The following is a 69,950-nucleotide window of genomic DNA, read 5'->3' as shown; positions in this document are numbered from 1 at the left end:
AATCGGATACCTGAGTGCTGTCCATTGGCCAAACAGAAATTTGTTGTGTTTGCATTTCGCGCGCGCCTGCCTCATGGTCTGCCTCTTGCCTCTTGGGCTTTGCCTCCGTCTGCGTCTGGGAAAGCGGCTCCAAGCGCTACCCAGAGATAAACAGGGAAGTGAAGGGTCGAGGAAGCGTAGAGAAGACAGGAATGGATCGTTTGGGCAACGCCTCAAATGCTTTATTGTTTTTAGCTGGATCTGAACGTGCAACGGCGCCGACATTTGGCGGCAGACGTAGACAGGGAGAGACACAAGGCCAGTTCCAGGACAGAGTTCCAAGTTTCATAAATCAAAATCTATAACGTTTAAATATTCATGAGTAACGTGTGAACAACAGGCAAGAAAGAAAAACTGCGTAATGTATTAATTTCATTTATTGCCATATTTATTCACATGACAAGGCCAGAGGAGAGGAGAGTGCAGAGTGGATAGGAGAGGGGAGAGGGAAGAGGGTGCAGGGGTGCAGGGTAGCGCGCGCAATTTAACAGCATTGATGGAAACGGGAGCAGACATTGCGACATATAAATGACAAGGACACTCCCATATTTAGCACGTTTTAACACAAGGCACAATGGCAACTGTGGCCAGGATGCTTGGTGGTGCCTGCCTGCCTGCAATCTCATCATGTTGGTGGTGGTGGTTCATCCTATGGCACCCTAAAAATCACAATCATTGCCCGGGTTAAATGAAATGGAGAATGCCAATCCTAATTATGTGTTACTGTCCACAGTGCTGTCCTGCTCACACACTCTCCCTCTCTCTCTCTCACTCTCTCTGTGGCATGCATTAAATTGAGCACCCTTTTTAGTTTTTCCTTTTTTGATATGGCATTTAGCTTGGGCTGTCGTCGCAGCCATTGTTGCCAGCAGCCGCAGCCGCAGGATGAAAGATTTCGCTTAACGCATTTCTGTTTCAGTTTCTGCCTCGTTTGCTGTCGTTCGCGCATCCTGCCACAGCCGTCGTGTCGCGTCGCGTCGCGCTGCGTCGCTTCTGTTGCTGCCCCAGGACGTTTTGTCGACCAGCCGCTTTTATTTATTTGTGTTTATAATACAACAAAATCAGCTACGCTTGCACCCGGTCCCTGTTTGGACATGGCCGCTCTGCCTCAACACAAAACTGGTTGCCAGCCGCTTTTGCTGCCTCTCTTCCCTTCCCCTTCCCCCTTACCTCTTCCCCCTTACCTCTTCCCCCTTCCCCTTGGCAACACCCAACTTGCAACTTCGTCTCGCCAGTTCGCCTTGTTGTTGGTTATGACTGCAATGTCGACGTGATGTTTACATTTATGGATTATTGTTTCCGTATGTCCTGAGTCCTTGTTTTACGTGGCATCGTTCTCCTGCTCATAAGTTCCGCACAATCATGCTCATCAGCATTTTTTTCGTTATTTTGCGTGCCATGCTTCAATAGAGACTCAACACGCACAGTGGGCCTTAAGTGGCCAAATAATGTAGCACACAATCTCCGACTGACACTCAAGTGTGACCATTTTAGGTGTTGCTTTAAAGCACTTCAAAGTTTATAACAACTTTTAACTTTTTGTTGTGCAAAATCTCTTTTGGTTTGAAATTTTTTTCTTGGACTCTTGAAAAAATCAAATTGAAGTGTATAATGAAAGATTTATTTTAAAGAACTTCCTTTTTTAAGCTGAAAGCTAAGAAATATTTTATTTTGCTTAAGAAAGGAATGTCAAATTTATTAAATATATTATATTACTATTTATTGTGTACAACTTTATTTCCCTTTCTAGGCGTTTCAACAAATTTGATCAATACAATTTCTGAAAAAAGTTTTACGCTTTAATAATACCATATTTATATTTATTTAGGACATGTATTTATATTTTTGTAATCTTTTTCTTTTCATAATATTTTAGCTTTAAGAACTTTTTTATGTACATGTAAAAAAGATTTATGCCCATTTAAAGTAAAGTTTTATATTCTTTTACTATTCGATTATTTATTCCATATAACTGAAACTTCAGCTGTTTTCTTTTAGTTAAATAGTAGTGGAAAGCAAATCGCTTTTGCACCACTGTGTCAATTGCCAACTCCATGAACTGCTCTACCTTTTGGCTTTGCGTTTTCCACTTGAATTACATTTGATTTGCTTGCGACGCGTCGCGACGGCTGCTTATAAAGTTTCCTATGATTTAACACACACTCTCACACACACACACACACACACATTCATACTTGAATATTTATTTCAGTTGTTGTGTTACCGTTGACTGGATCCGCATTGAGATTCAAATAAATAAAATAATATTTGGAATTTCGCACCCTAAATACTGAGGCAAGTTGAAGTTGCCTCGTTGCCATTGCTTCCTTCTCCTCTCTCCTCGCTCCTCTCTCCTCGCTTTTCCACCGCTTTCCGCTTCCCTCTTTTGGCATTAGTTCGGCTTTATAACTGTTAAAGAGACGTTGACGTTGAGGTAGTTGTTAATACATATTTCTTTATATTAATTTTTTTATGATTGTTGTTGCTGTTGTGATTCGCTACGACATTACACACATTACACACACACACATACCATACATGAATTTGTATGTGTGTGTGTGTTTTTTAGGCCCGCTGTGCTGAGGTCTTAATCTAACCAAAAGTGTAAACCAGCGAAGCAACCCCGAGGGGGTTTCAGCTTTCGAGGCAATGCAACTCCCGGAACAGCGCATATGCTGCATTATGTTGCCCTCTCTCTCACTCACTCACTCTTCCCCTCTCTCTCTTTCTTGTTCTCTAGCTTATTACACGGATTTATATTACGCTCTATTGACTTTTGCTGTTGCCGTTTCTGCTGCCAAGTGGCCTTTGGTAACGAGTGGGCTTAGTTGGGAATTGGGATTGGGATTGGGTTCGGGATCGTCATCGGCATCGGGATTGGCATTACCACGCTTATAGAGGGTATTTTGTCTGTACATATGTGAGTGTGTATTTAGTTTGGGGTGTTTGCCATAAACGCAGATTAAGACATTAATTTAATTGCCTGACATTGTGAGGTGCGAATCATCATGAAAGCAGAAGTTGAAAACTCGGAAAAAGAAATCTTGCTTGTTATTTGCGCATTTGATTAGAGGCTCCTATCATTGTCACTCTCAGGATTTGGCCTGTTTGTCACTGCGAAAATTCTGTTGATTTATGTTCTATTAGTAAATGTTGAATTTTCCCATGGCAGATGCTGAAATTGTTGCTTTTTTGAGTGTATGTGATATTAAACAGCATCAGGTTTTACTGTCATGTTGGGAGCACTTTCTGCGCAGAAATATTGTATGCAGAGTATAGAAGAAAACAGAGAAATGTAGCTACAGTAAAATTTCACTTCAAAAAGAATTTGCAGATAGTGAATATTTTATTTCATAGCTTAAGAAACATTTTTTATATTAAATTCGTTTAAAGAATGTTGATAAAATCAATATAAATCGACCAACTGATTATAAATAGTAAGAAACATCGGAAATTTCATTTATATAATTTAAAAAAATGATTAATTATATACTTATTTATTTATTTATTTTTTGTATTTAATTTATTATTTGGAGATGACTTGAAACTGGTAAAAATTTAACTTATTTATTTATAACGTTTGAGGGCAACGAAAAAATTACCAAGAATTATGATATTAAACTATTACAATGTAATTTAATAAGTAATTAGTATTAGTAAGGTCAGGGATTTTACGAAAGGTATCGGAAAAGTAAGGATTTATAAAATTGTATCTCTCATTTACTACTGCTTACCAATCTATTAAATATTTGATTTCTATAAATATACCAAGCATCTTAATCTAATCTAAAGACAGCTTATGAATCTCATCAGCTACTGCAGCCACCAGTTATTTTTCCACATGGTCAAAAGGAAAACTACCTGGTGTTTGATATTGCTTGATAATGGTATGTTGGACGGCACTCGAGATCAGTTAAGTGCCTGGCAACAAAAATATTATCAATAATAATTTTCACATTTTCAAACTGCAAATTTCACACAGACGAAGGCGGCCAATGGCCTGAGACTTGACTTGATTTCAATATGGCTAAGCAGCTAACTTGGTCAACAACAACTGCAACTGCTTCTCGTAAATCGCCGCGGCGAGGCAACAATATGCTCGAGTCCGTGTCCAAGTCCGAGTCCGTGTCCGAGTCTGAATCTGAGTCTGAATCCAAGTCCGCGTCCAATGCTCTTTTTTTTGTGTGGCTGGGCAAAAAAATGTTAATTAACTTTTCAATCCTTAAATAATGAATGATCAACGCATCCGCGGCGACACGCTGAGTTCCTTTTTATCACTGAGTCTCTCGACCAGGCTAACAACAACAACAACTGAGAGAGTGTGTGTGTGTGTTGTTGTTGTTGTTGCTGCTCTGCTGATCTGCTGATATTGCCTTATATATAATTTATATGCAATACGATAAATTTATGCGCTGTGTGCGCGCATGCGCCCCCTGCAACTGTGAGGCAGCCACAGCGACTACCGTCGGCGTCGGCGTCGGCGTCGACGTTGCTAGTTGCCGTGGCAAGTAAGGGAACGTCTCTACTAAGCGCAATGTCAGCGGGTGAGCCGAGTGTTTACACGCAAATTTACACTCTCATTTGTTGCAAGCGAAATTGTCTTGTTGCAAGTCCGCAAATCGGTGGCTGCTGTTGCAAGCTGTCTCGGCCACCGCTTGCCATAAATAAAGTTTTGTATTATGCGCACTCGCATTTGGCAGCGCATCCCACAACAGCATCATCAGCACCACCATCTTTCAGTATGTGTTGCAACTTGCAACCTTGCAACGCAACGTAGTTTTGTGAAGCTGCACCAGCAGCAGCAATTATCGCTCACTGTGCTGAGAAATTGGTTTTTGCCACTTCGCACTTTCATGATTTTCAATCACGTTCAATTTTAATTGAAAATATTTTCAAATGCTTTTGCCACAAATATTGCAACATTGTAAGTCGTTGAAGTACCTGTTTAACTAGGTATTGACTGTGGCAACTTTCAAGGGTTTCACAATGGACAGAGTAACATATCCACTACTTACATTTGCTGCACTTTAGTCCCTTATGAGTAGAGAATCTTTTATAATATAAAATTTATATGAACGATAATTAAATATGATTCACAGAAAATAAACAAAGCTTGAAATTATCGAGAGATGTTAGCTTAAGTATCTACAATTTTTCAATTATAATTATTATATACAATTAAAACTGAAGTTTCCGGGACATTTTTAAGATTTCGAGTAGGTTTACGAAACGAATAAGAATTTATTATCATTTTTTCTTCAACAATAATATTTAAATGAGTAAACAAATTTTTTAAATAATATTTATTTATAGCCATTTGTCATTTTTTTTTTCAAACTGAAATACACTTGCTTCACAGAGATTACTTTACAAGTTTATAGTTCTTGAAATTCGCTTTATTTATTTAATATTTTCATAATAATTTTAAAGATATTCAGACAGATAAATATCTTATTTTGTTGACTTTCTATTAAGTTATTCTGTTATGACAGTTTGTTTATGTTTGTTTTGACGTGTTATTATTTAAAATTCTAGCAATATGTATAAAGAATTTTATAAATATTTTAAATGACTTATTTACCATTTAAATATATATAATTTATATTAATTTATCTGTTAAAAGAAAGATTGATATTTAATTTATCATGATTTAAATATATTCTAAGCACATTATATACAGTATTTAATTCGCTTTCAACTTTCCTAGCACTCAGAGATGCTGTCTCCCTCAGTCTCTCTCTCTCACTCTCTCTGTATTCATTTAACTAATTTGCATAGTTTTGCCTACAACAATTAAATAGCTGACCACATTTGCCAGCACGATATCATGGCCGTTATATATGTACATATGAATATATTGTGAAATACATGATGTATGTGCCCTCTCTTTCTCCCGCTGTTTTCCCCCTCTCCCTCTCTCTCTCTCTCGTGTGCTTATTCGCAAACAATCGAATAGGCGATTATAAAACATAATACTCGTCGAATTCCTTGGGTACTTAGTCTGGCACCTTTTGACGTGAGTTGCTCACTCGAGGCGACCCTCTCGGATGGTTGATGATGGTCGCTTGGTTTGCTATGGGATGGGTTCTGAGGATTGGGTTGGTTGGTTGGTTGGGTCGCTTGGCTTCTTGGCCCGGTTAGTTGCATAACGTGTATGTAAAAATGTATCGAGTTACGATCGGAGATAAGCTGCTGTGCAAATACATATATAATATTTATACGCAAACTTGTTCAAACAACAAGCGACGACGACGACGACGACTGACAGAGCAGACAAATGTGCTGCGTGCTACATGCCTCATGCCCCATGCGGCATGCTGCAAAACAATAAAACAAACACAAAATACCGAATGGGAATGCGAATTTGTAACGATTTTCTAATATACAACAAACAACCCTCCAGGTAACTGATGTCGTTGTTGTTGTAGTAGTTGTTAGTTTTGTTGTTGTTGTTGTTAGTGTTGTGCATATCTGTTGAAATCGCTACAACAAACACAGCAGCAAACACGGCAACAATGAAACGAGAGAATCTCGACAAATGTAACAAAATGCGGATTACTCTGATGATTGCGAGTACCCGAAATGCGAATACGAATACGAATACGAATACTGTATTGAGTTCTCGTGTAATTCGTCCTCTGTCCTTTACAGTGCTGTGTACACATTAATGAGAATATTGTTAAATTAGTAGGCTTTGAAATGTGATACGCCCAACCACAGGAGGGTCCTGCATCGACTGCTTGACTTTACCAAAGCGAGCAGCTGTGTGGCAAGGACGCAAGGCGGTAACCAGAGGAAAGGAGGGGAAAGGGGAAGGGGAGTGGAAGCTTAATGCTCGTAACACATTTCATTTGCACTCCTGATTGTAGTTGTCATAAAAATGGGTTATTTCTATAGCTTCACATTCTTTCTCTTCCACCCTCTCTTCACTGAGAAAAAAGACCAACTTCTAAAATCAAGAACATTCATCTTAAATATTTTGTTCTTAAAATAAGAACATTTTAAGACCATATAACTAATTATAAGAATATTAATCTAAAAAATCGTATTTCTTAAGAAAAGAGTAAAAATCTCAAATTGTTAGGAAAGTATAAATATGTCATTTTTTATTATTAGACAATACTGGTCTCTTGGCGCTTTGGTTAGAGTCGCCGATTCAGATAAAATTAAATAAAGTTAAAATTTTTAAAATTACCAAGTCAGAATAAAATGTACATAAATCAAAATTAAAAAAAAAAAATTTATAAATTTAAAAATCATTTTTACTTTTGTTATTTTTTTAATTTAATTTGAAAAATATTTATTCTTAAAATAAGAACTTGGTCTTCTTTTAAATGTTCTTACTTTAAGAATTTTAAGTTCGCATTTTTTAGAAAAAAATTCTTAGTTTTAAGACCAAAATCTTGATTTTAAAACATTTTTTTTTATCAGTGTACCAATACTTTTTCTCTCCCTCTCACCGTATTTATATCTTATTCGCAAGGACCTTTGGGCCAAAAGCTCCCTTAATAGGCTTATGATAAACATGACACTTGACTTTTGTGTGTGTCCAAATTGCCAGTTGACACTCAATTTGACACATGAGGCCCGCAAAATGCCGCCAAGCCAAGCCGCGTCCTCCTCAGAGTCATCATCCACGTCGCCATCGTCGTCGTCGTCATCGTCATATGCCGCATGAGGCAACCTCAAGTGTGCTCCATGGTTACTTGCCACGGCTAATGATGTGCACCGTTGGGTTGCCTTGGGTCTTGCTTACGGCTACGATTTCAGCACAGACATATGAATAGCTAAGCATTCATCATTATGGCACAGTCTCGGTCTCGGTCTCGGTCTTTGTCTCCATCTGCGTCTCAATCCCGTCTCCAGTCTCCATTCTCCGTCTCAATACCCTCAACAACAGTTACAATTGCAATTACAATTACAACAACTGGGATATAACTTTGGCCTTTGTTGGGTTTTGCTCCAAGTTTTGTGGCTATTATTGTGGGCTAAGAATACTTTATAAACTACATGAAGTGTGTATGAAATCTAACTAATTATTATTGTTATTTGAAACTGTTAAAGTTAGTTTTTACTGCGGAGAAATAGGTAAGTTGCAATAGAAATTAAAAAGTGAAATGAAGAGAAATATCCAACGAAATACACGTATTTCCAAAAGATGAGTTAACTGTAGAAGATGATTAAAACTAGAAGTTAGCGAAAAAATTTAAAAAATTTAATAAGAATAAAAAAAGTATTTCTTTAGAATAGGGAATATATTTCATAAAATATTTGAAATTGAATTAAAAAAGAAAGATGATCAGAATTATTATTTTAAAAGTCATATTGTTATCTAATTCTACTTTGCTTGAGGTCTCTGTCAACTAGCTAAAAGGTTTTTTGTATTATAGAAAACAGAGAGCCGAAAGGACACAACAGAATTTTTTAACACAATAGTTTCTTCGGAACCGAAACCTGAACCGATCTTTGTTTTGATTAAATTCCCTGATAGAAGCTAGCGCCAATTTAAGAAATTTTTGAGTTAAAATTTAACTGTACCATCAACAAGTCATATTTTGAATATAAACAAAATATTGATGATTACGATTAATGATACCATCAAATCAAATCTTTAGTAAATTCAAGTTTATCGCATTTCTATTATTTCCATCATCTTAAGCGCTTGCCATCTATTATAAAAGTTAAATCGTAGCATGTGCTCTATTATGCTCCAAATCGTATGTTTTATTGGAAGCGATTTAAGCCTAAAGGGGCTGTCGACACCGTCAACCAAATCGATTCACATTGGGCATCGAAACTGAACTAAACGGCACCTCATCAACACATCAGCATTATCATCAGCATAGTTAGCCCCAATCCCATATTCGAGTATATAATTTAGTCAAATGCACATGGGGCACCAGCATAATGATAGCAATAATAATAATAAAATAAAAAACGAATTTCAAACCTTTGGCTTTTGTGGCATTAAAACTCGCCCCATGCATTGAGGTACAAAAATATTTATGATTATGAGAGAAATACACGGCAGGCTTATTATAAAATATACAACAACTTTTCCGAAATCAAAAGAAAAATCTGGCAAAGCCGACGTAGACGACAACGAAGCATTCGGGCGAACAACAACGAACCGAGTTTATTTAAATATGTCTCCCGGGTCTCTTAAGTAGCCTCCAAACCTGAACGAACGATCAGCTTGTCTGCTTTGGGTCATATCGACAGGTAGCCCAAATATTTATAGTGTTCAATAATTGAGATACACATTAATGAGTCTGAAGCTGGAATTGGAATTGGTGTTGGGATTGAGTTTGGGTTTGAGTTCAAGTCAGAATAATAGTAGCGCCCATTATTTCATACTGAATAGAGCGAGAGATACTCTTTCTTAGATAGCATAGGGTAGTTGAACTTTGTTAGGTACTTGCTGATCAAATATCCAAATGCAATGATTAATCAATAGAAATTAATTTTTTTAAGAAAAATTTTACATTTTTCAATTCAATGGATATACAGTACTAGCCTTTAATCTTTAAAAGACTTGAATCAACTACAAAAGTTTAAATATAATTGAAATATAATTTAATATATATATGTGTGTATATATATATGTGTATATTTAGATATAAAAATAGATATGGAATATACATTTACTTATAGATACATCTCTTGTCTATGGAGTCACAGTTTTCAATATAGAGCATCCAGACTTCGTTGTATTTTGCATCTTGTTTTCGGTTTGATTTTGGTTGTCTGTTGTTTTCATTGTTGTTGTTGTTTCGTTGTTGTCATTGTTAATTTAAATAATAATTTCTTGTATTTTACATGCAGCTCTTTTGGCCGCTTTTCTCACTTGGCCAGAAACGTGGGCTTTACTCAGCGTATGTATGCATACAAATACATTTTGTATCTTTTGGTTTTGTATCTCTCGCGGTGTCTTTTGTCGGCTTGCAACCGCTTTGATTGCGATGCAACTTATTAGTTGTTGTTATTTGTTTGACTAGACACAGTCATATATATCTGACTGGGGGCATTATTATAATGTTGTTGTTATATCGGATCGAAGCTGGAAGGGAAGTTGCTGCAGTTGCAAGTTGCAAGTTGCTTGGGGCCAGTTGGAAGCCGCTGCTGTCTGTGGTGATAATGGGACAAATGTGGAGAGAAATAACCTGGCTTAATCTTCAGGTGTCTCTGTATGTGTGTGTGTGTGTGTGTGTGTGTGTAATCATTTGTGCCCTTTTCTTTACGTTGTCAACATAGCTGGCTTATGTGAGTCAGAATTATGTGACGATCGTTCGCTCAGTCGGCCTTTTTGAGGTCCAGCTTCAACTCCAGCAACTTGCAACGCGGCCTGAAACTCTGGCATTGGCCACATGTTGTTGCAGCTTTAATAAAGACATCAGCCGCATATAATTATGGATTTGTAGTAGCAGTCACAGTCCCCAAGAACCAGACTCGAGACTCCAGACTCCACAATTCCAGACTCCAATCTCCGGCTCTGCTCTCACAAATGCAATTCGTTCAGCTTCGTTTTTCAGCCCCTTGCCTTTTTCCATAAGTCGTAGATTGGCATTATTGTCATGACTTTTGGCTTTTGAGACGATCCCCCCCTCTGTTACCACAGCTTCCAAGTTATCGCTTAATTCTATTGCCATATGGCTTGACATTCCATTTCCAGTTGTCCGTCGCTTTTGAGATGCTTCTTCTTCAGATGCAGAGCAACCCGATGCAAATGAGCTCTATTAAATTTATATCAAATATGTTCACATTTAGCTACTGCGTGACTTTTTGAATCAGTAAAAGATGGGAGTTAAGTGCAGTTAGTTTCTTGGCTTTTAAAAAATAATAAAAGTTTCGTTTTCGGTTACTGTTATGACCAGATACATTTCAGATTGGAAGACACTAGTTTCTATGAAGTCTGAATGTCGGAAATGTTTTCCGTAGTTCGATGGATTTAGTACCATAAACATAACATTTTTTTAAATATTAGTTTACTGAAATAATAATCATCGATATAAATTTAATACAATATTAAAATTAAAATATACTTTATCGAGTTAATGTAAAAGCTTATTAAAAGATCTTAAAACTGAACACTTTTGGGAGTCATTTAAATGTAATTCTGAAAATTAAATATAACATTGGACTGAAAAAATTAAAAATAAACATAAATAGTTATTATAATAAAAGCAATTTAATTATTCTATAATAACTTCAATAAATTAAATTAAATTAAATTTAAGGTTTAATGCGAAAAACTTTTATCTTTTAAGTTTAAGTAGAAATTTGTGTATGGAACATAAAATTTCTTCATAAAATATGATATCGAGTTTAATAAATAATATATTTTATCAGGAAAGTCTAACATACTCAATTATATCATCATTTATATTCAGAAAACCAGAAGCTCTTTCGCTGAATTGTGACAACGTAATTTGGAAAGCATTCCCAGAAGCTTAATAACTTTATCTAGGCAGCTTTAGAGAATCATTTTCCATTTGCGGCTTGAAATTCTCATGAGTTTATGAGATTGCCTCGTTGGCAAGCTTGAAACTCTTCCCATGAATTGCCATCCAGCTGTTTTCAAACTCGTTCTCCATCTAATAATCTCACAGGCATTGACAATCTGCGTTGACATGGCTGTCACAAATAGATTGGAGATGGGGCCATATACGAGAATAATCTGAGATCTAATAAGCAGCAAACACCTCTTATCTTGAGCTTGTCGTTTGAACACCCCCGTAGTTGGAGAGGTTCTTCTACTTCGTTTCTTCATTCATTCTCCTTTGGACAACGAACACAGTTTGTGCAACGATGTTGAAACATATTAAAATTAACAAATGTGTTTTAATCTCCGACAACAAATTTGAATTGTTTTTCTGTTTGTTGGAATGTGTTTGTGTTTTTGAGCGAAATTCGTTCGCTCGATCACCCGCTGCTCGTCAGGTAACTTTGAGCCTGGATTGGGATCGGAATCGGAATCGGGATTGGGAGTGTGAAGGGACCTGAAACTTGGAATTGTGTATCTCAATTGGGTATTTTGCCTCCTGCGTTTGCTACCCGGTTAAATGCTGACCCGCTATGCTGGCTGGCATTGTTGAACAGGTCGATCGATCTATGACAGATGAGATCATGTTGACTTGCCACAAAAAGAGGCAACAGGCAACAGGCACAACAACAGCACAGCAGCAACAGCACAACAGCCAAGGCACAAACTGAGTTTTACTGGCGTTTCAACTTCGAGTCCTGTTGCTTTCGATGATGTATCGTTTTGGAGTCGAAACCTCGCCCATACTCAGACCCAGTCCCAGTACCAGTCCCAGTACCAGTCCCAGTACCAGATCCATACCCATTGCCCATTTGGCTTCACGCTATGCTGCGTTCGTCATCTCTCTCGCAAATTCTCATTCGAAGTGACATTTATGCCATGCTCTACACATTCCAGGCGATATGATTTGACTGCCTGACAAACCTTTTTGCCTTCCTCTTTATTTCATATTCAAACCTTGGGCCTATATATACGTACATATTTACTTTTTCTCGAATATGACTGCGTTCCTCTGGGACAATCGCTGTTGATTCTTGTTGATTTGTGTTTTATTTGTTGACAGTTTATTTAGCTTATCAATTGCATTGAGCCGTTTTGTCAGGGCTGTGCATCCATTTTGGCACTAATCCTACTGTTTTCTTCTAGAAATTAGCATTGCCAAGTACACAGTGAGAAAGCGCTTAGTCCTTTGTTATTCAACACGATAAATTTTCAAATTGAATATTCATATCAGCTTATACAAATTACTTATGATAAGAGTAACTTCCTTAAAATTATCCAAATTTAATGTCCGCTTTAGATCAGTAATGTTCAATATAGGCTAAAAAATACTTTTTCCTTTCACATGTGCTATGAACAAGTATTTTATAGCGTACTTTAATCTACTTTTGGACATGACTGCATTAGATATTATTTTAATTTAAATTAACTATTAATATTATAAATATGCATCCTTTTTTTTGTTTCCAAAATATTTATAGCAATATTCAATGTTGCATAATTTAGTTATATTCAAAAATATGCTCAAATTATATAAATTAGCTTGTTTAAATTAAGTATTTACATCTTTCAAAATTATGTAAGCTAAGTAATTCTCATACCTATTTTTTGGTAAACATTACAAAAATATTTTAATACGAATCTTTTAATAGTAGGAGAACTACAAATTTAAGATTTCAAAAAATTAATCTCAAGTTCGTTTATTATATAAATATTTATCGGAGAAAATTTCTCTCAGTGCAGTCACAATTTGCATGTGCTTAGAACCTCTTTGCCAGATTACCGGTTGTCAACTCACACACATATTCACACCTACACACACACACACACACACATACATACACGCACTCAGAGGGGCATTCATACAATCCAAATCGAGTTCAAAGTGTGGACATTTTTCGTGCTGTGTTTAGTGGACATTGCCTCTTATTGTTGCTTCCGTAGCAGCAGCAACAACAGCAGTAGCAACAACAACAACAACAACTGAAACTGGACCTGAACCTGGTTCATGTGCATGTCCAGCTGACATTTTATATGTTTTTGCTCTTTCAAATCAACAGCTCCGCCCGTTTTGTGCGAGTTTCTTTTGCCTGTTGTTCTTGTCTCTTGGCCTTTACTTTTTGCAACTGTTCGGGATCAGAGATAGGGGAATTGGGAATGAGAACGAGAATGAGAATGGCTGCAATTGTGGGCCAGTTTGACGTATGTGTTCTGTTTGTTTTCCAAATCGTGTTGACAGCCAGCTACGAGTAGGAGAAGCAAAAGACTTGGAAAACAGCAGCAGCCTCCTCAGGGCTGCAATCAATCAACCTGGACTCGGACTCGGACTCGGACTCGAAGTCGCAGTCGGAGTCGGAACTGTGTTTCCCTGTAACTGGGATGACTTTGTATGGGCCCCATGGGGAATTGCAACTCTGATCAGCGTCACAGTCATCTGGAGTAACCGCATTCGGCATAATCAATTGTGTTGTGTTGCTACCATAATTCCATAGAGGCACGTGTGGCAACAATAGATTCTAACGGTTCAACAGCTGCCTATAAATGTTGCTGCTGTTGTTGTTGTTGCTGTTTTGGCCTGGTCAAGCGCAAGCATTGCCCCAACATTCGAGGTCTCCACAGCGCCATGAGTAATTACAATTTAATACAAAAACAATTTTACTGAAAAATAAAAAGAACAACTCATACTCACATTCATACTCATAGTCATACTCATACTGTGGACTTGCACTCATACGTGTATCATTTGGCGCGCCAAGCCGCTTTGATCACAACAACAATGCTTGCCACAACAAAACAACTTCGTTGGCTTTGTCTGTTGTCTGTTGTCTGTGTTGCCTGTTGTCTGTGTTGCCTGCCCCTGCGGCCCCAGAAGAAAGAGGAAGAAATGTGTGTGGAAAATAAGAAAAGAAATCCATCTTCGCGACCGTTTCACACTGATCACCAATACAAGCTCAGCCCGAGTATCTATGTGTGTGTGTATGTGTTGAATGTGCAGCTACAGCTCCATTTAGTCATACAATGGCCGCCGTGGCCAGCAGTTGCTATACCCTGTAAGTAAAGCTAAAGGGAGTATAAAATGCTAAGCGTTGTGCAAAATATTGAAGGTGTTAATTGTGTTAGGGTTAATTGCTTAAAATTAAATTTTATTTAGGTAAGATCTTTGATTTACAGAATTAATACAAAATTTAATTATGTTTAAATATTGCCTAATGTTGAAAAACACTTAACGTATTATAATTTAAAACTCTTACAAAATATGTATTATATTTTCATTATTTTATATTTATATATAAAAATATATATTTAAAAACTTTACATGTGGTACAACCATAAGTTGTTTTTAAAATACCTTAACCGGTGTATAATGATATGAATAAAATCAGATTATTTTCTATGCTTTCTATGCTAGTGTAGTATTGGATTCTTCACAAAATCTCTGATTAATTATAAGGTCTCTTTCTCTCTCTCTCTCTCTAACAATTCTCTAATTATTTTAGGGTATCTTCTTGTTCATCACACCTAAAGAAGTACAGATCTATTACTTGATTTTTTCCTTTTGGGGGAGTAGCTCGCGCCGTGTAGAAAAACATTTCGTACTACTTGAATCATGGATTTGTAAACAAATACGGCCAAACAGCAGTACCCCCTCATTCCCTCCACTCCTTCTCTTTTTCGTCATTCCTCAACTATTACAACAGTCAAACTAAGCGGCATTCAGTGTACAACTACAACAAGAGTGGCCAAGTTGTTATTGTTGTTGTATTCGCATAGTACCGCAAGTGTGCGGCATCGTAATGATAATGGATGATCCATACCAAGCATATTTCTACATGGCACAGTGGGTTGAAAGCGGCAGTTATTTCTGTGAAATTAAATAATGAGCAAAAATAGTTCCGAAAATGTTTTAAATTAATTGTTATTCAAATATGCTTAAGAATCTCTTAGTTTTGATTTTGGAGCTATTTTTAAAAACATATATTTACATAAAAAAAATGTTTTTTCAAACAAAAAATATTGAAGAAGTTTTATTAAATTAAATGCTATATTTATTGAGAAAATCATACCATTTAAAACTGGTTGGTACTTATTCAATTTGAAATGTCCCACTGTGTGGCCCAAGCATGGTTTCCAAGTGCTTTGGCCCAAACAATTCAATAATACAATAACAACAATCATAATAATAACACAAAACACCAGCAACAGCGGCTACAATGAGTGTATTACAACAAAACAACAACTCAAAAGTTAAAAAGCGCAAGCACATACCAATTGTATGTATGTATAAACACACACACACATACATGGAAGCAAATAAACATACATCATAACGCACCGACACCGACGACTGACGAACGACCTTATTCCACTCACAATCAGTCAAAATTGAAAATTTATTGAATAACGAACTTTAAATACCTCTGGTATCCAAATGTATATAAATACGTGTGTATTTTGTGTGTGTGTGTGTGTGCGTGTGTTGGTGTATGTTTGTTAAGATCAACAAAGGATTTCTTACCAAAATAGCTCGTGTCAAAAGACTTTGATCCATTAATCAATATGCCGCAGCCGGCGTGTGCGAAGGTTTTGCCAGGTTGCCAGGCTCCCCTCGTCTTAGCCCTGTTTGTTGTAAGTTTGTTTGATGATGAGTCTCAACCCCAATGCCCCAATCTCAGTACCCAGTTTTCAGATACAAGAAAAAACCCAGCTCTATAGGAATATTTACTTATTTTTCTCATTTCTTTTATTGTTTCTTTTTTTTTGTGCTCGGTCAAGATCATGATGAGGCTGTTATTTGTTGTATTTTGGTTACTTGAGACACGGTAGGTATTCACGTTGATAATAATGACGTTGAGCATGATTGTGGGACCCCATTGTGGGGCATCGCCTGACGCCCATTGTTCCAGTAATGCTCGAAAGCCATGTGACATGTGTAAGTGATAGCGTTAATGCTGCTCTTAAGTAGTAATTACTACTTCAATTGGGCCTTTACCTCGATTGTTGTAGAAACCTAGAGAGAGAGAGAGAGAGTGGGAAAAGAATTCATAATGGTGTGTTGCATAAAAATTTAGGAAATTCATTATAACTACAAAAAAAGAGAGTTTTCTCTTATAAGTGGGCAGCATGCAAATTTAAAATATATTTTTAGAGACTTATTTAAAAAAATTATTTGAGTTTTATGAGTATTTGCTAAGTTTATTATTATCATTCAATTCAAATTAGTTGAGATATTATGAAATTATATTGGTTTTAAAAGAAATGCATCTTACAAGCGGAAAATGTAGTAGGATCCTATTGATTTTCGTTTAATATGATAATCCTTAGTTTACTTACCTATTATTACCTACCTATCACATAACTAGAACTACAGTTTGAAAAATATCTGGGTTCGAACCCTGCCATTTTAAAATATCGATAACTTATCTGTTCTGTTAACTCTTGAAATTTTACTAAAAATGATTTAAGTATCATATAGCGTGCTCATAATATTAATAAAACGTATATAAAAAAAAATATATATAAAAAAAAGTTAAGATTGAATTTCGAACTCATTTTAAAAGTTTCAAGATGATTTGATTGTGGTTCTATTTATAATTATTCTAATTATTCTGCGGCTTCTTCGTCCTTTTAATTTAAGGATTCAGTATAATAAATAGATCTTCAAATTGAGTTCTGGGTAACGACATTCTATACTGGCGCTTAATAGAAGCAACTTGAGGCCAAATTCAATATTGTTGTTGTTGTTTTTGTGTTTGCTCAGTCAAAACCGAAAAACCAAAACAAAACGCAAGCACGTCCGTGTGAAGCAATAATTGCCCCCTAATATCTCTCTCTTTCAGAAAATCCCAACGACTTATTCTCTGACGAATCCCAAAGGAGCTTTTGTCGTTCTTGAGTTTATAAACATGGTAAGGGTATTTACAATTTGTCACGAAATGTGTAACAAATTTGATGCAAATAATTAACTTTATAAATAATTATAGACAGATCTTTCATTACTATATTTATAAAATTAATATAAATAAAAATATTACTAACAAAAACAGTTAAATACTAAAAAAAAGGAAAAAAGAATGTATGAAAATAAAGTTTGGCATAATATAATAATAAAAAAAAATAATTATAAAAATACTTTAAAAAAAGGAAAGAAAGGAAAAAAGAAAGTATGAAAATAAAGTTCGACATTATATAATTAGTTGTAAGTAGTGTAGTGTAGTGTAGTGTAGTTTAATTATAAGTATTTATATACGAGCTCTTTAAGCTTTACGAATTAAATGTAAATTATTTGTAACAATATGTTAATTAGCTTATCAGTTCTGTAGTGATATTTATGATACTTGAATCATACGGATATTGTTGAAAGGGCATCAAATCTTCGTCGTGCGAATATAAAGGTTCTTTCATGTTGTATTTGGTCTTTACATGGCGACGGCTGTGCAGCTTTTTGCTTTTATTGTTGTCATAATTATTGTTTAGTGGCGCATCCTGCGCCGTTGCCAGCCAACTTGTGTCCTGGCCGGATGGATGCCTCCTCCCAGCCCCTTTCCTGTTCCCTTTGCTGCGATTTGACTGCCTGTTGCCTGCTAAAATACAAATGTAGTACATAAATCGCGCACACAAACGAATGGCTGGCGATTGGGATGCGGGATTAAAGAGCAAAGATATCGAATTACACACCTGACGACGGGGCCCCAAAAGAAACCAAAACCAAAACTAAAATCAGCCAATGGAGGGGAGCAGAGGGGAAGCAGACAAAAGCTAAGCCATCGTATTTTATTGTGAACTTTCATTTGGGGATTTGGCAGGCAAGCAGGCTGCTGATTCTGCTGCTTCTGCCGCTGTTGCTGTTGCTCTAACCAAGTTCCAGGTCCACAGGTTCCAACATTTGCCAAGTGTCAAAGTCAGCTGGGCTGCTTGGTTAGTTGGTTGGCCAGGAGCCAGGCTAATAACCAGGCAGTAAGCACTGCGATGCAGTGCATCCTCTCCTCTGTTGGCTGGCAGCATCAGCATACTTTATGGGCATTAAAAATTCAAGTGGCAGCAATTTTTCGTTGGCAACTTCAAATGGCCAAGCCGCTAAAAAGAGCCTCCGTCCCCGGGATGGGAGCTCCTGGGCCCAATTTAATGTGTCGGCGTGTTTATCGGCTAATGAAGTTGACAACACGCGGATTAGCGCATTTAGTTGCCAACTGCTGCGACGACAACGACAACGACTCCAATTCCCTGATTCCCTGATTCCCATTCCCCAACTTGTAGACTCTCGCTTGATTCTCCATTCTCCATTCTCTGTTCACAGCTCTCGACTTTCAACTCTTGGCCAACTCTTGGCATTGGCGCAAACAACATAAGTTAATAACGATAACGATGAATATTATTTTTATGCACAAATTGCGGTACCTGGCAAATGGCCCACTGCTAGAAGACTGCAATCTTCTGGCATCCCCTCTCTCTCTGCCCCCTCTGCTCCTTTCCTCCTTCCGCCTAGTGGTATTTAAATAAATGGAGCTTAAGTTAAGCTACAAGTTACATGTGGTTCGGTCTCTGGATCTGGATCTGTTTTTATTTTATATTCATAGCAAATGTAAATTGTTGTCTTTCATGTTTATACCCTGTATAAGAATAAGTCTACAAAGAAGTAGCACAATCTCCTAGCATGTCTCAGGTCAGGCAGCCTCGTCAAAAAATTCCATCAACATAAAAAAGAAAACGCAATGTTCCCTATCTTAACGGCAATTAGGATGTACAAGTCGAAATATGATATCGTTTACTATCGTCACATCAAATATACCAAAATTTAAGACTTATAATAATTCATAGATGTTGAGTATCGATATAAAATTACCTTAATATATACGATATAATCAATGATAATTTTGGAAGTTTACATATTTAATTTAGTAATGTACTAGCGGAGTATCTGGTAGTCGAACATTTACAACCAAATTGACTTTATTATTTGTAGTAGCTCGCTCTATTTCTATTCCATCTGGTTTCCAGTTGGCTGTGGTGACACCGCAAGTTATACGATGTGATAAGACAATAAATATTTTTACCATTTACAGTTCAATTATGAATTCGTTTGCAATATAAGCCACATAAATTAGTCAAAGCAACGGCTGTTGAACTAAACGTAATGGAAGAGAGAAGAAGAAAGGGGGGCGGAGAGGGGCGGAGAGGGGCCTCCAAATGAAGCCGGTGCCGCAGTCCGAGTCAAAGTCGTTTTCTGAACTTGTTGGCTAATCGTTTTCGGTTGCCATCTCGTTTTTCATTTTAAGCTTCAATACAATGGATATCATTCGATTTTATTGGATATCATCCGATATCATAGGAATGTATAGGTTTAATGAGTGCTACGCTTTAGAATCTTATAAACAGGGTCTCATTTTGTTATTTTGAACTCAATAGAAGATCAACTCTTTGTAAGAATTTATCGAATACAACAAAAATATAAACCATTAAAAAATTATACGTCTTGTTAAATATGAAATAAATATTATATATTAAATATTGGTAATGTAAAAAATTATTCAAATAAAAATTTATAAATAATTTATGTTTAAAAGTTACAAATACTTTACAATCACGAAGTGAAAATTTGCATTTAAAACTTATTAGCTTTTTATGAGATTTATAAGTGCAGGAAATAGATGTTGGCAATTAAATTAATGTACACACATTTAAATATTTCAGAAGTCAACATTAAAAAATTCAATATAATTCAAGTATAATTTTAAAGTAAAATTATTAAATAATGTTTATTCCGTTACAAAAAGATTCAGATATAAAGCCAGGCGACAAGATTCTACCTAAATAAATGAGATACTTATTTTTAAGTTAATTTCATGTTATTAACATATTTTAATTAAATTATTAAAGAGACATTCGTAAAGTACTTTGATAAGTTAACTTGCTTGAATACTTAATAACGATTAAAATTAATATATTATATATTATTCCAATTGTTTGCTGTGTCAGATTTCGAGCAGCTGCTTCTTCCATTTATTAAATAAACGTTTCTATGTATAAAGTCGCATTCCGGCCGTCAGCTGCAAAAGAGAAACGATTTTCCGACGGTTCAATAGCAAATATTTATAATAATTATATACAACAACAGTATGATGCATCGGACAATACAAATAAAATCATTCATTTGAGGGCTCCGAGGGAGCAAGGACATAACCCGAGTACCGACAGTGCAAATACTCGCAATTTGTGTACAAACATGCGACAACGAAAACTAACTTTCTGTAAAACAAATCGTGCCGTCCGAGCCACAAATGCTGAAGCCCTATAATTATTACCACCCTCTACCCCCACCACAGCAAGAGGATGAGCGTCATGCGTTAAAGACGCTACCGAAAGGGTCCCCAAATGTTATAATGGAGTGTAGAGTACTCTACGGAGTATTTTATAATTCATGGTTTCGAAACCTGAAATTATGTTAAATTGCTCGGGAACCGCACAAGCGGACAGCCCCCTCACCCCCTCCAATTACTTCCTGGGTGGGAAACGACGGGGGTGTTGAACGCCATGTAATTTAAACCGAGTTCTAAATTGTTAAGTTTCTAAGCTAACTGTGCGTGTGAATGTGTGTGTAATAGAGCGTCACCAGCGCGTCACCAGTGCGTCACCAGGTGCTACTTTCGCATCCGTCCCCCAGGTGCAGGTCCCATCGCCCATTGTGTAATTTGTTGACGAACCCAAACTGTACTCAATTCAAATTTAAATCACAGCCCTCGCTATTAAGTGTCAGTTGTTGCCTTGACATCGATTGGTCATCTCTCTTCCTCCCTCTCTCTCTCTCTATCACTCTCTCTCTATCTCTCTTTTTATCTCATTCTGTGTCTCATCTGCTGGCAAATTAATTCCAAGTTCTATAACTCAGCACACAATGCTGTCAAAATATTGCATTTTTTATATTTGCTAAATTATCAACGTCAAACAAGCTACCAGATGAGAAGCTCACCAAGAAGAAGGTGAAAAGATACTTCTTCGAGAGGATGCTCGACCTCGAGATACCCAACCTTTAGTTATACTGGCAAATTTATATTAATAAAATCTTAAATAATTTAATGACTGCAAGTTTAAGTTTTCCTTAGAAGTGTAACTATTGTTTTGTATAAGACTTTTTCAGTAAATTTTCATAATATGGAATATGCTACGGTACTATTTTTGAGTTCAAAAATGAAGGAACCACTTCTCTGAACAACAATCTCTGAGAACCAGATACTCATATAGACGACAATGAACTTATTTAATGATATTGATCCTGAATACATGTATGCTCCAAAAGGTCAATGCATACAGGGTATATAAAGTAAGAACTTCGCGACGTTGTTGTCATCATCGGTATCATCATCATCATCATCATCCTCGTTATGATTATAATTTTTTAAGTATACAATTTCGCAGAAGCTACAGGTATTCCAAATTGACAGCCCCTTTTGGACCCAAATCCAAATCCAGCGCGAGAGAGTGAGAGTGAGTGCACGAGTATGAGTGAAAGAGACAGTGAGAGATGTAGAGAGTGTGATAGAGAGAGCAACCCCGTTTCGTGGGCAACCGATAATGACTATAAATTTCCAATTTTATTTTACCGCCGTCACAGAGAACGAAATAATATAACCCAGAGAGGGTACAGCTTATGATGGGCTTTTATTATGGGTCGCATGAAAACAAAATAAGCAGTAAAATTAATCGTCGACTTAGCTGCCGATTAAGTTTTATACGACTTGAATTGAAGACAGCATCCATTTTGTCTTGTTGTTTTGGCATTGTGATTCTCGAAATGGAAACGTAAAACTAGCTTTATGCATATGACGATAGACCGTCTTTATATGGTCAACTCTTTGGCATTCAAATATTTTTCAGATTTTTATAGCGAATATGTTTTTTTAAATTCCTTAACAATTTCTTTGTAGCAATTGCTTGTCTTTATCATATAAAGTAGTTAATTTAACTAGTTTGGATTAAATTGAACAGAAAACTTTTAAAATGTGTATTTACTTAAATAATTAAAAAAAATAATATAGCTATAATTTTTTTTTTTTATCAAAATTACTTGGTTGTTTGCTGCTTCTAGTCCATGTTAAGTATCTTAAGAACAAAGAAATCGAGAAGTTTGCACTGTTTCTGAGTAAGGATTGGGTTTATTAAACATATGAATTTCCAACAATGGTTTTTGTTATTTCTTTTCGGCTAATTCCATTGTTAACTTTACACCTTTTACTACTTATTATATTTGGTTTCGATTTTGCTATGAATGTATGAAAATCTCTGGCAAAATCCATTATTTTGAAAAAGAGCTGCCACGATATGATCTCAGGTGAGCCCAAGGCTCTATGGCGAAAGCCATCTCCATTACGCAACAGATGCGATTAGATCGAAACCATATGTGTATGCCACATAAGTAAGACTACCTACAATCGATCGAGAAGAGAACTGAGAAGAACACGAAAGGGGGAAACCCATTTGTAATTGAATAATGGCAAAGTGAGGCAGCTCAGTTTCTTCTGGGACACATCTTGACGGGGTGTAAATTGAGCTATAATCAATGTGCGACGATCAAAAAGAATCCTGCGAATCCTTTCTCTATTTTTGCTTTTCAGCCAGCTCATGTTTACCAAAAGGTGCCGAAAATAGGCAAAAGGCTTGAGAGGAACCCTTCGATCCAAAGCACACACATGCAATTGGATTTATTGGGGATTATAAAGAATAGAGCCAAATTAGTTATATATATATTTCGAGCTCGAGTTCATTGTGCAGGCGGCAAATTAATTGCATTTTCTGGGCAGAAATTTGATATTTTATAAATGCCGCCTACAATCGAGTAGCGAAAAATGTTGAAATTCTAAACTTGAGCAACCTTTGTGCCCTTTCCCTTTTTGATATGAATTTTTTTTTTGTAAATTAATTATGTGCATTATGTGCTAATTAATAATATTTAATAAACAAGCAACGCACTTCAAAGTGAAAGTGCCTAACTAGTAAGATTGATCACAGATAGAGAGGGAGAGAGAGAGAGAGAATGAGAGAGAGAGAAAGGCCACACAGAAGCATCGGCTTCTGGATTAGGCACATGACATAGTCACGTATCTACATCTACACATCTGCCATTGTCCAGCCACTGCACCGCAAAATGTCTCGAGAGCCAGTGACAGAAATAAACACACACATACGTTAAACAATTCCAAAGATGAAGATAAGTTCATCATCAAACCAGTCCAGTCACAGTCCCAGTCCCAGATACTCGTCCTGTGTCTCTCTTCTCTCGTCTCTGGTCAGAGTGTTGACGTTTTGTAGGCGGTGCCTTGAGTGCCGTTTAAACGCTCATAATGCCGCCGTCCCAGCCACAACTTATCGACAGATTCATATCGTCTCAGTCTGTGTGTGTGTGTGCCACAGTCAGGAGGCAGTTCTTATGGCCGTCTTTACCGCAGCGCTTAAGTTGCCGCTTTTCTGGTTTCTCTTTCGAGTTTTGAGTTTTGCCGCAGGATCTGCGATAAATCACTTTGTACATCAGAATCAATAAAAACCGAATGCAGCAAGGGAAGGTGTATAAATTGAAATGTTGATGTCTTCATCAACAACATGAGCGGCATTTGATCTGAGCATTCGTTACACTCATGTAGGTCCAACATTTGATGTGCAGGTAGATCTCAAACTTTGGGTTGAGTCATTTGCTTGATTTATGTGCTAAGTAAATGAAATGTATTGCTCGTTAATTTTACATGTACAAGTTTGCTTAATTGCATGCTGTTGATGAATTATTACTATTATATACGGTTTTAATAGTGTCGAACGTTTTATATGCTTGCTTGCAATTTGAACTTGCCGCTAAATTAATGCATTGCGCTTGGTAGCTGGGCCACACTGTCTGCTTGGCTGCACTTTGTGACTTTTTTCGGTATATTTTGTAGTTTTAGATTTTGGTACTTCCTATTCTCAACTGGTCACACCAGTAGCAGCGCGAAATTTAAACTTTGTTTGATTTAGCAATAATTTGGCAAAAAATAAACAATTTTATGAACATTATGAAAGACGAACTTAATTATAAATGCTGGGAGTTCGTTGTGCCTCAGAGGGGAAGTTGTCTAACAAAGTTTAATTTAGTGGAATTTAAGAAATTAATATATTAAATAAATTCTATCTTAAAAATTATGAAATATTAAAGTAAAGTTTGTTTTTAAACTTTGTTTATAATCTACTATTTTTGACAATTCAACTAAAATAGTACGGCTTGCCAGATCGGAAATGTTTTTCTGAGACTAACCTTTTGGACAAGGTGGCAGCTCCAAAGTACCACTGTAGCAAGCGTCAGCTGTCCGCCTTTTTGTTTGAAATGAAGTAACATTTTTTTGATCTAAGTAGCCAATTATTAAAAGGCAACACATTTTCGGTTTGTTTGCCTGCTACACTCCCAAAATTAATTGTGTGCGTGTAAATGTAAAAGGTAAGTTAGTTTTTTTCAAAGCAACTCCAAAGCAACGCCACGCGGGCTGCACAAGGGCAACAACATCAGCCAAAGCAACAACTACAACAACAGACATTTACGCGGGCTCTAATATATTTGAAAGGCGGGCATCGTCAAGTATTTTGGCCAACGCCCAGCGATCTTGTATCCATTGATAGGATTTTAAATTAAATGGTCGATTAACGAGACCAATAGACAATTGAAGCGAGCGTTTCATTGTCTTTGTGTATGTGTGTGATCTTGGTGCTGTGCCATGTCGAAAATAGCAGCCATTGACAACGCACACTATCTATGTATCTATTGCTGGCTAAAACCGTGACAGAAGTAATGGCGTTACACAGCTGGCCGCCACTACATCATCATCAAGATTATCAACATTGTCACATAATCAAAACAAATTCAACAAATCAAAACATTAATCAATTGCCCATTTTGCAGCAATCAAAATTCTCTGTGGAAACGTTATGGCACAGATTACAACTGAAAAAAGGACAACGGCAGCGATGCGTTCACATGCGACACCCGTTGCAGCCTCTGCCGCTGCCTCTGCCTCAGCTTCTGCTTCAGCTGCTGCCTCTGCCGCCAAGGAGAATGCGCGACAACGTGCAACTCCATCGAATGGTAAAGGCATCGAAATCTTGGACTTTCATGAATCCTGGCTAGAAGAAGTTGAGCTCTATAAGGATAAACTGGTCACGTGCAAGCAACTCTCTCATCATAATCATCAATCCAATCATCAATCGACACATAACTACAATTATAATAGCCCTCGAAGGCTCTCCAGTCAAATGCGTAGCTCGGCCGGACACGCTCCAATGACATCTCCACCAAAATCACCGAAAGGTCAACAACAACAACAACAAAAATCACCGCCATCGCCAAGGCGTTCTAAGGTAACGGATGCTTCGGCTGCTGCCCTTGCCACTGCAGCACCCGCCAAGTCGCCGCCACCGCGTATCACACCCAAGTTGAACCCTGTGCCAGCGCCAGTTGTTGGCGTGCTACAGTCTGAGCCATATAAAAAAGTTCAGGTGCGTATTATCATCAAGTACATGTTGGAATCTAACTAACAGCTCTGTCTTTCTGATAGTTTATAGTTCATCAGTTAATCTAAATATTCTTCGCATTTAATCAAGTCTACTAAATTTTCGTTTATCACTGTTATACTTTGCATGATTGTTAGTTGCATTTTCCATAAAATATTTTTTTCTTGGAGTAAATTTGCTTCTTAGTCGATGTTCTTAAATTAGAACTTCCACAAAAATTATATATTTCATTTAACACTTAATACTTTGTCTCCAAGAAAGAAAAAAGAATCCGATAATATACAGTAAATGCATGATTTAATTGGTCGATTTATTTAGAATAAGTAACCTAAAATTATTAAATTCAAATCCTGAGAATTCTATTTCATTTTAAATTTATTTTAAGATTTTTGATACTTTACCTCATAATATTAAAAGGGAAATAAAATTAAAAAAAAAATAACTATCTTTAACGCGTATGAAAATGAAATTAATGTAAACTTTTATTTTAAAAAATATTTATAATGCAATTTAAAGTGGAAATACTTGTCATTTTTGCAATGTTCAGTTAAACATAAAAAATACATTTTTTTGTCAACATGTCTTAACTAGAAATAGATATTAAACATTCTTAATTTTTTTTTATCACTTTTTATATGAATAAAAAAGAACAGAAATTTGAAATGTTCCCAAATTGTAAGATTGATTATACTTTAAATAGCATATCTGAAAATGATTGGAAAAGTAAAGCTGAGCTTAAAATATTTCTGCATGAATATTCAACTCTCGGCTTGCCGAAATATGCATTATTGTTCTTGTTAATTGTTAATCGTTAAATGTTTCATGTTTTTGTTATTGTTTTTGTGGCTGTTCCCCCTTCCAATTGCTTTGGCTGCAATGCTAACACACAGATGCTTTTAAAGCGTGCACGTGAAGATGCTCTTGCCAAAAATGCAACGAATAGCAACGGCAACGGCAACAGCAGCAGCTGTAAGCGTTCTAATACCGGCACGAGCTGCCATAGTCCTCCAAGGAGTGGATTGGCCAAAAGCTCCAGTGCGACGACTATTAAGGCATCCAGCAAGATAGTTGTTAATACGTTCCATGGCAGCAGCATGCTGAATGGACAGCAACACGATGAAAAAAGCAAAATATTAACCCAAAATGGTCTGACCAAATCAGCAGCATCGGCCCTGGAGACAAGCCTCTATGCATCTCTGTATGCGCAACCATCGCAGTTACCACTTCAATACGTTGGATCACGTATCGCCTCTGGTGAACACAATAATTACATGGGCGTCACACTAAATAAGTGTGTCAGCATTAACCATGAGGGTCGTCAAAACGATGATGATCCCTGTGCTGGTAATTTACAATGTTACTCGTAATAAACGAACAATTTGAATACGCAATTAATGTTTTAATCCTTGTGGCAGCCATTGACGAAATAACCAGCTATGATGACTCCGATTCGGAGGAAGACTATGTGGGCACTCCATTCTATGTAGACGACGACAACGACGAGACAAGCCAGAGCCGACACATTCGTCTAAAACTGGACAAAGTGCCATCAAAGGCCTCAGTGGCAACCACAACCACTGCAGATTCTGAAGCATCTGTATACTATAGGCCAGAGGCAATATTGTCACCCAGCTTGTTCCCAAATGTGCCACCATATCTGAACTTCACTTCGCATGCAGACAAGGGTCCTCCCATGCCTGCCGCTCTGCACCGTGTCCTTAAATGGAAGCTTAGTCCAGTCATGCCCAAGATCGTAAAGCGTGTCGTTCTTAATTCGGGATTTCGTATTATCAAAAGTAAGTTATTGATCTATTTTAAGATTAATCTACTATTTAATAAATTATTTATTTCATTAATGGATTTATCTACAGGAACAATTATTCCTTAGCTTTCATTTCAATCTAATTTATATATAGTTTATAATTTACATTTATTTATTTTTTTATCTATAGATACAACCGATTGGATGGCCGTTTGGGAAAAGCACATGAAGAGTCCTGGTTTCCGTACCATACGCTCTCACCAGAAGTACAATCATATGCCAGGATCGTTTCGTATTGGACGAAAGGACACAATGTGGCGTAGCATTGCCTGCAATATGAAGAAATTCGGCAAAAAGGAATTTGGCATTATGCAAAAGTTAGTAGCTAAGTCAGAATATGAAACAGAAAGTTTATTTTAATTCTCAAATTTGATTAGATCGTACATAATGCCGGATGATTTGGAGAATCTGCGCCAGGTGTGGCCAAAGAATGCCTCCAAGCTTACCAAATGGATTGTTAAACCGCCAGCAAGTGCTCGAGGCACTGGCATCCGCATCGTTAACAAATGGAGTCAGTTTCCCAAGGATCGTCCACTGGTTGTCCAAAAGTAGGTGGAACATTAAATGCCATCCGTACATTTTAAATGAATCCAATCTAATTTACAGGTATATTGAACGTCCACTACTGATCAATGACAACAAGTTCGACATGCGACTTTATGTGGTGCTAACGTCCATAAATCCTCTGCGTATCTACATGTTCAAGGATGGATTAGCTCGCTTTGCATCGGTCAAGTACAGTTCGGAGCTCGGGAATCTGGATGAGCGCTGCATGCATCTGACCAATTACAGCATCAATAAATTCTCACAGAATTATGCGAAGAATGAGGATTTCAATGCTTGCCAGGGCCACAAGTGGACCTTGCAATCGTTGTGGTCCTGCCTGGAGAATCGTGGCGTTAACACAAAACGCCTTTGGGCCACGCTGAGGAATTTGATCATCAGAGGTATTATAAGCGGTGAATCGGGCCTTAATCGAATGTATCGACAGAATGTTAACTTCCGGTACAATTGTTACGAACTATTTGGATTTGATGTTCTGCTTGACGAGAATCTCGTGCCGTGGTTGTTGGAAATTAACATTTCGCCATCGCTGCATTCAGAGCTGCCGCTCGACTTGCATGTGAAAGGACCAATGATACAAGCAGTTCTCAATACCGCGTTATACCAGGTGCCGCCCAAGCTGAACGAACGACAGCAGCAGGAGATACTTGAGGAACTGCAGCTGGAGGGACCACTGGTGCATGACAAGCGCATCTTCACTACTTGCCTAACTGCCGAAGAGGTGCGCAAACATAATCATTTCACCAGTCGTGCAATTGAGTTCCGTGAGGAGTATGTGGACACCATACTGGACAATCTACTGCCAGACGATGTGCGTTGTCTCATCGTTGCTGAGGATGAGCTGGCTCGATGTAAGCCTCTGGAGCGCATCTTTCCCACTCCAGGCACACACACGTTCCTCCCGTACTTTGAGAACGCTCGTTATTACAACCGCCTGCTAGATGCTTGGGAAACCAAGTATGGCAGGAACCGTGAAGTGGGAATTGCGTTATTATCACGCCTGTGCAAGGAAAAATACCACTTACAAGTCTCCGAGGCAGCCATGGAAAAGGTAAAAAAGTTAATTTATTTATCTGACATTCAGCTGGATTAACATTCTTTCTCTAAACAGGAACCTAATGTGGCCCTTACCGAAATTGACATGCTGCATGTGAAAAAGGACGAAATTTTGGACAACCCGACAAATCTTCCAATAATCAAGACTGCTGAAAACAGTGAAGTGTCGATTACTGGCCAAAATACCAGAAGTCAAGAACCGGTCATTGATCAGTAAAACCTCAAGACTGAATGTAAATAGAACTGGCGTTTATATACGAAAAAATAGCCCCTCTCTGTTTGTTTAATCGTGTATTACGACAGACACACAAAACTGCAGTCTTTTAACAAATTTACGTTCAATATCTAAATAAAGTTCAAACATTTCTGGTTATTTCTACAAAAAAAAAAACAAATTTAAACAAATTTTGGAGGGAAAATTGAACAAATATCGATAAAGCAAAGTTATTGTAATGAATTAAAAAATATATATCATAAAATCGAGAAAATTCAAACAAAAACTCCGCAACAATTTAAAAAAATTCTAGCTTCAAAATTAAGAAAAATTCCAATTTAGTTGAATTTTCAAAGTTGCAACTAAATTTTTTTTTATTAAATTAGAACAAGTTGCCAGATTGGGATATTTCTGTAGGGTGGCAGCCCCAATTAGAACAAGTTGCCAGATCGGGAAATTTCTTATAAAAGTGCATTCGCACGACGACGACGACGTCTCGTTCTAGAACGAAAACGCGAAATTGTTATTAAAAAGTGAGCAGGCGTAGAATTACGAGCAAGAACCCGGTCACCACTACAAATGCAAGTGCAAGTGAACGCCAAGTAACAGCAACAAATTGCGCGTGAGATTTAGATAGCTTCCTGAGTAGCGTCACGTAGACGGCAAGCAACTTGCAAATCGATATTCACACTCACACACACAAGTACACACAGTGCAAACAGTATGGAAAACACATTAGAAGGCGGCGGCGCTGATGGCGAAAATAACATTTTGCCGCTACCCGCCATGTGTCCGGACACTGACAGCAGCACTACACCAGCCACCGCCCCCGCCCCTGCAATCACCGAATCAGCGGTAAGAATACTTGAGCGTTATATCTCATAATCTACCGCTCAATTTTTGCGCCCCATACTTTTCTTATCCATTTCTTCTACTCACACAGACAATGATAAGCAGCAGTAGCGACGCAGAAGTTGCTGCGGCGTCATCGGTGACGACAAACAACCACACAAATTTGCACATGGAGAATGAAGAAGAAGATGAAGGGAGCAGCATATTGGGCACAGAGCACCACCACAACAACAACAACAATAATAATAATAATGAGAATAGCACGAAAACAATACAACAAACACAACAGCTGTTAGGGGGTGGAGATGGCAATGCAAATACCACAACATCTAAAACAACAGCAACAACAACTAAAACAACAGCAACTACAACAAATAATGTCAAAGTGACGGAAACAGCGCCGACTGCGACGGTAATGAAGGCAGCGGCAGCGGCGTCTGCCGATTCAGACAGCAACAAAACGGGTAAGCAAAGTTGCCAAGTGCATTTATTTGGTTCCCTTTCTGTTTGTTTTTGTTTTGATGCATGATCCAATTTGTTTTCGTCTCTGGCAGAGCGCAATCACAAGAAGAAGAAAAAAGATAAGGAACGTGAACGAGATGAAGATAAGCGACACAACAATAACAGCAGCAGCAGTAGCAGCGATCCACGCAAGGATCGTGAGAGCAATATGAGCAAGAGCACCAGCGGCAGCGGCAGCAAGTCCAATACAAATCGACACAGCAGCGACTACAAGCCGAGTTCCAGTTCCTCATCTTCAAGCAGTTCCCGCAACAAAGATAAAAAGCAACACCGAAGCGATCGAGACCGGGAACGTGAACGGGAACGAGATCGAGAGAAGGTACGTGTAATGAAAAGAGAATAAAATTACAGCTGCGTTTGCAGTCAATTATTATTACTCAACCAATAATAAAAATAATGATTAAAAACAGATACCATCGTCATCATCGAGTTGCTCATCGAATTCGCATTCACATCGACGACGGAGCTCCGACAGCAGCCGCGGCAGCAGCAACAACAGTTCCAGCAAGCTGTCGCTCATCAAAGAGGAGAAGGACAAGGATAAGGAAAAGGGGAAAGAGAAAGAGAAGCAATCGATTGAAGTGGCAACAGTTGAGCAGCACATCAAAATGGAGGAAAAGGTGGAAAAAGAGCCTGCAATATTAACAGTACTTACTAACAATAAAAACATCAAGACGGAAAGTGAGATCAAAAAGGAACCAATAACTGAAACGAAGCCTTTGCTCAATGGAGATGCTTTCAAAGCAGTGATAAAAACTCGCGAAGAAGTCACGCGACAATTGAGCTTTAATTCATCAGATGCTGTGAAGACCAAGGAGAATAACACAACCAACATTTCGTCATCCGTTTTAATGCCTTCACCGGCGCCAAAGACATCGACGTCGTCGTCTTCGTTCAATCATTCCTCCTCCAGTTGCAGTGCACGCAAATCGTCGTCCTCCTCCTCATCCACCTCATCGAGCAGTCATCACAAGACATCATCCTCGTCCTCCTCTTCATCGTCGTCACGGCACTCGTCATCCTTCTCCTCGCGTGACTGTTCCAAATGCTATAAACGCTCGAAGATCCGACGCAGCAGCGTTGGCGTTCAATGCGTTCAACATGCGCCCATTTCAGGCGCCTGGCAGACTGTCCAAAGTTTACCGCCGCCATCGGCTGCAAATCGAAAGGCTCCCGTTGGTCTCGAAAATCTAAAATACGGACAATACTTTCAAGTGGAACAGTATCCGAATGGAGGTGCATCGGTTGTGCATCTGTATCAGCATGAAATTGATGCACTCTCCCCGGACGAAATGGAGCAGCTGGTGGATGAGTTTTTCAGCGTATGCTTTGCTGAGGATGAGCAGGGTTATGCGCACCATGTGATGGGCATTGTGCACGATGCCGCGCGCTATATACCCGATCTCCTGGAGCACATGGCCGAGAACTATTCAACGCTCACCGTCAAGGCGGGCGTTCTTGGTCGCAACTCCGACATTGAGACCTGCACCATGGCCCAGTATAATGAACAGGTGAGTCAGAGTTTTGCAAATTATTAGAATCATACTTATGATCTTCATTCCTTGCAGGTGGTGCGCAACTATTGCCAGGGCACATTTCGTTATGGACCATTGCACCAGATCAGTCTGGTGGGCAAAGTGCACGAGGAGGTAGGCGGCTATTTTCCGGATCTGCTTGGTCGCATCGAGCAGAATCCATTTCTATGCAAGGCAAGTATTTAGAAATATCTTCAAGTTGATTTTTTACCAACTGTTGTTCCTCCAAACAGACAATGCCTTGGGGTGTCAATTCCATACTGCAAACGGATCCACGCCAGTCAAACGATGGCCCAATCCTGTGGATTCGCGCTGGCGAGCAACTGGTGCCCACGGCGGAGTTGAACAGCAAGACGCCACTCAAGCGACAGCGGTAAGTGTGGAATTTTAACATTAACTAAATGCAAACTAATTAACAACTAATTCAACCAGTCTGCACTTTGAAATTAATTTGTTATTGTAAGAAATAATAATATTTCCATTAATAAAAATAGCTGCTCTTAGTTATAATACTTCTTTGTCTATTAATTTATTATATTAACAAAACAATTGAAATAGTATTTATATTGTTAACTAATATGCACGTTTTAAGATCTGTCAATTACCACATAAATTATTGCATTAATTGCATAATATAAAACTAGAGTTTTTGTTAAATTACGCCAAATTAAAGCAATGATTTAGTTGTGTTGTATTGTATTAGCGCATTAAAGCGAATTATATAAATCTATTTGTAATTTTCTCTCAATTTTAATTGTAATCAATAATAATATTAATCGTATTTTGCAGCACTCGCATTAATGAGCTGCGCAACCTGCAGTATCTGCCACGTCTGTCGGAGGCTCGTGAAACAATGATTGAGGATCGTACCAAGGCGCATGCGGATCATGTGGGGCATGGACATGAGCGCATTACCACCGCTGCAGTTGGTAATGAGATATTGCCAATACAATAATTCACAACATTTGTTTACCATTTATAATTGTCTCTATTGCTATTTAATTTACTTATGACAAGTACATATTTAATTTCTCGAAACTTTTCTGATTCTATTGCTTCACAGGTATTCTTAAGGCTGTGCATTGTGGACAATCCTATAACCAAAATCGTATCACTAAAGATGTGGTCGCCTTCGCCGCTCAGGACTTTAATACGTTGGTGGAAATGCTGCAATTGGATCTCCATGAGCCGCCAATATCGCAGTGTGTGCAGTGGATTGAGGACGCCAAATTAAATCAGTTACGCCGTGATGGCATTCGTTATGCTCGCATCCAGCTGTGCGACAATGATATCTACTTTCTGCCGCGCAACATCATTCACCAGTTTCGCACCGTGACGGCTGTAACGAGCATTGGTAGATTTATCCCATTAACAACTTGTTATCTTATTAATTGTCTGTTCTTATATAGCTTGGCACTTGCGTCTGCGTCAGTATTATCCCGGCCAGGAGGTGATTAACGAGAAGAACAATCCCGTGTTGGCCGAGACACCGCATTACAAAGAGAAGCAAACAATTTTGCCCAATCCTATTGGTCACGATGAACCTGGTAAAAAGACGCCTTCAAAGCGCACACACGATGGCAAAGCGAAGCGTAAACCTATTGATCTGGAGGGCAAGGAGCGACGTTCCAGCGAAAGCAGCCAGGAGGATCATTCAACAGCAAGCTCATCGCCCACACAGCAAACCAAAAGTAACAACAGCAACAACAACAACAACGCCAGCAGCACCAGCAGCTGCAGCAACAACACACCTAAAAAGAAATCGAACAAAGACGACTCCAAGATAGACATGCGCAAAATGGTTTTGGATCACACATATAAACTAAAAGCGGCGGCATCAGCGGTCACATCGCTGGATAAGGATAGTAAGCTGTCGAACAAGGACAAGTCCAGTCGTGATAAAGATAAGGAAAAAGACAAAGATAATAATAAAGATAAGAATAAGGAAAAGGAGCGCAGTAAAAGGGAAAATAAATTGGAAGTGACAACGCCAACAGTTTCTCCTTCTCCTGCGAAGATGCCACGCCTCGCTAGTGAAGATAACACGGCAACAGCTGCTAATGCTCCTCCTCCTGCTCCAACTGACTCAAGTGCAGTTGCCAATGTTGCAACGCCACTGCCAGCCATGCTGCCGGCATTGCCGCTGCTGCCTCTAGTGCCTCAAACACCCTTCATGCATCGCGAAGCGTACGTCAACAGTTTGAATCAAAAGGAGCCCGAAATCAAAATACAACTTAAAATGGTATCCGATGAGCCGACGGTCACTGAAGTCAATCGCAAAATTGAAGTCCCCCCAGCACCACCAACACCACCAGCACCGATGACACCATCCTCGCCGCCAACGATAATTCCACCCGATCCAGTTGAAGATGTAGGCAATGAGTTAATTGTGGAGAGCACACCACAATTGGATGTGGATCACGAGGAGGAGGTGATCGAGCTTTGCGAAGAGGTTATACCTTTGGATATACCGCCACCAGCTCCAACTCCAGCTCCAAAACCAACGCCAATTCCAATGCCAATGCCAACAACAACAATGCCTGTGATGCGCCTTACACAGCCACCATTACCAACAACTGCACCACAAGTTGTCAAGGTTGTGCTGCCAGCTTCATCGTTGACGCCCTTGGTGGGTCGCCTGTCAGCTGTGGTCTTGACGCCTCCATTGCCGCCAATGCCATTGCCACCACCACCGCCGCCGCCACCACCACCATCAGGAACGGCAGCAGCAGCGGCAGCAACAGTTGTTGCCACAACAGCTGTCAACAGAAGCGCCAGCATGCAGAAAAGAACAACAACAAACACCAGCACCGGCACCACCTACAAAACGTTCAATTTGCCCTCGCACAAGATCATTTTAGCCGGCAGTAGAGCTGCAGCCAAAACGACGTCCGTAAAACCAGTCGATCTACTTGGTTCGATAATGGCCAGCATGGACAATAAGCCCAGTATAATAACAAGCTCAAGCAGCTCCTTCCTCCTCCTCCTCCTCCTCCTCTTCCTCGGCAAATGCAACTGCAACTGCGTCAGCGTCCGCCTCAGTCAACAACAACAGCAGCAACAGCTCGACAACAAACACTTCGCTGTCATCCTATGCCAACTCCAATAACAGCTATTGAGTGTGTAGCAGCTGCAGCAAAGAGGCTCCACAATTAACATTATTAATTAATGCAGCTACAAATTGTTGCTAATTGTTTTCTGTACATTTGTTCGTTTCGGCAACTTGAGAAAAACTTGGAAAAGCGTCTAACGCAATTGAGAACTTAACGAGTTAGCCCACAAATCGTTTATTGTATATATAGCAAAAGGGAAATAAGTACATAAAACAGATAAACACACACCACACCACTTACACACCCACACACTCTATATCTATTATATTTGATAACTGTAGAAAATTAAGCTCAAAAAATGCTAAACCCTTTTTAGACATGTAGATTTTTAATTTATTATCGCAGGCACTTTAAGATACACACATTGGCAACAGATAGACAAACTTTGAGATACTTTAATAATATATACATATGGATATGTATCTGTAAATTGTTCATATACTGTGCGCGCACATTGACAGAGTATTTTTTCTACAAGTCAAAAAGAGTGCAAAAGCGCCCAGTAATTAATGGTTCTGAATTATTTTAATTTTTTTTTTGTCATTTGACATTTTTGAAGTGTTTTGAGACACCACCCATATATATATCGATAATTATATATATACATATATATATACAACACATATATAATTGTAGTTTTTAAAGCCAATGCACGTTGAAGAAACAATAAAGATTCGGATCGTACAAAAATCAAATATATAATCGTATTTCTTTTAAGGGTATAAAAACAATTTGCTTAAAAGCTACAAATAATACAATATGCAATAATTATTTAATAATTTCATTTCATCTACGCTTTAAAAGCTTTAGAGCCCAACCCCAGAGTAGTTGATGTGCTTAAGGAATGCATTCAATAGATAGATTTAGAGCTTGGCGCGCAACTCCGCAATGCGACCCTGAGCGGAGCGTTGCAGGTCCATCAGTTTCATGGCGAATCCCATGTTGCCCTGTATCTTAATCTTGCCCTGGAAGAAGGCCTTCTGTGGCGGCAGCTTGCCCGTCAGCAGTTCAAACACATCATCATCGCTAATAATGAAGGTAACATCACATTTTTCTATAAATTGAAGAAGGAATCTCTTGTTATCCATGTCGAATTATGAAAATGTTTATTACTTACGTGTTCCATTGAAAATAACCTTGCCTTTGCCGGTCTTGGCATCGATCACCCAGAAACCAGTCTGACCTTGGGGTCCATTGTTCACCTTGAAGCCGTAAATAGCGCGCACCTTTTCAATTAGATTGTCCTTGTCCTCCTGCATGGCCTGTTCCAGCAGCTTCAGAAGCGGCGACACCTTGAAGCCTTCCTCGCTAGTTGCCATCTTGGCGGCCGCAGTCAGATTGTGCCTGATGTTGCTGGCAGCCGGGAAGCCCAGACGATACAGACCCACCACAACGGCTCCACCCAGACCCAGATTATGCTGCAGAGCCAGCTGCACATTGGGCACCTGACGCTTCTCGGCCAAGCCTCTCAATTGCCAACAGAGCTCGGCGCACTGAGCCAATCCCGTGGCACCCAGTGGATGACCCTTGGAGATCAGACCGCCACTGGGATTGATCACAAACTTGCCGCCATAAGTGTTGTCGCCAGCGTCGATGAACTCGCCAGCCTTGCCCTCTCCGCAGAGACCCAACGCCTCGTAGGTGACCAGCTCGTTGGCCGAGAAGCAATCGTGCAACTCCACGACCTGCACATCCTGTGGCTTAAATCCACTCTTGGCGAACAGGCGCTGGGAAGCCAGGCGAGTCATGTCGTAGCCGGCAATCTTCATCAGACTCTTGTCAGCGAACGTCGACTCTGGATCACTGGCCATCTCCATGCCCACGATCTCCACAGCCTGCTTCTCCAAGCCATGACGACGCACGAACTGCTCGGAGGCCAAAATAGCTGCTCCAGAGCCATCCGATGTGGGACAGCACTGCAGCTTTGTCAGCACTCCCTCGACCACCTGGGGCGACTTCATAATCTGCTCCAAAGTGTATTCATCGCGGAATTGTGAGTAGCTAATCGGCATGAGGAGATAAGATAAGCGAATACCACACATTAAAGTTTATTAATTTCATGGCGATAATTCGTTGCACTTACGGATTATTGACGGAGTGCTTGTGATTCTTCCAGGCAATCTTTCCAAAGTGTTCGGGCTTTGTTCCGTACTTCTTCATGTGCTCCTTGCCAGCATTGCCAAAGATCTGGGCAGCCATTGGTCCTGCTCCGATTTCAGTCAGTTCTCCCATTTCAGTGATGTGACGCTCCATGGGATTGGCACGGTCAAAGTACTATGCAACAAAGGGAGAAAGTTCATTCTCTGATCATGACAAGTCCAGTTACCAACCTTTGCTGCCAATGATCCGCGCTCCATCTTCTCAAAGCCGAGGGCCAGGACACAATCCGCACTGCCAGACTCGATGATCTGCTTGCCCAGATACAAGGCACTGGAGCCCGTGGAGCAGTTGTTGTTCACATTGTAGACGGGAATACCTGTCATGCCCACCTCGTAGACTGCGCGTTGTCCACAGGTGGAGTCACCATAGACGTAACCAACGACAGCCTGTTGCACATCCGTGTACTGCAGCCTGGCATCCTGTAGAGCCTTGGTAACTGCCTCCTTGGCAAAGTCGGGGTAACAAACATCGTTACGGCGACCTGGTTTCTCGAACTTTAGAAAAGGGCAATCGCATTAGCTTTAATTTATTTCATATTCCTATTTATAGCGAGCGCAGTTTAATCGGTCCACTTTAGATTACGCTTATAACTAGAGATTTTGATTACTCGGCAACAACATTGCGATTTCTGTTTCTGTTTTGACCGAAGTGCACTGCAGATCAAAGTCCGACTGCGATAATTGCTGTTTTCGGCGGGGGGAGTATTAAGACGAGTTTTCTTTCAGCCTCCAAGAGATCTTAATTCTCTTTGTTGTTGTTGTTGATTGTCGATTCATTTATGTATGTGTGTTGTTTATATTCATATTTATTTACCTTGGTCATGCCGACACCAACAACATAGACTCGGGTCTTGGTCATTTTGTAGCTTATTATTTTATTATTTGCTAATAACTTGCAGAGAGAAGTGTAACCGTTGCGACTAGGCTTTAATCAATTACTAAAATGTTAGTGCCGCCTTTCCTAGAGAAAGAACAAACACCAAGGGTTGCCCATCCGGTAAAAGCTTCCGATCTGGTTCGATTTTTTGTACTTAAAAAAACAAGTACATTTCCGAAATTGGGTGTTTTTTTAATTTTGTACCTTATTTCGGATTTTTTATTTTCTAGAATTTTTTAAAATGTTTGCATAATTTTTTAGAATTTTCTTGATATTTCAATATAATTTTTTTTTAACTTCTCTTCCCGACGGCTGACGAACTTCAAACCTTTTTTATAATGTTTACTTAATTTTGTCTAATTTCTAAATTTTAATTTTCATCAAATTTATTAATGTTTTATTGAGTTTTTTTGCATTTTAAAATTTTCATTTTTTGTCAGTGTTGGCAGGTTATTGTTGAATCAAATAATAGCTTTTTTTATAGCTGGATCTGGATATTTTGAGAATTTGTTAGCTCGAAAAATTTAAAAAATTGCTATTAGCTTGAAACAAGCAGTGCAAGCAGTGTAAGCTCAACGGTTGCGTTCACATATTACAGAACAGTTTACTTGTTCATTTAAATAATGAGTGCATTTGAACTTGTTCTGAACGAAACGACTCAATTGAGTTGTTGAAAAATTTAAATTTAGTTTAATTATCTAAATTTGTTATTGTGGGCAGATTTCAGTTTATACTGAACACTTGCCTAGTGAACGCCGGGAACAACAGACGCAATACAAAATGACCAAGACAAGGGTTTACGTTATCGGTGTCGGCATGACCAAGGTACAAATTGTAAAGTTGACCTTTGAGATCGCCTGCTATAGAATTTTCTTTTATAGTTCGAGAAACCTGGTCGCCGTGCTGACGTTTGCTATCCAGACTTTGCCAAGGAGGCAGTTACTAAGGCTCTGCAGGATGCCAACATTAAGTACGAGGAGGTGCAACAGGCTGTCGTTGGTTACGTCTATGGTGACTCCACCTGTGGACAACGCGCAGTCTACGAGGTGGGCATGACAGGTATTCCCGTCTACAATGTGAACAACAACTGCTCCACGGGCTCCAGTGCCTTGTATCTGGGCAAGCAGATCATCGAGTCTGGCAGTGCGGATTGTGTCCTGGCCCTCGGCTTTGAGAAGATGGAGCGCGGATCATTGGCAGCGAAGGTAAGTTTGCAACTGGGACTTGCCATGATCAGTGACTGAACTTTCTCCCTCTCATTTATAGTACTTTGACCGTGCCAATCCCATGGAGCGTCACATCACTGAAATGGGAGAACTGACTGAAATCGGAGCAGGACCAATGGCTGCCCAGATCTTTGGCAATGCTGGCAAGGAGCACATGAAGAAGTACGGCACAAAACCCGAACACTTTGGAAAGATTGCCTGGAAGAATCACAAGCACTCCGTCAATAATCCGTGAGTTTTCAGTAAATCGAGTCGAAAGTTCATTCGCAGTAGACGCGCTTATCTAATCGCTTATCATGGGGGCCATCCTCTTTGTGAACATTGGCCATTCACTTTATCGCTGCACTTTACTTGCCGTTATCAATATCTGTCGCTCTTTTCCAGTTACTCGCAGTTCCGCGATGAATACACTTTGGAGCAGATTATGAAGTCGCCCCAGGTGGTCGAGGGAGTGCTGACAAAGCTGCAGTGCTGTCCCACATCGGATGGCTCTGGAGCAGCTATTTTGGCCTCCGAGCAGTTCGTGCGTCGTCATGGCTTGGAGAAGCAGGCTGTGGAGATCGTGGGCATGGAGATGGCCAGTGATCCAGAGTCGACGTTCGCTGACAAGAGTCTGATGAAGATTGCCGGCTACGACATGACTCGCCTGGCTTCCCAGCGCCTGTTCGCCAAGAGTGGATTTAAGCCACAGGATGTGCAGGTCGTGGAGTTGCACGATTGCTTCTCGGCCAACGAGCTGGTCACCTACGAGGCGTTGGGTCTCTGCGGAGAGGGCAAGGCTGGCGAGTTCATCGACGCTGGCGACAACACTTATGGCGGCAAGTTTGTGATCAATCCCAGTGGCGGTCTGATCTCCAAGGGTCATCCACTGGGTGCCACGGGATTGGCTCAGTGCGCCGAGCTCTGTTGGCAATTGAGAGGCTTGGCCGAGAAGCGTCAAGTGCCCAATGTGCAGCTGGCTCTGCAGCATAATCTGGGTCTGGGTGGAGCCGTTGTGGTGGGTCTGTATCGTCTGGGCTTCCCTGGCGCCAACAAAGCCAAGTTGTAAACTCTTTATTGTTTGATTTTGTAAATATATATTAATGTTGTGTTTTAAATACTAATTTTAACAATTTGTCAACTAATTAATCTTGGATTTCCGCTTGGGACTCGGATGTTGTCGCTTGGAGCCACAACAGAGTCTCCAGAGTCCAATTGAGCTGCCAATAAGTAAGAGCAGAGTCGAGAAAATGACTAAATAGACGTCCAAGGAGTAGTAAGCGAAGCGACTGAGATGCACAGCGCTGGACTGTAACAGGGGAGCACCGCGAGTCTCTGCCACATGCTCCACCCACCAGACGGCGGTGTCCAGCGGATGCTGGGGGCGATCGTTGTAGGCCATGGCAATCCTCTGGGCATTCAACTTGTACTTGGCATTCAGTGCCTCTGACAATGCCTCAAAAACCGACTGCTCATTCAAGCTTCCAAAGTCCAACTTCACGGCCATGCCACGTTGTTCCAGGGAGGCGATGTTCAGGAACTGATCGCCACAGATGGGCATCCCGACGAGGGGAACCCCACTGGAGACGGCCTCCGTTAGGCCCAACAAACCGCCGTGGGTGAAAAAGACCCTCAGATTGGGATGAGCTAGGATATCGCGTTGTGGCAGCCACTTCATGATGTGCACATTGTCAGGTTTATTGGTCAGCGTCTCGTTCTCCCACTTCCAGATGATCTGCTGCTTCAGACGCCCCAAGGCACGCAATAATCCATCTCTCTTGACCATGTTCAGGGAAGTGGTTTTCAGTTGGGATCCCCAGCTGATGAGTATGACGCCATGCTTGGCATTGTCCAGCAGCTGCTGCAGTTCATCATCGAGAGGATTGGCTTTCTTGATGTGAGCGCCGCCCACCTCGATGACATTGGGGGGCAGGGGTTTTGGTCCGCTCAAGGAAAAGTGCTGGTTGATCAATATTAGCGAGGTGTTCTTCACCAGTTCCGACGTGGAAGGGATGCCCGGTCCAAATCTTTGACGCAGCAGCTCATCGCCAGCGGGCACAGACAATAATCTGAAAGGAAGTTGATTAAATTTATAAGCTTTAATCCTCGCCAGAGCTCATCCTTACTTATAAATCCAGTTGAGCGTGTGCGTTGTCACCCAGTTGCCAAGCCGTGCTCCAAAGGACATTTCCTGCGATTGGCCCAGAAATAAGGCTGACATATAGGACGGAATCAAAGGAGCCCCCATTCTCTCATAATGCCAGGGCATCAGGGCGGAGCTGCAGAGGGCCACAACGGGCGCATTCAGTTTGTATGCCACGCCCATCAGGCAATCCGTATTGAACTGCTCCATTAGGATGACATCATAGTAGCCTGGGGGATTCCTTAGTATCTGCTCCAGCGCCTCGCCATTAAGCGTATTCCTACACGCATCCTTGCCATAGGTATAAAGATAAGCAAAGTCCACGAAGGGAAGCAGAAATGACAGTCGACGTCCCTCAAATATCTGCAGGAACAAGTCTTAGTTACACTATAGGTCAAGTTAATAAGCACACTAGTATTTTTAAAAAATATTTTGTATTCAACTGAAAATTATCAATATAAATTATTTAAGACCAAAGAATTAAAAAAGTGAAAATCAATGGTAGAATATAAAAGAATCAAAATAATTACGGTATTTCGCTAAAGGTTTGTAGAAATCTAGTCTTAAATATTTACGAAAACAATTCATAAAACTAATACAAATAAGAGTTCATAAATTTAAATAAGGAAACTAAAAACCTATTGACGATTGCCGAATACTTAACAATAGATTTGTTTTTTAAAAATATGTCGTTTCTTTTATGTTTTAACTATGCTTTATAAAAATTATTATCTATTTCAACAGATAATTTTAAGCTGAATTCAAAATATTTCATAGACAATATACAGGTGAATTTGGTGTGCTTTAATCTTTATCAAAAATACTCACATCGAAATCAAGTGAAATGCTGATGTTGACACCAGGTAGAAGATAATCCGTGTAGCCGGGTGGCGGCTGAGAATCTGGAAAGGGACTAACTACATCGACGGTATGACCTGACTCAGCCAGACGCCGCATGATCGGATGAAAGAACTGAAAGTGACTTATAGCCGGATGCGGAAAGAAGCCCAAAATATTCAGGCCCTGACCAAAGCCGAAGATGGAAAACAGCAACAGCAATTTCCAACTCCATTTCCGAATCATTTTAACAAATTATTAATTATTTATTGAGAATATTTCATATATGCAATTCCTATGAGGTAAAATGATTTTTATATATAGAAACACAGCTATATTTAACCTCTAGATAATTTGTGAACTCGTTAAAATTGTTTTGATGTGAACAAAACAGATGTGTAAAGAGCGAGAGTCAGACGGCAACTGAAAGATCTGTTACGACGAGAGTCGAAAATAATAGAAATTATTACAAGTTCGTCGCCGGGGGGGAAGAGAAACACGAAAATTATTTTTTGTGAGTCTCGTAAATAAACATAATAATAAAAACAAACAAGATAGAAAAGGTTACATATGCTTGGGTGACGAAGATGAAATACCCTTGCAATTTAACTATTAAATCTATTTATTAAGAATAATCTACCCTATACTAATTTGATTAATTTAGTTGAACTTATTTAATTCAATATAACCAATTAAAAAATAATTGATTGTTTTTCTATAATTCCTTTAATAAGCCCTATGCTAGAGTATATCAAGTACAGACTTGGGGATAGACAAACAAGATTACAATTTACAACTCAGAGTTGGATTTGTTATGTTGTTGATAGAGTCAAATGATTGTGCGATTATGTGTCTATTTATATAGACTGAATTGTCTACAGTTAAACTTCTCTGTAACGAACTCAAAACTTATGCGATTAACACTGAAAAATAAGAATAAAAATAAATATACAAGATAAATAGGAAATTAATTCATTTTAGAATACATTTTAATAAAATAAAATCTTAGCGTTGTTTAATTTCTCTAATTTTTGAAAACATTGTTAAATTGAGTAACTCTCGAAAATCACATTCCATAATCTTTTTTAAGTAATAATAGAATGATATCATGATAAAAATATAATTACAAGCACGTATAGTAGATAAAGTATTTTATCTATATTTTCGAAACTAGATGGGTATACAAATATAAAATATCACATAAACTACACACAGAATAATCCAAACTTAATCGTGTTTGCTTTTCAGCACTGGTCTCTTGCCACGGCAACGTTTGATGAGGGCAATCCAGCTGGCAATTACAATGCCCAGAATAGATCCAATAACCAGATAAACGTCGAGTGAGTAATAGACGAAACGTGACATCTCCACGGAGCTGGGTTTGATCAGCGGATCTCCGTGCGTATAGGCGACATGCTCCACCCACCAGATGGCCGTTAGCAGAGTTTGCTGTGGCCGGTGGTGGAAGGAATGGGACACGGCCTTGGCAGCATCGGCAAGTCTGCAAACGGAATAACAGGAATTAAGATTGACATCACTTAGAGATCGGTAGAGGAACTCACTTCGGGTCCATGGCACGCTTCAGAGATCGTAGAACAGTATTCTCGCTAATGTCCTCGTAGTTAAGAAGCACGCCCATGCCACGTTGCATCAAGGCGGCGGCATTTAGGAACTGATCACCGTACATGGGCGTGACAACCGTCGGGACACCACAATATGACGCCTCCGAGCTGCCCATTAAGCCAGCGTGCGTCATAAAGACCTTCACATTGGGATGACAGAGTATGTCCCGTTGTGGCAGCCACTTCATGATGTGCATATTGGACGGCATATTGGGCAACGTGTCGTTCTCCCACTTCCAAATCACTTTCTGCTTCAGTCGAGCCACGGCGCGGACAATGCCATCCCGTTTGGAAGCGGATAGCGAATTGGCCCGTATCATGGAGCCCCAGCTGATGAGTATAACGCCATCCTCAGCATTGTCCAGCAGCCTTTGAAGATCGGCACTCAACGGCTTCGACTTCTGTATGTGCAGACCGCCCACTTCGATGACATTCGGGGGCAGGGGCTTGGGACCACTCAGCGAGTAGTGTTGATTCACCAGGAACACGGAGGTATTCTTCGCCAGCTCACCCACCGAGGGCATATCATGACCAAACTTATACTGCACAAGGGCATCCGCAGCGGGAATGGAGTACCACCTAGAGAAGAGATTAATATTTAACATTAAATATTGTTTATCACACATTTTTTTTAACGATAATTCAATGAAACTCATAGAAAAGAGTATACCTACTTGTACATGAAGTTGAGTGCGTGGAAACTAAACCAATTGGCCAGGCGACCACCCAAATCCATGTCCTGTGACTGACCCAAAAAAAGCGCTGGAATATGAGAGGGGATTATGGGAGCTCCCATTCTCTCGTAATGCCAGGGCATCATTGCACAGCTGCTTAGGGCTACAACGGGCGCTTGCAAATGATATGCCACGCCCATCATGCAGTCCGAATTGAATTGTTCCATAACAATGACGTCAAAATAACCCGCCTTTCGTTTCAAAATCGTTTGTAGCGCCTCCGAGCGCAGCGTCAAGTTGCAAGACTGCTTTCCCCATTCGTGCAACAAAAAGAACTCCAAAAAGTGATTGTAGAACGAACGTTTCTCAAAGAACTGCAAAGATATATTATGTATTAATTAGATTGATATTGAGCTTACTTGTATTTAATCTGAAATTCACTTTCGCTCTAGTTAAGTTCATTATTAAGTTTATTACGTTTGCTTTGATGCATTGTTTGTTTATTTAAGACAATGAAATGCTCCGAAACTAAAAGTGATAGTCAATTTCATGTGTTTTATGCCTTGAGGCAATCCTTGAGCAACGTTGGGGGTATTCCTGCAGCGAACTTGTTTTTACAAATAATAAAAAAAAATTAGAAAGAAAAGTTTTCTTAAGCACCTCGAATATTTGATACCCTTTCAAAGCACTGAATTACATTTTTATCTAATATGTTCTATGGCAGCTGTATGATATATAATATATATATGATCTTTACCAAATTTGGAGAGGAATTTCAAGATAAAACTTAATTCACAATCTGCGAGATTGATTGAGTTATATGAAAGTATAATATATAAACAAAGGTTTTCATACTGAAGGTTGATTTTCGACCGATTGTTCCTATGGCATCTTTATGATAAAACGTTCTGATCTTAGTCAAATATGGTCCTGAACAAGAATATTTATGTACATTTTGGATTCTGCCTCGCCTTCTTTAAATTTGTGACAAAATTAAAATACCCTCTACAATATTATAAAAAGAACTGCTTTGCACTCACTTTACACACAAAGCAGTGCAAGCAGTGAAAATTTAAAACTGCGTTCGAATTCCGTTAAATTTAAAGTTGTGTGAATACCCCCAACATTACCAAAACAACAGTTCACTTGTATAGCTCACCTTGAGGTCCACACTGTTTGTAAGCTTGTCCATGCCAGAAAGCGGAAAATCCTTGTAGCGTATAGGCGGATTTTTAGTGGGAAAGTGGCTCACCACGCTGACATCGTGACCCGCTTCGGCCAGAGAGTGCATGATGGGGTGAAAGAAGTGGAAGTGACTGACGCCGGGATGCGGAAACAAGCCCAACACTTTCAGTGGACGACCTGCATCCACTTGGCCGAGGATGCAAAGCGTCAACGTCAGCGACAGCAGGAGCAGCGTACGCGGCATATTTAAAACTCACAATGCTGACGAATTCTTTTGGCATGTAAAAATAAAGAAAATGTAAATTAAATTTAGAAAAATCGAAAATACCACTTGTTGCTTTGATTATTTGCAATAATTTGACCTTGGCTGCAGCTTGCAGTTCTTTTGCGCATGACACAAGCACAAAATTATGTAAATTTGTAAATAGTTTTGCGAAAAAACACAATAAAACTTACAACAACAGCTGAGACGACACGTCGCTAATTAAAGCGAGAACTGAACGCTCACTTGATCGAGAGCAATATTTATATTGGGAAGACCGTCCAAAGGCGAAGCTCAATTAAATGCGTACTCCGAACTGCGGCAGTAGAGAAACCCTCATCTGATTGGTTTGACTTACGATGTGCGACTGACAAAACGGCGAACGCAAGTCGCTGCTTAGTGCAGTTCGAGCACCTCCACACACAAAGCAGCGCTGCTGCAGCGCCCAGGGAGCACAAAAATTGACTGTGTGTGTGTGGCCGATCACCGGCGACATTGCACTGCTTTCTACACTCTCTGCGAATTTGAGCATTTCAATTTTGGCGACGGCTGCCGAAGCACTTGCTTCTCTCTCCCTTTCACACTGAGCAGGCAGTGACGCCAACTGCACAGCGACTGCACTCATTGTGTACATTTTCGGTCATTGCCGCCGTAAGACTTCTCTTTTGCTCTTTGACTTTCGGTTGTAGCAACGCTTGAGAGCGTATGCCTATGTATTGGTATTGACCGGCAAATTTGAAGCTTTCTTCCTTCTATCACGCTCTGCAGTTGTCGACACAAGCAGCCGATGACACGCGGTGTGCATGTTCACCCTAAATTTTGAAAAGTCATCGATCGCACTTTGCTGATGTATGCAAGTTATGTATGTATGTGCATGAAAATACACATTTGCGAATGTGCATGTACAAATGTACATATAAGTGCCATTAAATACAGGTACGAAGTTTATTGTTTTGGGTGCTTCGCTTTCAAAAACAACAACCGGGTTGCGTTGCACGAGACTCATAAGCAATCATAGACAATCATCAGGTTGTCCTATTATCGCCTGAATTTTTACAGATGCACACCTGAATCGTAATGCCATTTGTTATCAATTTTTCGGTCTGATGTAAGGTTACTGCCACTGATAAATTCTGTTGACTGTACTCAGGAATGACAAGTTTCAATCTTACGTAAGTTGCTTTAGAATATTACGAAATGCTTAGGGTATCCATAAGTCGAGTACTCACTATGAGTCTGTAATTTAATTATCACACCAAGTAAAGTATAGTAAGCATTACAAAGTGAAATTAAAATGAATAATTATTTTTATGATGAAATAAATAAACATTATAAAACGATTAAACGGGATTGGATAAATCACGAGTAAATCACGAGTAAATATGAATATGACCAATATCATTAATATGTATTTAAATTTAGTTTATAGGCAGCTGTAAAAGTATGCGTATGTAATCTCCACCACAAACAGAACTGAATGATATACCATATATAATAATATATAATATAAAGATCACTGTGAAAATAGCTTAAAATTCTTCATTTACAAAATATACAAAGCAAAAGTCATTTGAAAATAAATAAAGAAATCAAATTGATACTGATAAGAAACAGCAGTTATTTCGATTCGACTAAGCTGAAAATTAAACAGGAGCATTATCAATAAATAAATATGTATTCAAATGTGATATTTATTGCTTTTTCGTTTTTGGTTTCGATCGGGCACTACATTTGACCCATGCCCATTTGAAGAGCTTTGAAAACTGCCAGAGAATGATGATACACAATAATGTGCTGCATAGGCAGAACACGTAAATGTCGAGTGAGTTGTAAACAAACCAATTGATATGCCTGGCAACACTTCGTGATAGGGGAGCTCCACTTGTTGCGATGACATGTTCGATCCACCAGATCGCCAGCTCTATAGGTGCTTGGGGACGTTCACGGAATGCGATGGTCGAGTGTTTCATTTGAGATGCAAAGCTGCAAAGATATCAATAAATTTTAAGACTTATAATATTTTTATATTACTGAGAACAACTAACCGCTCGCTTAGTATGATGCCCAGAGCCTGGCTAAGATGAGGCTCATCGAAGTCCTTAAAGTCAACAATAACTCCATAGCGACGTTGCTCTACGGCACCAGCATTCAAAAACTGATCTCCATAAAAGGGCATCACCAGCATCGGAACTCCACAATAAACCGATTCCGTTGTGCCCAACAAACCTCCATGCGAGACAAAAGCCTTAACTTTGGGATGACACAGCAGATCCCGCTGTGGCATCCACTCGAAGGTATAAAGGTTCTTGGGCTTACCCTCCCCTACCGTCTCATTTGTCATGCGCATCACAAAAGTGTATCCGGGTAACTTTGAGATGGCGTCATAAAGTGCCTGCAACTTGAATGGGGACAAAGTGCTGGGATTGACCATTGAACCCCAGCTAATGTAGATGACGCCTTGGTTTGATGCTTCTAGAATACGTTCCAGGTGCTAACAATTGAAATTGATAAATAAATTATAATCAGGGAATAATACCGGAATTGATAACCTAAACTAACCGTTTAATTTTTAGTATCAGAACTGAAACCATACATAAAGTAAATTCCTATTCAAGAACCGAAACGTTTGTACACAAATTATTTTTTTTTCAGTATGTAGGTATATTATTTTGTTGTATATTAAAAAATAACTTAACATTTCAGTTCGGGTTTTCTAGATTTTAGGGCTAAGGGTCCTCCCTTTAAAATTTAAAAAATTTAACATTTTAAATCTCAATCTTTCATTGTTAATCAACTCCTGATATGGTAATTAGCATAAAACAACACTTTAAGCTTAATATTGAGACCTTTCATTTTTTTGTAAAAAATCATTCCAAATTGATGAAAAATTTGCTGGATCCAAAGTCTGAACAACTTCAAACTGTTATAACTTTATGATAACTTAACTGATTTTCAAGCGGAATGTTATTTTGATCACTGTTTGACCTCTAAAACCATTCTACATTCAAATGTTTATCAAATTCACTAGTCCTGCACAGTTTTCTAATTAATTTTTTAGTGAAATATACCCGGTAGACAGGTGGCAATATATAACTAGTCGGCCGGTGCTACAGTCGAGCATACTCGACTGTCGGAGACCCCGTACTTACTATGGCAAAAACCAATAATGGAAAAAAGTTTTTCTTACTAAGACTTGATTTTCGTTCGATCGGTCCTATGACAGCTCTATGATATAGTGGTCCGATTTGAATCAACTTTGGACAGGATAAATAAAACCAAGTTATATGCTTATTATATTAGTTTGGTTACGATATCTCATAAAGTAAAAAAGTTTTTCATACTAAAACTTGATTTTCGCCCGATTGTTCCTATGGGCGCTGTATGATATAGTAGTCCGATTCGAACCAACTTTAGACAGGATATATAAAACTAAGTTAAATGCATATTCTATTAGTTTGGTTACGATATCTCATAAAAAATAAAAATTTTTCATACTAAGACTTGATTTACGCCCGATCGGTCCTATGACAGCTATATGATATAGTGGTCCGATTTGAATCAACTTTGGACAGGATATATAAAACCAAGTTATATGTTTATTGCATCAGTTTGGTTACATTATCTCATTAAACAAAAAAGTCTTTCATACTAAAACTTGATTTTCGACCGATTGTTCCTATGGGCGCTATATGATATAGTGGTCCGACTAAAAATCGAAACAAACTGGATCTGCCTGCAATATTGAGGAATCTACATACCAAATTTGGTTTCACTGGCTTTTAAATTGTTCTTATAATTTGGATATGCATTTTTTTTTTGATTTATGGGCGATAAAGGGGGCGTGGCCCAATTTTAAAACAAACTTGATCTGCTTGCAATATAGAGGAACCTACATACCAAATTTGGTGTCTCTAGCTCTTATAGTCTCTGAGATCTAGGTGTTCATACAGACAGACAGACAGACAGACAGACGGACAGACGGACATTGCTATATCGACTTGGCTATTGATGCTGATCAAGAATATATATACTTTATAGGGTCTGCAACGCCTCCTTCTGCCTGTTACGCACATATTCGTTAAAACAAACCCAATAGACCCCTGTACTTTTTTTAAGTACGGGGTCTAAAAAAGGAAGATCTTTATCAGCTGAGTCGATTCATGGTTATATCCGTAAATTTTAAGTCGATTAGATTTAGTCACCTATTGTATTGTACGTACCTCAGGCAGTGACTTGGCAGTTCCCACCTGCAGTCCCCCTACCTCCACAACATTGGGGGCGTAAGGACGGGAGCCGGTAAGCGAATGGTGCTGATTGATAAGCATGAGACTCGTGTTCTTGACAATCTCATCGATCGGTGGAAGTCCAAATCCAAATCGCTGACTTATCAGTGCGTCTGTTGCGGGCTGAGTAATGAAACTGAGAGTAAGAGATAAGAGAAAGTTGGCATTGAATTGAGAAGGGAGCATCATGTACTTACTTATAGAGTGCGTTGACAATGTGAAAATGTAAAAAGTTATTGAGTCGCGCCACAAAGTCCATTTGATCCGTGTAGGGCAGAAAATTCATGGGCATTATGGGGTTAATAAACGGGGTGCCCATGCGCTTGTAATGCCACGGCATAATGGCGCAACTACTGAGAGCTATAAGTGGGGCATCCAGAAGATGTGCCACAGCAGCCATGCAATCGTTTGAGAAATGCTCCAAGATCATGACGTCATAGCGGAGCGGGGAGCTCAGGAGCTGGGCAATCAGCGGGGAGTTTAATGCCACTTTGCAGGAGCGCAGTCCCCAATCGTGCAACATGAAGAATGTGGGCACTTTATAGGGTAACTGTCCCAGCAGTGGCGACTCTTTCTCAAAGACCTGTGGCAAGAAGTGGATGAAGTCGTTTAGTACTATATGTGGCATGTTGCAAGCTGAAAGTTGACTCACCTGTAGATCCACAATATCCGTTAGCACAGGCATGCCCTCAAATACGTAATCCGTGTAGTTTGCCACCGGCTCCTTGAGCGGAAAGTAACTGTACATGCTGATGTTGTGACCCCGCTCCGCCAAGGTCACAAACATGGGCCGAAAGAAGTCAAAGTGACTCTTGCCAGGATGCGCAAATAGGCCGAGTATCTGAGCCGATTCACTGGCAGCCAGTAGGCCTAAGAGCAGCATTAACGTAAAATTACGAGCCATGTTGAAGCCACACCTCAAGATACAGATACTTTTGTATCTGCAAAGTGCTTGAATGCAAATTGCTAGTATTAAGCCAAGACCGTGAACGGCATTTAACCCACAATTTTGCAATGCTATTGTTGTGGCTGCAACGGCCAGTTGCAACAAGTGTGGCAAGCTGACTAACGTTAATTATAGCTGCAACTCGAAGCTGGTTCAAATGGCATTTAGATATTATTCTGAGTGGATTTTTCTTAGAAAAACCTTGAGCTTTAGCACAATCCCTTAGCTAGCACTTGACACAAAGTAAAGACAATCAATAGCTAAATGTAAAATTTAAATAAATTTCCGTTTTTTTGCAACTTGTCTATTAGACACTTCCCGACAGACTAAACTTTATTTTTTGCAGCGAGTTGACAATAGCTGCAATCCGACTCAAAGTTTAACAAATACAAATTAAATAACTCAGTTTCAGACTCAGACTTGGAGTCAATTTCAATACACGGCAGAAGTTGGGCCCTGTGGCAACTGGGGAAGGGGCAGTTGCACTTGCCACAGGCCCAATCAAGTGTTTGTTTATGTGGCAACGTCAACTTCGATTACGTTCGACACTCCGCTGATTCAATCATTGTATTGTAATTAATATGTAAATTGCATATAAAATGAACTTTACAGCAATCACAAAGCTTCTCTCTCACTCTCTTTTCACATTCATTAAATAAGTATAATTCTATAGTTAGTAAAATATTTACTCATAACAATTGCATAAGCAATTCCGAGTCAAACTTTCGCATTTAAAATAAATTAATTTCAAATGTTTATTTAATTACTCTTCTCCTGATTTTTATTTTAATCAATTTACTTTATAATGAAATTCATATTAGTCTACTTCTTAAACTTGTGTCAAATACTTTGTCGATTCGTTTTTTTTTTCAAATGAATTATTTAAAAGTCAAATAAACAAAAGTAAGTAGGTGAATATATAATATGTGTACAATTATTACAAGACATGTTCAAAATTCAGAAATATTGTTATAAATTTTTGATTTTATCTACAAAAAATATATTCTCATAAACTTTCAATATCCCTTGTCAAGGTGGCACTCAAATAATTTCAAACAGCGCCCGAAAAAGTGCCATAAATAAATTTTTTAATTTTCATTTGCTGTCAAACGCACCTTTCTCGTAGCATACTTTCAGGCTGTCATTAGAAAGAGGAAGTCTTATTAGAAACACTGCTCCAACTGGAAGCCCGTATTTCTTCCTAGAGTAAGAAAGGGAGCGAGAACATTTCAAGAAATGACAAAAGTTCTGGCAAAGTTGAGATTTCGCTTATTAAAATTCACTTGGCTGATAATGGGTCGAATAATAACCATAATTTTTGAGATACTTGCAGTAATTTCAAAATGTTGCACAGTGTATAAAATATCATTGCGAGTGCGCCTGGGACAAGTCGTTAAAATTAAGAAAATTATTTAATTAGGTAAAATTTTCACGTTCCGCTCAATTAGCAGAAACAAGTGAGAAAAGAAACTTGACTGAGATTTTTGAGAACTTTAACTGGGAAAACTGGACGTTACTGCCCGATGTCGATGACGATGTCAACAGCTGCGGGGTCGGTTGATGCCTGACAAAGAGGGGTGTGTGTGTGTTTGTGTGAGATGGAGGTGGAGGTGGAGGGAGGACAACGACTGGCAGGAAGTGTTGTGTTTTAATATTTGCGACACGTCATTAAATGCGCCTTAATTGTGAAAATTTCCAGAAGCGAAAAGTGAAATGCCAAATGCAGCTAAATTTACGACACATTATCAAATCAAGTGTGGAAAAACTTTTGGGAAATTACACACAACACACAACACACACGAGTATCAACAGCTGGCTGAGAACTGAATACCTTTGAGTGAGTTTGCTCGACGGGTTTCAAGAAAATCGATAAGCATCCGAAATTGAAAACGTATCAATTTATTTTAACGTCTTTCGCATTTCTATTATTGCATGTGCTCCATTTTCTTCTCGTTTTTTTCGCATTTTCTATTTGCTGATAAACGGCAATAAAATGGAATTTTAAATGATAGAAATCGCATTGAAAAGTCATGAGATAAGCGAGAAAAAAGGGTTAAAACCAGCGCGTGTCCCTTGTCCTTTTCCTGTGAAAAGTGGGCGGGGCACTTTGAAAATTTTCCAGCCATTTAAATTTAATAGAAGTGCATGAAATGATAAGCGTGTGTGTTGGCGAGTGTGTGTGAAATTTATAACAAATCAATAAAATGACAATAGGTGCAAACTTTATCGACGACTCGTGAGGGGTGGGAGAGTTCAGGGGAAGACAAAGGGTGGGGACTTAAGGTAGCTGTGGACGGCGTTCCATTGTGCAAAATATTTACCACTGGGAGACCAGAGGAGTTCCCATATATATAGCATACGAAGAGAGGGAGAGAAAGTTTCCGATAAACAATTTTTCGCACGGAAGTGCAATTTGAAGTGAATGTTTCGTTTCCATGTCCTGAAAATGCGGAAATTATACAGAGAAAGTTTCTAATACATTTGTTACCGCCAATCAATTGCTTTGTCGAAGGTGTTTTTGATATTGCAACAAAAGGGGTTGCCTATCACTTTCAGGTAAGTGCTTCGCCTGGCAGCTTAAAAACTTTTGCGTCAGATAGACATATTGCTATCTTAAAGAAGTATCCGGTAAATTCTACAAGAAGGCTTGGCTAGTTTTGTTAGTTGGTCTTTCAGTTAGATATAATATACAAAGCCAATGGTCGTTTAAAGTAAACATAATGATTTTGAAATTTGATAAAATTTCAAATTCGTTCAATTAATTTAAAGTAATTTTCAAATTAAATAAAAAGGCATACACATCATATTATATGAGATTATTTACTACATATATTGTTGCTAAAAGTTGAAATAAATTTGCAGCTGTCAATTTTTGTAACTCAGAAAATATGTTTTCTACATTTCGTTAAGATATTTAAATTATAGCAATATGCAAAAAAAATTAACTTTATTTTAAATATAAAATACTTTTGGGTTTGTGACAAAAATTAAATTTGAAATGGAAAAGCGGAGACAATTCTATAAAAACTGCATCTAAAAGTATGCAATAATTTTTTCGAATAACACTTAAATTGTAAGCATAAAATTCAAATTGAAGGAATTATATTTGAGTTTCTAAAGGAACTCAATGAAATTCAAGCTAATTTTCTTGCAAAAAATACTTTAAATAACTTTACTATTAATATATTAATTAAGAATTCTTGGCATATCTGAGTTAAAGAACAACGCACAAATTGGTGCATAAGGCATGTGGCAGCTCCCATTTGTGGCAAGTGTTCTCCACATGCGTCTAGCCAGGTTGCTACTGCCGCTCTCCCTCTGCAGGTGTCTTTAATTGACAGCCCGAAACTATTTATGGCCACGTCACGTGATCTATAAATGCTCCCCAGCACACCTCACTCCCCGCTTTTCCCCTCATCATCCTTTGCCTCTTTGATTTAGTCGTAAGCTGCTTTTGACTTTGGGACATTTGAAGCATTCTACCTGCTGCTTCCTTGGAGGAGCAAGGTGTTCTATCGTCCTATCGATTAATAAACAAACTTTGGAATAACCATCAGATGTGCAAGTGTGTGCCTTTGTGTGTATGTGTGTGTGAGCGTATTGTAGCTGCTCTAGCTATTTCCGTGACAGTAATCAATTTATTTTTGGCAGTGCGCCGATTGCGTTTCCGTTCCTTGGAGTCCTGCCGAAGCATTGGAAGAACCTGTGCCCCGGATCAACTTTTTGGCTACGTTCTCTCTTACGTTCCGTTTGGTTTTGGCGTTGCGATTTCCGCCAACATGTCGATAAATCATGCTATGGGCCAGCTGAAATAGTTCAACCTCGCAGACAGCGACAAGAATGGAAATTGTATTGGCATCGTGGGCAGGGGAGGAGTAAGTGGGATGGGGGGAAACTTTGGGGACAGATCCTTTCAGGATGTTGGCGTGATAGATAAGCCTGCCAGAGAATGGGTTATTCTTCGCTGTCTGCTTAATCAATCTTCCTTTTGGCAATTAATTAATTTTGGCCCAAAAGTCGACGACACGTGACCATCAAATTGAAGTGAAATATCTTTAAAATTTTCCCAGCCCGACTTTTTGGCAGCAATAAAATGTGTTGTCCATTTCTGGATCGGGGGTCAAGTGTTGCTGGAATTGATGTTTCGTTTATGATTTATCGTCAGTATTAGCTGAGCCCAGTCATCGTATCAGTTCTCCCCCCCCTTCTGGCGGATATATAATGGCCAGCATATTGCACAGCAGCCATGCAAAAGCCAAAAACTAAATTGGGGTTGGGTTGGAATTGTTTCATAGCCAACATCGTCGTCGTCATGCTGTCATAATCATCAGAAGACAGCATTCATCCATCGCCCGTTTTGCAACGCCCACATGTGCCTTGGTCTCTTTCTCTCTCTCTCTCTCTCTCTCTCTGTATCGCTATCTTTCTCTCTCGCTCTGTAGACAATTCCCACTCCTGCATTCCTGATGTAATAACCATGTTTTCAGCTTGTAATGCGGCAGGGCAACAACAGCAACAGAGTCCTTAGCTATTACGACATTGCGGGGGTTAAAGTCAAGTCCCAGCTATAACAGGGGGGCGGCCAGGCCAAGAGGGTCGCTGAGGTTCGAGGGTTCGAAGGGTGTGCTACTTGTGCGAGCTGTGAATTGTTTTTGATGTTAAATGTGTGATAATTTAATGACTGTCGACGCCTGACGCATCACAGGATTTCCACTCGGTCTCAGTTTCAGTCTCAATCTGTGCCTTCATTTTGAGGATGAACGTAAGCAATCTTCACTTGAGCTGAGCGTTTAATTTAGTGGAATAATAAAAACGTTTTTCGGGCATAAAATTCTCTGCGGCTGGAGATGATTTGTGCACTTTGGCAACGATGTAACAGATTGTCATTTAATGATTTCTCTCTGTTTCGTAATTGTTTGGGGTTGTTTTTATACATATCAATCCAAATTGATTACGATTAGCCTGTGGGAATTCTCAACTGATTTATTAGTTTTAACAACTTTGTTTGCTTCTATGCAAATGAATAAACTAGAATCAATAAACATACGGGAAATACTAGCTTTATCTAGATTCCCATATCCAGTTATCTTTCCTCTTACTCATCATCCAATTACATTGGTGTTGTTTCTAAGCAGTTCTACTTTTATCATCAACTTGTCGAACAATCATTATGAATGTTTAGAACCAGTTCGAATTTCACAAATCAAAGTTAATTTGCATACTCGACCTGTGCTTTTATTTCCATAGTCACATTTTCTGCTCATGATTTCAATAATTTTCTTTAATGCGATGATTAAGTGTAAGACTTGAATCCATTATAATGTTGATTAGACAACTAACCAGTTTGTTATTTAGTGGAAAAAGGAAATCAAAAGATGGATAGCAGTTTTTATACAATAATTGGACATGTATCTTGACTTTTGACATTAGTATAGTGAACGAATCATCACAAATGCTAATAATAGTTCTGGTTTCAGGGAAAATAAAATCCACAATAAACAAATTTATTTTTAAATTTAATTTCTGAGCCTTCATTTAATTTTAAAAATTAATTTAATTTAGTATATTTAAAATATTATTAAGTTTTTTTACAGCAAAATTTTCACTCGATCGAATTTTTCGGTTCTCTTTCAGCGTAGCTTGTTAGATGTTGTATGTGCATTAGGGTGCATCGATTTGTATGACCCAAAAAAAAAGCGGGGACTAGGAATTGATTTTAGAACTATAGTTTCGTGGTATAAACATCTTAGAATTGACCGTAGATTACGAATGGGGTACCATTTTTTTATTTCGAAAAAATCTATGCGCCCTAATACTAAAGTTGTGCTTTTAAAAACCAATCGGAAACTAAGTATTTAAATATATCACTAGTATCTCACTATATACTGGTTGTATTAACTTACATTATTAAGACCTATTACAGCTGGAATATTTTTTTGTTATTGATAGTTTTTTTTTGTATTGCAAATCATTTAAGGGGATATTCAGTCCAAGTATTATTAATAAAATTTTATATTAAATATCTACAAAAAAATAAATTTAAATATCTTGATTGTATATATTGTTATGAATATTGAAAAGGAGTTTTCCCTAAATGTAAACTATCCCAAAACAAAACCACAATTTATGCGTTTTTGTTAGTTTTCGATAGGCTTGTATTTTTGATACACAGACGTATAAAAAATTTTGAAAACTAAGTATGAAATGAATCACAGAATTCAATTCACCATAATTCCAAGATTTTCCGATATCGGTGCAAGCTTGTGTTGAAAAAGAATAAACTTATTCATTGCCGTTGTGTAGTATATCAAGCCATGTCATAGCCTCCGTTTCTATAAGCTTAAGAGAAATTCCGTTCAAAACTAATCAAAATTTATGCAAATCCGAGTGAACGTTTGTTTTGGCTTTTTGATTTCGCGTCTAATGCGAAAATATGGCGCATATGGAAAAAAACTGAATTTCAAATGTGCAAAGTGTGGCAAACACCACGCAGAGAGAGACACCCACACACTCGCACACACACACAATCATGATTTGCATATGATGACAAAGTGCTCGCAGACAGCCGCAAACAATGAAAAATGTTTTCAGCCGGCGGCTTTGTGGAACGGATGCTAATAATTTAATTTGCCAAAATGAAAAAAAGATTTTTCGCAAGCCGGAAAATGTTGCAAATGTGACACGTGACTGCGATTTATGTTTGAAAACAGGCGTCAACAATTAATTTGAAATATATGAAATATATATTTATTGCATTCAAATTGCGAGAAACATTATTATGATTATTCTCATTTGCGTCCTCATCCTCATCCTCATTCTTAGCAGAAGTGCAGGGCATTGAACTGCTCCCGATTGTTAGTGACCATGTTGTTGTATTTATAGGCCGCAGAATTGGAACTGTTGCCAGAACCGGATGAGTTCACGGTGAGCCTGTTACTCCTCAGGAAGCTATCGACGGGGCTGCTGGACACGGCGTATTTGCCGGCAACCAGATCCATGCTACGCATTGGACTCAGATGCTTGGCTGGTATGGCCTTGCTGACGGTACGATTCTGATGGACCATTTTTATAGAGTTTTTTTATGCAGTTACAGTGGGTACAAGAATGGGGCGTACGGAGTCAGGGCACGTTGGTTTGAAGTGTGAGCACGGAGAATTCCAGAAGATTACCGCAATTGATGGTGCGTGAGCCCTTTTTAGAGGACAGATGCTTGGATAGGCTGCAAAAAGGGAAAAAAGTTAGCAAACTATTTAGAGAATATTTAGTTTAAACTCACCTAATATTGTTTAGAAGCTTCGCTTTAGTATCTGGTGTCTTCATTGACACATTTACTTTGTCACTTTGTTGTAAATATTTTGAGAGCCTTGGTTTTGACCACTTGTGTTGCTTTCTTGGTTGTGTGTTTAAAGCGGCAACTGCGAATCGCTTTTATACTCGAATCTCGCTAGCCGATTCGATCTTTGATCTAGTTGGGATCGTCAGTATCATGCGGCCAGAGCGTGTTTGCTGGCGCGAAACCAGTTGCGGACAGACATGTGTATGCAAATATCATCACATTGTTATGAAAACATTTAAAAAACACTCTTATCAGACTGAATGGCTATGCGTCAATGCTTGTTCAAAAAAAGCACATTAAGACGTCATCGTTATCGAGAAATGCCAAACGATTTAATATTTTTGGCACAAGAAATAAACTGGGAGTTCCCTTTGGAAAGAATGTTTTCGAAAGTCAAAGAAGATTAATAACGATTTATAGTTTTTAAGATAATAATTTTTATGGTGTTCTCATTTTCGATAAAAGACGATTTTTCAATTCGCTTTCAAATTGCAGTCCTCTATTTCAATCTATTCAATATATTAAAGAATTTTTCCCCGAACATGTATACTTAAATTGCTTGGATTAATTCAACTTTCGATTTCTAATAAATGAAGCAGAAATATAATACGGAATACTTCCAACTTCAAGAACATTTTTGAAACTTCTTTTAAGAACATTGCTTCTTAAATGTGACCAATTGAATGATTTGTTTCTTACTTATCTCTCTATATATAAGACTTTTTTTTATCTTTTTTTTTTGGGACAAACATAGAAACCGGTTTAGTCTGGAAAAGTTTTTTGAATCGCACATTGTGTGCGATTGACGTCTGATAATAATTAATCCATGTGTCTGGATTTGCATTTGCATATTGCACATAACAATATTTTTGAAGATTACTTGTTTGTTAAACGTTAAAGTTGTTGTTAAGGCGAGTCTTAACTGAAAGTCAAGTGCAGGCATTGACATTTAAGACTGGACGATCCAGACGTTCAAAGTACAAATTGACATTATGGCTGTCAATGGCCTTAGTTGAACTAACTTTTAAAAAATTATAATTTGTATAATTTCTATATAATTCTATGAAATTATTTTCATTTTCATTTTAATTTTTAATATTTATTAAAACTCTGTCAACGTCGAGTTACTTTAGATATGGCTAAGTAACTTGTTAATAATAATGTAGAAATGTGCAACAGTTTCAAATTAAGATGAAAAGTACATTGCTATGTTCTTAGAAATATATTAAAAAACCTACTAAATTTGACATGAATTTAAAAATGTTAAACTAATCAGAGTACAATGTCTTCAAGTTTATTGGAAATTTAAATTCTGTGCTATCCTTAAAGTTTGGGATTTGTAATCATCCCTCGTTTTTGTGATTCGAAATTTATCTAAATATTATTTAAAATTCTGTGCTATCCTTAGAGTTAGGGATTAGTTATCATCCCTGAAACTTTTGAATCTAAATTTATGGTTATGTTTTCGGTGAAGCGTTGGTGGGATCGGTCGGTGTATAGCTACATATATAACCGACAATAACAGATTAAATAACTACTTAAAAACCGTCAACAGGCTTTCATGCTGATCAGTCGTGAATTAACATTGGCTGATGCAATATAGCAGACAGTTTTCATCATCAGACAGGCTCAGTGCGAGTATTCCAAATATATATACTCATACATATTTATAACATTCATGCGATGGTCACACGACTGACACAATGGAAATGCAACAATATTACATTAAACAAAAGTAAAATAAAACATATGACATATAAGATAGAACTCAACAAAGTATTGTAATACTGATAGATGAATTACTCCCTAGAGCCGGCCGGCCGGTAGAGACAAAAACCGTTGTCATAGGTAGTCAAGCTTACGTGAGTTTCAGCAGGTTAAGTCGGTGCTCAGCTGGCGGTATATTTATATTTGCATTTGTATATCTTTATCGTTATTTTCGTTATTTTATTGTTGCTTTTGTAAATGTGATAAACCAGTTGGCAACTCTAATTTGCATTGTCGTCGTCAACGACGTCGTTGAACGAGTTTTTGTCTACGTCTGCGACTAAGTCTGGCTCTGAGTCTAAGCCTGATGTCTGGGTCTGGGCCCAATACGGGGCTGGGGCTTTCTTGGTTTGCTCATACAATATGTAGTCAGCAGCTGTTGCCTCTGCTTACTTAGTAGTAGTACTGTGACGGAGTATGTGAGACTCTGCAGTTGATTTTTTTGCAATTCAGTTCGTTGAGGTATTTAAAGCAGTTGCAGTTGTCGTTAGAGGCTCAGTAGAAAGTCGAGTACAGAAGCGAGCGCTACTTGGAATCATTATTTTACTTCATTTTTCAAATGTGCAACTTGCAAAATTTTTGTGTCAATGCAAAAGAATAGCAAGCCCAAGCTTAACAAACAATTTGGGTAAGTCATTTTGTTATCGCGTTAACGATAGTTTTAATTAATTCACTTGCTTGCCTTGCAGATTGGACAAAAGTCTGTCATCCAGCAAAGGATCACGTACGGGAAATTCGGCCAATAATAAGGAATTAAAGGTTCTTACGCTTCTACAAACCGTGCCGTGAACTTTAAGCTCTGTCTACTCAGCATACAGAAATTGCGCATTTCAGTCTTATTGGAAATTGGAATTTCAAAATTGAATCAAGAAAATTATAGAAATTGTTTTGAGTCAACCTAGCACAAGCAAAGAACAAATCCCATCAAAATGGTCTACACGGAGCGCACCGACAAGTATCTGACCACTAGCAAGGATAACGCCGGTCAGACCAAGTCTTCCTCGTCCTCGCCATCGCCATCGTCTTCGTCTTCGTCACCGTCCTCGAAGACTACGTCGAGTCACAGCGCAGGCGCCTGGAGCAGCCAGGCTTCAAATGCGGAAAAATGGAAATACAACAATATGGTCAAGGATGACCGCGATAAGTTCAACAGCTTGCACTTCTCTTAAATTGAAACCCCTTCAATAATGGGAAGTACGGGGGAGATTATGGCATCCTTGTGCAATTCATAATGCCTGCAACGTGATTGAGACTTAAGTTCTCTTGTTATATCTGGGTTCTATGGGTTAATTATTAGCTTAGTCGGTAAACTTGTTATTAATTTGATAATTGATGGAGAAGCTTTAATTCAAAATTTTGTTTATAAAATTTAAAAAGATGCGCAAAAAACAACGACACGCAATTTTTTAAGTCGTAGTATGAAAATTGAGGTTAAGGTGAATAGATGAAATTCATTTTAAAATATTTTAAATTCAAAATCTGGTAAGTTTGGTGATTTGGCGATGGTGAAGGTGAGGCTAAGTTGAGTTTTCCAGACGAAAATTGATCCTATGTTGATTATTTGAGGCGAAACGTGAGGTTAGGCTGAAATTTTGAGATGAAAAGTATTGTTAACTCAAGCTATGAGGAGAACATGACGTTGCTTGAATCTTGAAGGAAAAACACATGTGGCAAATTGAGTTTCTGCACAAACGGTGAGGTTAGGTTGAGTTTACATGTGCAAAGTGAGATTATGTTGTATTTTTAAGAGCAAAATTTGGGTTAGGTTCAGTTGACCATCTTAACAGTGAAGAAAGGATGATTGAGAATATTTGATGGAATCATTAATGTAGAAACAATGATCAAACTAGACCTAACCCAACCTAACAAAACTTAGTATTTTTTCCACTTCTATCCACCATAAACTGTATTCAATGACATTGCTACTTGACTTTTGTTGGTGTCCATATCCCATTTGCATGAACAGTGGCTATTACCGTGATTAGCTTATGCGTATGCACATCCATCCCTTGCTCCTTTCCTCAACTTTCCCCCCGCTAGACGGAACTTTGGGCAAAGTGCACTTAATACACATTAGCTACGCTTATTTGACAGACCCGGCCAAAGGACTCAACGTGCCTCGCTGCAATATTGATGATGTCTGCCCGTCTTTACAAACAACCCAACCCAACCCTACTAAATCCAGTCCAATCCTCCTCCATCTCCCATACAATACTCATCACCCTCAACGATTGCTGGCTGCGTGTGGCGCGTGTCCTGTTTAGAGAAAGAGAGCTTGGGGTTGGGGATGGGAACAAGTGTATCTCTAACAGTTCAGGCAATACCGCAGGACGACGTCCGGGTTTGCGTCCGGGTTCCGTTACGGCAGCATGGTCGACAGCATTTACGCATCGGATGGATTAGAAGTGCGAATTTTTATAATTTTTCAATTGTATTGTTTGCCAATGGGCAGATATGTATAAGGTATATACTATATAGGAAGGAGTTTACGGATAGCTGGGAGTGAGCTGCGGTCGTCCTTTTGACACACGACTGCACAGGGGACAAAGCACGTGGCGTTGGCTATTAGAAACGATTTCCTTGACGGCGCTAATAGAATTTTTCAATAGACATCTAAACATTATATATATTTTTTTTCGAAATATTTTTGGGTCTTCCGGGAAGCTGTCACTATGCGACACTTGACGTGTCCTCCGTCTAATTGAAGCGCTTTAGTTTGATTCTCCTTTTTCTTTGTGATTCCTCTATAAAGAGTATATATATATACGTTGTAATTACTTTGTTTCGAAGCGCCGGGCGGTCGCTTCTTAATCCTGCCAGGACATGCCAGGACAGGCCAGGATACAGTGTCGGTGTTGGCATCTTCGTCACATTGCAATTAAAAGCGCACAGCAGGTGGCATCAAGGACCTTTGAACTTTCTACTATAAAATGTGAATGTGTCACTTGCAAGGATTCCACAAACGGGCCTGATTTCTGATTCTACCGGAGCAAAAGCAATTATCACGTCATTATCATGGAAAACCCGTAAATTTATAAAGAGAATACAGAGATTTTATTTTTATATTTTGCCAGGAACACGCGCTCAAACGACCCAGGACTATTTAGCTGGAGTTTGGTCAAGCAAGTTCCTGGAAGGCATTTTATTTTCATAGTCCTTATTTCATTATCTACCATGGCTTCTGGGCTTCCGTTGACAGACAACCCTTATTGTTGAGGCCGTTGGGCGGCAATGCCATTGCGATAACATCTTCCGACACAACATGTCACATGCCACATGCCACGTGGTGGAAAATTATGAATAATTTCCGTAACTTCTGTCGAGGCGAAACAGCAAAAATCGCAGCTTGCAATGAAAAAGTGACATGACCATGCCCACCGCCCACCGCCCATACAAAATAGACAGAGAACGAGACCTTGCCTCGTGCCTGAAGTGTGGGGCGTGCCGTCAGATACAACTTCCGACATCCGACAGATGTTTCTCCGTGTTTGTGCGGGAATGCAAAAGCGGTCCCTTCCTCCCTTCTTCCCTACTTCCCTTCTCTGTGCTCAGGTTGTGTCTCTGAGTCGAGTTCCACCTTTGCTTGGGAGTTACGCCCGGTTGCAAAACAATTGACGGCAAATTTCTCGTCGCGGATGTCTCCGCCAGCAGCTTGTAAATTGTATTCGAATTGTGAATGTGAATCTGAATCTGAAGCTGAATCTGAATGTACTCGAACATCATGTACGGGCGTTGACATTTGCCAGAAAGGTGTTTGGCGGGTTGTTCTCGTTGTTGTTGTGCGTGTCACATGGCAGTTTGGTGGCAAGGTGTGACGCCAGTTGCCACACATCAAACAGACATAATCCAAATTTGATTTGCCCCCGTTTCTTAAATTGTTGTGCAATGTGCAAAATTGTTGGATATTTCACGTCAACAATTTTAAAGATTCATTCAACATTCATTTCACAATAGCAATTGAATGCGGCAAAGTGATCAATGTATTTGTCACGTGATCCGTGGAAAAGGTGCAAATTTTAATGCTTAAAATTACTAAGGGTATGAGTATGGAAATTAATGTGTATGCTGTACAACATTAAGTGAATTCAACGGCAAATAAAGAAAATGTAGATGCAGTATCCTATTAGAGATAAAAAAAATTACTAAAAAATTTTGATAATCAAAACCGATCACATGTTGACAAAGATAAGAGTCATTTAAGTTATTGAAAAATGTAAGGGAATAAGATTGCAAAATTTAAAATTTCTTAAAATTTTTGAATTCAAAAAATTAATAATCGATTCTATGTTGACAAAGTTATGACTGTGAAATTATTGAAAAAATTTAAGGAAATAATAAGAAAGCATTGTAAATTTGTAAAAAATTTTCAAGCATAAAATTATAAAAGCTGTAATAGTTCAAAGATTTGATAAAAAACAAAAGTAAGTATAGACAATATCGAAAATGAAAAAATTTTATTTAATCAAAAATACGTATAATAAAGTTATGAGAGTAAGAGTATAAGAGAAAATATTTTACTTATACCACACTCACAATGGTCCCAAAATACTCAAAGATATATTATTAGCACACTCATATCTATGTATCTAACTGAATCCATAAATTAAATTTACATATGTGTCACTTCAGGTTAGTACAATAAATGTTAATTGAGTATATTCCTGGTGCCGTCTCATTTTTGAATATGACGATAATATTATCATGTGACATATCATATCATATCATATCCTTTCGTATCGATGTGGCCTTTTGACATTTCTGGTTTTATGGATTAAACTTATGCAAATGCAATCTAATTTACAAAATTTGCCAAACATGCGGCCAAACAAAGGTCGGCAATTACATAAAAATCTCAATTCAATTGAGAACTAAGAATTGAGAAGCGGCTGCCAATAAAAATGAAAATCAACCACCGTTAAATATAAATCTAAAAACAATTTTTGAGCCGCCATTTCTCCTCATGCTGATCGACAGCTGTCATGAATGACAATTGGATTGTAGAGCAATGAAATCTGCCCCCGTGGTCCCGGTTCAAACCCCCTTATACATGGCCAGCTACTGTCATGGTTCCTGTTCTGTTCTGGATCTGGGCATGCATCAAAATCATCTAAAGTATGCAATAATAATATGAAACGCAATGAGACCACATCATTTGTTTTTATAGATTTCGTAAAATGTTCGAGGTCATCAAAATCAAAACAACAACAGCGAATACAACGTCAAAGTTGATATTGAAATTGAAACAATAGCAATAGCTCTACCCTGGACTGGAGTACTTCATTGCAAGAGTGGAGGACTCTTGAGTAAAACGCAGAAACGTGGTTGCGTTTTTGGTGGGTTGCTTTCCAAAGGAGTGGGAATATCCAAGCAAGGCTATGCAAGTGAGCTACAGTTACTTTATTTAAACGGAGCATATCAGATGGGTATTAATGATATATTTAAAAAACTCAGTGTAGTTTGAATTCACATTGACATTACATCGACTGCTAGATGTTGTCTAAATAATTTATATTAAATCAGAGGTGGCCCAAAAGCAATCGTTGGGGTTCCTAAAAACAACGAAAAATTGCTTTCAATTGTCTAAGAAATTGTTGAGAGATTTGACAAAATGAAATATTTATTAAATTTAATTAAATTAGTTTTTAAATTTTATAAAAATACATAAAATAATTTTTTAAAAATTTTGTTATTCATATTATATATTCCTAAACTTTAAAACTTTGTTGAAACTGGAAGTAAGCCTATTTTTGTTAGTTTGACAATATGTTCGAAAGTACTAAATCTATGACACTTAAGGAACACCGACATTTCGATCGATTGTTATCAAAAGAAATTCTCTTTAAAAACTCTAGAGAATTGTGAAACACACCTGATAAACTCGCAAAATTTTGGATTATTGGAATGCATATCTATAAATTTTATTTAAATATTGCATTCTTAAATAAATAAGAAGCGCATTCTTGCTGTCGATATAGCCAATTCTTATGCGTATAATTTCGTACATAAAAACCTTTAAATGCAATTATGGAATATAAAACGCCAATGATATGCTCTAAGTGTCTTTTGTTGTGGCTTAAATACATACACACACACACTCACACACATACTGCGTACTGAAAAACAGGGCGGTTACTTCTGATGGCAGCGCGCCAAAAAGCTGCACGAAGCTTCCATTTGTTGCACATACTCAGCTCTCGGGTGGTTCAACATTTGTATAAAAGAGAAGTATATAAATAGATGGAATGTCCTTATATGTGCATGTAAGTACCCTATGTATAGGGCATATGGAGGATATACGTTTCACAATCGCATCATTTTGAGCAATTAAGTGTGTGTATTATCCCTGTAACACCGCCACTGTCAAAGGGCCTTGAAAACACATCAAAACAGACGCTGTGCCTCAGCCCCTTGCCACAATGCGTTGCGCATAGGTCCTGCCACCGGAAGTACATTGAATATGAGTACATGTATGTGTGTGTATGTGTGTGTGTGTGTGTGTGTGTGTGTATGCTTTTATGTGCAAATTGTGCATTTATGTCGACAATGCCCGCAACGATGACGACTCAACTTGACGCGTTGTGAGTTTTACACTCAACCTCAGCCAGAGATTCTCATTCAGCTTCCATCTCCGGCAGCCGCCGCAAGGACAACAACAAAGCGTTGCCTCTTCTCTGTTATGATTGCAGCAGGCTGTGTTGCTCAATCTGAGCACGAATATAAAGTGAGAGTGGATGGATCGTCAGCTGGAGTTTTGTTGCTGCTCTTGCACTCTTCGTGACACGACCCGAAAGTAGCTACCATCTGCAAAAAATAAACACAGGTAATATTTTGATAATTAAAATTTCTTAAATCCAAATTATTCTCAAGTCTAAACCATTTCATTATTCTGTTGTTCAATTTAAAATATAGTTTTTAATATCTTTGATTTTTCTTAAAAACTCCTATGAAATATTAAAAAAAATTAAGCCTAAACATTTAAAACTTTATGACTTTGAAATTTTCCATCAAACTTTATTTTAATTTTAATAGATAATACTCTTTTTTTTTTTTTACATTTCAAGACAGTTCGTCTTCTTATTTGAAAGTTCAGTATTTTCTTCAATACGATCGATTTTGATCGTGTCACGATTTTACTTCATGCGTCTTCTTTGTCTGACGCACAGTTGCAGTCGAGTTGACGTCGCAGCTGGCGTTGCAGTTGAGGAGTCTATTTAACCCTTGTGAGCCCACTTTTACTTTTGCTTTGTCTGGTTCCGGTAGGAGGTTAACGGCTGTCAAGTCTGCTGATAAATCAAAAACTCCTCATTAGGCAGTAACTCCCACTAGCACAGGTACGAGAGTTTTCAGGGACTTGATCAGGATCCTTGGATTAAAATGGGTAGAGACTATAATATAAGTAAAGACTTTTGCTTATAATTTTTTTTTACTTTATACTATCTCTGAATCATTATTAAGTGCGCAATAATATTATATAGAATTTATTTGACTTTTATATCACTTTTATATATCACTTATAATTTGTATTTATATGAGTAGAATTATTTCCTTTTGAAGCTTGAAAACTCGAAGTTTTCAAAATAAATTCGATCTTCGTATCTATTAAGTTTATTGACATAAGAATTGTGTTGTATTTCGTAATCAGAAGATACAATTTCAGATTGCAAAGGACTGTCAAACACAAGCTGCCCACAACCACGCCCAGCTGCCCACACTGACGTGACAGTTAGGCCAATTTAAAATTCAATTTAAATTCAATTGATATTTGATTCACAGCATCAAGGAAACACTTTGCACAATCGTATACACACATTTTTCACACACACACACACACACGCAGCGGGGAAGCCCCATTAAGAGCTCTACATTAACACTCGGACTTTTACTTTGTGGTTGCCAATGGGAAGGCGATGAAAAGGCACAAGTAGAGAAGCAAATGTAATTACAAAGCAAATTTCGAACGCGAGTCGAAGAAAAGTCACAACGAAAATGTGATAATTGAAACAGGGGCTTCAACCTTCAGACAGAGTTTGCCATAAGAAAAACAATAAATTATGCACACAGCACATAAAAGACACAACCTGCCGGGTTGGCAACCTGAACAAACCCAAAGTAAACCCTAACAACAGGCCACAAATCTAAACGGGGAAGGCAAGTTACACTAATTGGCCGTCGGGCAGACAGTAGCTGGCTCCTTCAACAAAGAGTCCTGCGGCAGCAGCTTGTTTTTGTTTTCCCAGAGACGTCGTCGTTTAGCCCCGAAGCCATAGGACACACGAGCACATCCCCCAAAAAGCAGAGCTACGTCCTACACGTTCCGGCAATCTCATAAATAATGTGAAAATTTCATTAAGACAAATTATTGTCTATCAATATGTTGCCACTGAAACGTTTCTGGACAGGTCCAGCTTAAGGACAAGCTGCTCGATAGTCGTTACTCGCTACTCTTCTTGTTAATCGCTTCTCATTTCTTGTAATCAGGTCAGGTAGTGTAGTTTTATTTATGACTAGTAGTTTTATTATGATATTAAGGCATGTTTTGTTATAAGTAGCTACAAATTCTCGCTATTTGTTCACTTTATCCTGTTAATCTTTCCTGCAACTTACTGATCCTAGCGCTCAGTAATAATTCTCGTTACTAGTTCTCGCTACTAGACCTCGCTACTAGCTCTCGCCAATTGATCTCGCTACATAATACTTGCGCAAGCTTCTTGCTACTTATTTTCGTTAGTTGCCCTCGCTACATGCTCCCGCTAATCGCTTTTTTTACTCTCGCTACTCTCTCTCGCTACTTATTCTCGCTACTTGTTCTCTATTGGCTTTATCTATTTGATCTCTGATCCTACACATATTTAAGTAAATGTATTATGATAAATCATTG

At 38.7% G+C, this 69,950-nt stretch overlaps 10 protein-coding genes across 10 annotated transcripts; 5 read left to right on the top strand and 5 right to left on the bottom strand.

The window, feature by feature from the left end:
• Positions 1–24,881: 24,881 nt before the first annotated feature.
• LOC117781213 (tubulin polyglutamylase TTLL4) lies at positions 24,882–29,931 on the top strand. Its single transcript, XM_034617966.1, has 8 exons — positions 24,882–25,031; positions 25,491–26,083; positions 26,989–27,442; positions 27,514–27,894; positions 28,051–28,237; positions 28,298–28,468; positions 28,527–29,535; positions 29,596–29,931. The coding sequence occupies exons 2-8, from the start codon at positions 25,517–25,519 to the stop codon at positions 29,755–29,757; spliced, it is 2,931 nt and encodes a 976-aa protein (XP_034473857.1). The 5' UTR covers positions 24,882–25,031; positions 25,491–25,516; the 3' UTR covers positions 29,758–29,931.
• Positions 29,932–30,230: 299 nt separating this feature from the next.
• Positions 30,231–36,093, top strand: LOC117782242. The gene is made up of 9 exons (XM_034619280.1): positions 30,231–30,609; positions 30,698–31,070; positions 31,161–31,447; positions 31,539–32,639; positions 32,697–32,837; positions 32,897–33,036; positions 33,453–33,592; positions 33,727–34,017; positions 34,073–36,093. The coding sequence occupies exons 1-9, from the start codon at positions 30,478–30,480 to the stop codon at positions 35,770–35,772; spliced, it is 4,305 nt and encodes a 1,434-aa protein (XP_034475171.1). The 5' UTR covers positions 30,231–30,477; the 3' UTR covers positions 35,773–36,093.
• Positions 36,094–36,512: 419 nt separating this feature from the next.
• Positions 36,513–38,902, bottom strand: LOC117782243 (non-specific lipid-transfer protein). The gene is made up of 5 exons (XM_034619281.1): positions 38,750–38,902; positions 38,107–38,430; positions 37,860–38,050; positions 36,894–37,777; positions 36,513–36,830 (listed from the first exon to the last, which is right to left on the bottom strand). Exons 1-5 carry the CDS (start codon positions 38,792–38,794, stop codon positions 36,640–36,642), a joined length of 1,635 nt encoding a protein of 544 aa, XP_034475172.1. The 5' UTR covers positions 38,795–38,902; the 3' UTR covers positions 36,513–36,639.
• Positions 38,903–39,506: 604 nt separating this feature from the next.
• Positions 39,507–41,138, top strand: LOC117782250 (non-specific lipid-transfer protein). Its single transcript, XM_034619290.1, has 4 exons — positions 39,507–39,637; positions 39,694–40,017; positions 40,079–40,269; positions 40,423–41,138. The coding sequence occupies exons 1-4, from the start codon at positions 39,593–39,595 to the stop codon at positions 41,084–41,086; spliced, it is 1,224 nt and encodes a 407-aa protein (XP_034475181.1). The 5' UTR covers positions 39,507–39,592; the 3' UTR covers positions 41,087–41,138.
• On the bottom strand, positions 41,084–47,111 carry LOC117779980. The gene is made up of 8 exons (XM_034616339.1): positions 46,935–47,111; positions 46,453–46,749; positions 45,294–45,667; positions 44,560–45,198; positions 44,228–44,498; positions 42,989–43,249; positions 42,144–42,523; positions 41,084–42,086 (listed from the first exon to the last, which is right to left on the bottom strand). Exons 2-8 carry the CDS (start codon positions 46,720–46,722, stop codon positions 41,159–41,161), a joined length of 3,123 nt encoding a protein of 1,040 aa, XP_034472230.1. The 5' UTR covers positions 46,723–46,749; positions 46,935–47,111; the 3' UTR covers positions 41,084–41,158.
• A 1,300-nt stretch (positions 47,112–48,411) lies between these two features.
• On the bottom strand, positions 48,412–52,285 carry LOC117782249 (UDP-glucuronosyltransferase 1-3). Its single transcript, XM_034619289.1, has 5 exons — positions 51,676–52,285; positions 51,221–51,606; positions 50,961–51,159; positions 48,786–49,231; positions 48,412–48,723 (listed from the first exon to the last, which is right to left on the bottom strand). The coding sequence occupies exons 1-5, from the start codon at positions 51,925–51,927 to the stop codon at positions 48,432–48,434; spliced, it is 1,575 nt and encodes a 524-aa protein (XP_034475180.1). The 5' UTR covers positions 51,928–52,285; the 3' UTR covers positions 48,412–48,431.
• Positions 52,286–58,646: 6,361 nt separating this feature from the next.
• Positions 58,647–59,058, bottom strand: LOC117782251. Its single transcript, XM_034619293.1, has one exon. The coding sequence runs from the start codon at positions 59,031–59,033 to the stop codon at positions 58,788–58,790; it is 246 nt and encodes an 81-aa protein (XP_034475184.1). The 5' UTR covers positions 59,034–59,058; the 3' UTR covers positions 58,647–58,787.
• On the bottom strand, positions 59,048–59,381 carry LOC117782252. Its single transcript, XM_034619294.1, has 2 exons — positions 59,246–59,381; positions 59,048–59,188 (listed from the first exon to the last, which is right to left on the bottom strand). The coding sequence occupies exons 1-2, from the start codon at positions 59,287–59,289 to the stop codon at positions 59,089–59,091; spliced, it is 144 nt and encodes a 47-aa protein (XP_034475185.1). The 5' UTR covers positions 59,290–59,381; the 3' UTR covers positions 59,048–59,088.
• A 2,176-nt stretch (positions 59,382–61,557) lies between these two features.
• LOC117781415 lies at positions 61,558–61,981 on the top strand. The gene is made up of 2 exons (XM_034618167.1): positions 61,558–61,700; positions 61,762–61,981. Exons 1-2 carry the CDS (start codon positions 61,660–61,662, stop codon positions 61,859–61,861), a joined length of 141 nt encoding a protein of 46 aa, XP_034474058.1. The 5' UTR covers positions 61,558–61,659; the 3' UTR covers positions 61,862–61,981.
• On the top strand, positions 61,971–62,426 carry LOC117781414 (uncharacterized serine-rich protein C1E8.05). The gene has a single exon (XM_034618166.1). The coding sequence runs from the start codon at positions 62,002–62,004 to the stop codon at positions 62,239–62,241; it is 240 nt and encodes a 79-aa protein (XP_034474057.1). The 5' UTR covers positions 61,971–62,001; the 3' UTR covers positions 62,242–62,426.
• The last annotated feature ends 7,524 nt before the right edge of the window (positions 62,427–69,950 follow it).

Source organism: Drosophila innubila, assembly GCF_004354385.1.
Source record: "Drosophila innubila isolate TH190305 chromosome 2L unlocalized genomic scaffold, UK_Dinn_1.0 4_B_2L, whole genome shotgun sequence".
Lineage (NCBI taxonomy): Eukaryota > Metazoa > Arthropoda > Insecta > Diptera > Drosophilidae > Drosophila > Drosophila innubila.
This window is presented reverse-complemented; position numbering and strand designations above follow the sequence as displayed.

Coding starts and splice junctions, on each gene's coding strand:
- LOC117781213 (XM_034617966.1), top strand. CDS start 25,517: ATGGCACAGATTACAACTGAAAAAAGGACAACGGCAGCGATGCGTTCA. Junction 27,895..28,050: donor GGGATTTCGTATTATCAAAA/GTAAGTTATTGA, acceptor TTTTATCTATAG/ATACAACCGATTGGATGGCC. Junction 29,536..29,595: donor CCGAGGCAGCCATGGAAAAG/GTAAAAAAGTTA, acceptor TTCTCTAAACAG/GAACCTAATGTGGCCCTTAC.
- LOC117782242 (XM_034619280.1), top strand. CDS start 30,478: ATGGAAAACACATTAGAAGGCGGCGGCGCTGATGGCGAAAATAACATT. Junction 30,610..30,697: donor CTGCAATCACCGAATCAGCG/GTAAGAATACTT, acceptor CTACTCACACAG/ACAATGATAAGCAGCAGTAG. Junction 32,838..32,896: donor AGAATCCATTTCTATGCAAG/GCAAGTATTTAG, acceptor TCCTCCAAACAG/ACAATGCCTTGGGGTGTCAA.
- LOC117782243 (XM_034619281.1), bottom strand. CDS start 38,794: ATGACCAAGACCCGAGTCTATGTTGTTGGTGTCGGCATGACCAAG. Junction 38,431..38,749: donor TTGGTGTCGGCATGACCAAG/GTAAATAAATAT, acceptor CCTTTTCTAAAG/TTCGAGAAACCAGGTCGCCG. Junction 36,831..36,893: donor GGTTATTTTCAATGGAACAC/GTAAGTAATAAA, acceptor TTCAATTTATAG/AAAAATGTGATGTTACCTTC.
- LOC117782250 (XM_034619290.1), top strand. CDS start 39,593: ATGACCAAGACAAGGGTTTACGTTATCGGTGTCGGCATGACCAAG. Junction 39,638..39,693: donor TCGGTGTCGGCATGACCAAG/GTACAAATTGTA, acceptor TTTCTTTTATAG/TTCGAGAAACCTGGTCGCCG. Junction 40,018..40,078: donor GCGGATCATTGGCAGCGAAG/GTAAGTTTGCAA, acceptor TCTCATTTATAG/TACTTTGACCGTGCCAATCC.
- LOC117779980 (XM_034616339.1), bottom strand. CDS start 46,722: ATGCCGCGTACGCTGCTCCTGCTGTCGCTGACGTTGACGCTTTGCATC. Junction 45,668..46,452: donor CAAACAGTGTGGACCTCAAG/GTGAGCTATACA, acceptor ATATCTTTGCAG/TTCTTTGAGAAACGTTCGTT. Junction 45,199..45,293: donor GCACTCAACTTCATGTACAA/GTAGGTATACTC, acceptor TCTCTTCTCTAG/GTGGTACTCCATTCCCGCTG.
- LOC117782249 (XM_034619289.1), bottom strand. CDS start 51,927: ATGGCTCGTAATTTTACGTTAATGCTGCTCTTAGGCCTACTGGCTGCC. Junction 49,232..50,960: donor CTGCCAAGTCACTGCCTGAG/GTACGTACAATA, acceptor TTCAATTGTTAG/CACCTGGAACGTATTCTAGA. Junction 48,724..48,785: donor GGCATCATACTAAGCGAGCG/GTTAGTTGTTCT, acceptor ATATCTTTGCAG/CTTTGCATCTCAAATGAAAC.
- LOC117782251 (XM_034619293.1), bottom strand. CDS start 59,033: ATGGTCCATCAGAATCGTACCGTCAGCAAGGCCATACCAGCCAAGCAT.
- LOC117782252 (XM_034619294.1), bottom strand. CDS start 59,289: ATGAAGACACCAGATACTAAAGCGAAGCTTCTAAACAATATTAG. Junction 59,189..59,245: donor AAGCTTCTAAACAATATTAG/GTGAGTTTAAAC, acceptor CCCTTTTTGCAG/CCTATCCAAGCATCTGTCCT.
- LOC117781415 (XM_034618167.1), top strand. CDS start 61,660: ATGCAAAAGAATAGCAAGCCCAAGCTTAACAAACAATTTGG. Junction 61,701..61,761: donor AAGCTTAACAAACAATTTGG/GTAAGTCATTTT, acceptor CTTGCCTTGCAG/ATTGGACAAAAGTCTGTCAT.
- LOC117781414 (XM_034618166.1), top strand. CDS start 62,002: ATGGTCTACACGGAGCGCACCGACAAGTATCTGACCACTAGCAAGGAT.